Genomic DNA, 72089 nt, shown 5'->3' on the forward strand with positions numbered 1-72089 from the left:
TACACAAAAGTAGGAAAGTAGCAATTAGTTCAACTATTAAAACCTTATAAATCAACAACAATCTTCTGCGAGTAAACAATCCTAAAAAAACGAGAAAGGGTCCTTATTATAATGAATATATAAGATGGCGCATATAAAAACACAATGAAAATCAACTTTCATGTAGTACGAAATTAGACATAACAATTAGTTGAATTTTGTCTCCGGTAAACTCTTCTCCACAATAGTTTCTTGGCCTCGAATCTCCATACGCACTCATCAATCCGCCTCGTGAAAAAAGTTACATTTTCTATCGAAGTTCTACCACATGTTTGATGTATAATGGAATTTTACCCTGGCCGTGACCTAGAAACTATCAATCGATTTCTCTTTGGTGGGCCAGAAATGTTATCAACTTATCAGGTAAACTATTAGCAACATGTGTATGGTCTTTTTTCTGGACCTCAAGGCTTGTCTCCTTGTTATGGATGGTCTTTTTTCTTGGGCAAAATACATCAAAACACCCCTAAATTATACTCAAAATGTCGATATCACACCTAAACTATACGAGCGACCTATTACACACCTTATGTATCTAAAACTGATATTTTTTACTCCCTGAGAGCTGATGTGGCACAATATTTAAAAAAAAAAAAAAAAAAAAAAAAAGAGGATCGTTTTAATTATATATTATTTATTTATCCTTTTTTTTAATTGTAAAATTCAATTTTTTTTAACCCCGACCACACCCCTCATTTTCCCCACCCACCAAATTCATCTTCATTTTTTCTTCCATCTCCATCTTCCTTCCCTCCTCCATAGCAAAGACATAAACCAAAATTTTAGGACACCTTTAATTCTCTGAGCACCTCCACCATTATTACTCCATGAAAACCTTTTGGTGGAATTTTGGATAAATTTGTCAAGTCTGGATTGTCTAGAAGAAAAAGATTAAGCAAACGGGTATTTATGGGTTTCCTTAAATTGGTGATTTGAATGAGAACTAGAAGCAAAATTGGAAGAAGATGGTCTGTTGGAAATTATTGTTGAAGAAGAAGAATGGTGTGGGGCGTCGGGGCGGGGTGACGTGGTCGAAGCTTTGATGGCTAAAATCTATTTTTGCTATTGAAAAGCCTATTTTAACTCATAGATCCATAAATCCAATGGAGTTTGCTGAGATTTAGTACTAATCTAGTTTTTAGTCCAAAAGAATTAATTTTTTTGTGGGCACCATTGAAGCAACGTAGCATCACCAATGCTCCGTCTCATCTTCTCCGGCAAACTGGGTCACTTTATTTCATGTTGCTATTATGCTTATTATTTCACATAGATGAGCTTGTATTTTCAGTCGATTTGTGATTTTTCGTCAAACTATTTCTAATGATACTGGGTTTTTGATATGTGAAATTGCAGTGATGGTGGTGGTATTAGGTGGTGGCTGACGGTGGTTAGACAATAACAAAAAGAAAAAAAAAACCTGTATATAAATAAAAAAAGAAAAATTGTGAAAGAATAAATAAATTATAAATTTATTGTATTTCTAAGATTAGCAATCACGTGTCGCTGACGTGTTGCGCGCGTGTGGAACACTCCCACACCTGAGATTGGTTTTCAGTTCTCAGGGAGTAAAAAATATTAGTTTTAGATACATAAGGTGTGTAATAGGTCGCCCGTATAGTTTAGGTGTGATATCGATATTTTGGATATAATTTAGGGGTGTTTTGATGTATTTTGCCTTTTTCTTGTTACTAAATTTTACAAAAATAGACTCCGTTTATTAGCTATAGGAAATAAAAAATGCATAATTTACTTAATATAGTTGACTATCTTTTCAGACACATTGACTCTGACAATGGTTCAACTCCCAATATCTAAAATTATTCAAACAGTTAGTTTATACAACATAAAATAAATACGAAAAAGTTGCTTTACTTTTATTTTCTAATTGGAATTTACGAGCTTGATGATCATGCATGTCCGTTTAGACTTTAGATATTGACTTCAATAGAGTATAAATTAGACACAACCACATAATCGTGTGTATATATATACACGCACAGTTTAAGTATGTGGTCATCAATGTCATTTACGAAAATTCTGTCCTTTTGCTTTTTCATATATTTGTTGGTGATGAATTGGATGCGTATCTTTATTTATCGGACCACAAAAAAGTTTCCAATCCAACTTCCTCTCCAACTCAGCAGATTCTTCCTGGAAAAAGATGCATCATAAATAATGACTCGACCAAAACTTAAACAAGATTATCTTAACCCGACCCGATTCTCTAATCATCCCTAAGATTGCTAACTATCAAAATTTCATATACCTAAAAAGGAAAGAAAACATCATGAAATCCACTTTCTGTGTCACTACGAAAAGATAATGGGAAACATTTAACAATATTAATTAAATTCAAAGCAAAAAACAAGAAGCATGCAAAAGGTGATGGGTCAAGTCATGGGGCACCGACCAATGGTTTTACTACTTATATATTTTGATAAACAAGAATAATAATATTGATAAAAGGAAAATGGAGTAAAGTGATTAAATTAATGGTTTATCGCATCAAGCAAAGAGAAAAGCCGCAGCATTGACACGTCTCTATTCTGTATGCAAAGAATCGTTATCGTGCAACATGAAAACTTTTTTTATGTAGTGCCAACATATATATACATTACTATCAAGTTAGTGATCTTATGCATATCTTGGAACCTATCCAAATATCTTTCCAATAGTATATATGAAAGTTACTTTGATAAAAAAAATATAGAATGAGGATGCCACAGTAGGTTTCTTTTTAAACATTTAGAAAACAGATAATTAAAAAAAAATAGCAATTATGTTAAAGATTATATATGATAGCGTAAAAATTTTTGGACGATCAAACTTTTTTTAATCGGCTACAATGTTAGAATTGCATTTTCGATAGAGTCACTTCTTATTATAACTCTACGTTTATTACATGATATATATGGCAGCCCGGTGCACTAAGCTCCCGCTATGCGCGGGGTCCGGGGAAGGGTCGGACCACAAGGGTCTATTGTACGCAGCCTTACCTTGCATTTCTGCAAGAGGTTATTTTCACGACTCGAACCCGTGACCTCCTGGTCATATGGCAGCAACTTTACCAGTTACGCTAAGGCTCCCCTTTAATTACATGATATATATATTAAAAAAAAATTAAAAAAAAAAAAACAGTGAAATGATGGAACTTTAACTTTCATGTTAAACACATATAATGCGAAGAGTTTGAGTGTAACATACATATCGCAAATGTAAGAAATCTCTATATCAATCAACCTTAAGAATGACTAATTATAGTGTCATGTTGTTAAGATCATATCTTTGATATATGCTAGTGCTTTTTCTCTTCTTTGACAACATAAATATATATATATATATATATATATATATATATATATATATATATATAAAATACATACTACCGCATAGTTCGGATTCGAGAGTCAAATTTCTTAAATTTGATCGTGAATTCGGATTCTTAAATTTGATCGTGAATTCGGACATAGAATCTTTAAATTTTTAAAAATAAATTTATATATACGAAAACTACGTAAAAAATACTATAAGTCACAATAATTAGCATCTCAAAATACTTAAAACACATATGAAAAGTTGCGCTCAAGACAAAGCTCTCGAAACATCAATTAAAACGATGGGACGGTAATTGTTGTGCTCACAATTGCCTAGCTGTCGGTTTTTGCTTCGTTTTAGAATCAAAACTACACATGAGATCAGCTCGTGTGGTTACTTTTACGTATGTTGGATTCTTTTCACAACCTCAGCAAAATGCAAATCTACACCGTCAAGGAATTCCATTCTATCTATAAATATGTCTTATTGGTGCTTCGTTTTTCCTCACCTCAAAACTCATCAACATCCCTACACATAAACTACAAGTCATCACTAAAGTTCAACCAACATATCCACATCATTATCCTTAACCTTTCATATTATTTTCTTCACTTTAAAACCCTAAATACAACACATACATTCTTGAATTATTATCAAATAGTACATATGGAGAGGGTAAGCAGAATGGTGGCTGAAAAGCCAGTAGTGATCTTCAGCAAGAATTCTTGTTGCATGAGCCACACTATTAAGTCTCTCTTTTGTGACCTTGGTGTTCACCCTGCAGTTCATGAGCTTGATGAGATGCAAAGAGGACGAGAAATCGAAGCAGTCCTATCGAGACTCGGTTGTAACCCTACAGTTCCAGCAGTATTCATCGGTGGTGAACTTATTGGTGGTGAAAATGAAGTCATGAGTCTTCATCTTAAACGCTCTTTAAAGCCAATGCTTAAAAGGGCTGGAGCTCTATGGGTTTAATTAATTAATTAATTACTAAATATATGTATTCAACCTCAATAATAACAATAACAATAATAATGCGATGTTTTTTTTGTTGCGGAAGAATAATATAAGCTAGAAGTGGACATTAATTAGTTACTTTTAGCAACAAAAAAAAAAAAAAAGAAGAAGAAGAAGAAGAAGAGTGCGTTTGTGTACATGTAAAACGAGTGAGAGTGCGTAGCCTAGTGCTGAAATTTTCTTTAGCTAATTACGTACTATATAAGTAGGGAGTATTAAATAATGTGTTCACTTAGCTTCTAGTAGCCCGGCTTCTCTTTTTGTTATGTAAGCTGTGATCTCTTTTGCGAATAAAAAATCTCTGTTTTCATATATATGCATAACAGATTATAAACAGTGGCTTCTACTTATTGCTCTGCCTAATTAATTCTGAATTGATTTTTAATTTCTCTCACTAATTTCAACACATAGCTGTAATTAATGTGCTTATAGATCGAAAACTTGTAGTACATTATATTGGTGATCTTTTTACTCTCTAAGTATCCTTTTTCTTTTCCTTTTCTTTGACGCTCATCATTAATTTAATTGAAGGGAAGATAGATGCGGTGACTCATTAAAATGCAGTTTTTAATTAACTTGTTTTAAATAGTTATTAAGATAGATAAAATAAAAATAATTTTTATTATCAATATATATAATTTGAATCTATAGTCATATATTGCATCATGAGAACTTGAGAAGCAACGAGTTCAAATAAAATTGAGCAACATGAAGTTTTTTCCTTGCAGAATCTAAATTAAAGGAAATTACTTGCCACCAATAGTAGGTCTACTATGATAAAAGAGAATCTACATATGTGAATGGTTGCATGCATGCAAGCTATACTATTGAGTGGCTTCAGGCAAAAGATTAACGTCTAGAAAGATATATTAACATAATATATAGTTAAGGAAATTCATGATGTCAACGAAATGATAATCTAGAGTAATCGAAAAACATTTTAAATATTTCCATGTTGATAATCACTAGCAAAGGTATAGCAACTTACGACAGATATAAATTACATTATCTTAAAAATAATTGTATTGTTGATAATTATTACTATTGTATTATTGTTGTTATTTAAATATTTGTTTCGTTTAAACTGAATGCAACTGTAGTCATGCATGAGACGAGAGAAATATATGGAATTCATAGATGAAGGTAATAAAAGGAATATTAGTGCTGTTTGCCATAGTTTCAAGGAATTTAAGTCACTTTCCTCCTTGTGACAATTGCAGCAATATAACGATGTTATGTGCTTCATTTAGAGAATGAAATATATATGAATTAGATTATATTCCATCTTTTCTTTTTTCTCTTTTTCTGCAATGATGCTCACACTTAAATATAAATTAAAAAAAAAAAATAGAGATGGAATGCGTAGAAAAGGTACATGTAATATTGGGATAAATAAGAACGAAGCTAATGCTTGTGATTAGATAAAATGGTTATGAGTACACTGTATTGTGAATCGCGCCAATCAGATACTCACCCGATTGCCTTGGGAATCGCGCCACCCATCCCCTCAAGTCATAAACACCAAGATAAACTACGGGAAGTGTATTTTGGAAGAAAAGATTTAAAAAGTACTATAAAAGACCAAGCGGGTTGTTACACTTCATTTTTTATTGTAGCCATACTTGGCCTAGTTTCTATGATTAGTAGCAGTATCCAAAGTAAGAGGAGTACCAACAGAGATAAGTGTTGCTTCACATAGTACCAAGTATGTAAATGAAATATTAAACTTGGTAACAGCACCCAAGCTGGAGCAATAGGGATATCCTCTTTCGGTGTGAAATCAGGCGACCATTTCTGAAGTCACATTTGCATCTCATCGATCTCGATTACCATGCAGAACCAAATATTTGTGAACTCTTCCTTATTTGCAAGATCAATCAAGGCGTTAAAGTTATCATAAACGCCCTATTTTTTACGAGCCTTTAACATATAACACCTCGTATCTCTAAACTAAGCCGCGTCTATGACTCAGGGATCCCGGAAACCAAAAAAATAAGAGTTTAAGTCAAAAAACCAGATTCAATTCTACGGGTGGCACACGACGGCCAGAGGGACTGATCGATGGCCCGTCAGAATGCACTGTCCCTAGGAACCTCGTTTTGAAAACTCTCTGGACTTTCTCAGACTACTAACAATACGGTCGAATAGACGGACCGTTAACACGTCGACAGACCGTCAATGATGCACCGTAAAAAATCAGACTCAGATCGTCAAAGCAACTCGACCGACCGTTAAATGCACCATCAATCCTCCCGGACAACAAACAGTATAAATACGATACTTCATTCTAGAAAATCAATTTTCACAATTCTCAAGCCGTAGCACGAAGGTTTTCTTCTCCCATCAATCCAAAACATCAAGATAAGCCCTTCCAAGTCAATTCTAACATGTATTCATGTAATCTAACAAGGGTTCATCATTCCTAATCCATGGTTTTCAAGAAAACCCATCTCAAGGTTCAAAGTTTAAGCTTTTGGAATTCTATTACAAGTTTTGGAGCGTTTACATGTATGTAGGGTTTCTATCTACGTGGGGAACATCATTGTTCTTCCCCACGCCATGTTTCTTCCATGATTATACGAAGTTCAGGCAAAACTAGGGTTCTATACATGTTTATGATAACCCTAAGCTCATGTGCCATGATATACCATGTTTGTATTGATAATTCGTTATTGTATTCTTGATATTCCATTTTGGTTATTGAGAATCTGTCTGTAATTCATAAAACCCCATACTTTGCACTCCATGGGTTCTTAAATACAAGATATGAACTTTGACGTATATTTCATGAAATTCTACATGCATCCATGTTTTATACAACTTGTACTATGTACTTATATCCATGTTATATTATACTCATGAAATCATGTTTGCAAGCCATGTTTATGAATCAAGTTTACAAGTCATGAATACAATTCATGCTATACAGACCATTAGCCTAAATGCCACCTATATCCATGATCATGTTTTGGGAGTAGTATAGTGTTATACCCCGTATATTTATACGTCAAATTATTCGCAAGCAAGTCGAATCAAGTTAAAGGCGGAATTATTTTCGGACACGAAATAGAAATCTTTAATTTTTTTTAATTTTAATTAAAACATAAATTGTTTATAAATTTTATTGGTATAAAGATATTATTGGAGATTAGGGGTAAATTAACTATGATTAGATTATTATGTGGGATTAAAATTTAATCACTTCATTAATTAATTAAGCCTAAGGGGCCATGTGGGCCCCACCCGAATAAAAAAAAAAAGAAAAAAAAAGGGGGGAATCAAATCTGAAAATTAAAGAAACAAGGTGCAAAAGTGAGTCCTCAAAAGAGGGAATACGTGTAGCAATATGGGGAATAATATATAAAATAAGGCATAGTGCAAATGACACTTTCCAACTCCACTTGTTGAAAAATCAGCTTTCAAGAACTAAACAAACCAAGAAAAAAGAAGAGTTGAAAGAGAAGGAGGTCACGGCTAGAGTGGAGAAAAAAAAAATCAGTTTTGTGATTTAATAAAATTCTAAGGAGAAGACAAGGAGAGGGAGGTGGAGAAGCAAGAATAAGTATAAGAATTTAAGACACAAATTGGAGCCAAGTATTCAAGGTAAGAATTGGTTATTTCTTTTACATTTATAATGAGTTTGGATACATTATGAACATGTATAGATGATGAATTGAATGTATATAATTTTTTTTGCATGTCGGTATTGGATTGTTGTTGTTGAAGTTGAAGTGAGCCGTGAGTGATAGGTTTAGATGGAATCATGCTTAATCTTCTTGTACATGTATTGGGAGTAAATTGAATGTGTTGTGGTGTGGATAAATGGATAAAAAAAAATCATGAAGTTGTCGTAGTTGTGTTGAAGCCGTGTAGGGGGCTGTTTTGAGGCTAGTTGTGCGTTTGACGTAAATTGTATATTTTATGAAAATCATATCGTTATATTGTGGATTGTGATACAAAACATGACTTAAAAATAAGGAAAGCAACGGGAGGGCTGCTCACAGTTTAGGGGACTGGTTTCGGCCAGCTTTGGGAAAATTTTTGGATTGTTGGAAAAAAATTATGTGAATGGTTTAGAAGTCCTCTAATGTTGTTAGTATGGATTTGGGTTAATAATCGAATGTACGAACGATATTGTGGCTTGAAAGTAAGCCGTTGAAACGAATATTTGGAAAGTTGTTGAAAGATGTAAAAGAGAGCTATTAATGTTGTTTTGCCTTTCGAATTGATTATTGATGTTGCTAGGTTGGTTATTGTGGTTGTTGTTGATTTTGAGCGAGATAAATTCTCGGGATGGCCTATTTATAGGGGAAGTGCTGCCGAATTTTCTGTAGAATTTAATGATTAGTTGGAAAGAATGGCTCAAGTGTCCTTAACTAATGTTTGGTATTCGTTGGCGTATTTGTAGACCTTGGGGAGCCCGAGGCGTAGATTGGAAATTTACTTTAGATTGGCTATTTTGGAAGTGCGTAAGAGGTATGTAAAGCAACCTTCCTTCTTTTGGCATGCCTTAGTTTCACATAGGCTAGATTAGAGCTTTAAGGGAATTCCAAATTCGAGATCCGAGCATGTTATGATCCATATATATATTCTTTGACACTCTTATGTATGTTTTTATGAAATATGAACCATGATGTATTTGAAGTAATCGCTTTCCGAAATTCGCATAGAAAATGTTCACTTTAAGAATTTTTGTAATCTCTGAATGCCATATTTTTCGCATAGAGGCTCGGATCGCTCCAATAATTTTTATAGGAGTTTGCTTGATGTATAATGGGTATGTTTTTCATAGGCGGGCTCAGTTCGGGTCTATACTCGTCCGTGGGTCCCACGACGCCCTTTATGTAAATTCGACAACTTTGAATCAAAAAGTGATAATTATTACTCCGATTTTGAATATGACTATTTTACTTATCCTTCGGATTTATAATAATGATTTTATGCATATGATTCCTCACTACTCCGCTCGTGCCTACTATGATATCGTTCGCCGGTTCCCGGGCCGGTTCTGTTGTCGTGCGCTTTTTGATACATTCCGGTGTTATGCTGTGTTTATGGTTCACCGTGCTCTTCGCTCGAGGGCCGGGTTCCACTTATGTTTGGCGTTATGCTGTGTTTGGCGTTATGCTGTGTTGTGATGTGTGACGGGGATTCGGAGATTTGAAACTTTCTGGTGTTATGCTGTGTTGTGGCGCCATCGACAGGCGGGCGACCACATTTTCCAGTGCCCTATGCATAATTTATACTTTGGAAATAAACATTTTGATATGTATTATTTTCTATATATCTGATTCGATTATTATTCAGATTTATTTCTGTACCTTCTGTTTTGCGTACTCAGTACATATTTCGTACTGACCCCCTTCTCCGGGGGCTGCGTTTCATGCCCGCAGGTACAGACGCACAGCCTGGTGATCCACCTGTTTAGGACACCCTTTCTGCTATTCGGAGTGCTCCTCTCTTTCCGGAGCTTATACTTTTGGTATATATATTTTTATTAATGCATTTGTATATATTCGTTCATGGGTACGGCGGGGGCCCTGTCCCGTCATATGATTCTGTCGGTCTGTTTAGAGGTCTGTGGACATGTTTGTGGGTTAGGGTCTTTCTGTATGGATGTATGTACATGTCGTTTGGGCGATCCCATACGCCGAGGCGGCCGGTCCGCATATGTTGTTTGGGCGATCCTATACGCCGAGGCGGCCGGTCCGCATATGTTTATATATTGCTTGGTTAGCCCTGTGTGGCTTTTGTTGGTATTTTCTGGGTGCAGGGTATATTGGATAGTCCGTAAAATAAAGGAAACTCTGCCGAAATTTTTCTGGAAATTACCTAAATTTGAAATAAAGCCTTGTCGGCTTCCGCCATATACTAGGATGGGTTGATAGAATTTGAGATAATATTTGATAGATGGGTTCGGGTGCCCAGATCGGGCACTAGTCACGGCCTACGGGGTTGGGTCGTGACATATAGGTTTACCGAGAAGACTCAGATAGACTGAAACTACATATGCCAATGTAGGGAAGGGTTGATCTACCCAGATTAGGACGACACCTTCAGAGGATTGAATTGGATTCATTTTCATATCATGCTTATGTCTCATACCCTGGAAAGGTGTGGAGTTGCTCTGCTGGTCGAGCCAGGTACCAAACTCCACGTACCCACGTGGTGATTCTATGTTGTCGATTATACTACGGCTCTCCCACTAGATACAGATATATATATATATATATATATATATATATATATCATTCAGTTGTTTTACATACCAGTACAATTCAAGTGTACAGATGTCCCTTTTATTTGCCTGGGGGCCTACATTTCAAGATGCAGATTTACAGGACGACGAATCAGTACATTAGGACTCAGCACGTATCATCTTTTGATGAGCCCTATTTTATTCAGGGTTTTAGCTTTACTTAGGTTTATTTCAGTCATGCAATTAAGGTATGCCGGGGCCTAGTCCCGGTAAACATTTTAGTAGTCAGATTGATGTCAGAGGCTTCATAGACTAGTCAGTTAAGTTATGTCAGATATTCAGAGTCGTCTAGCCATTTTGGCTTATTATTATTATGTTTATTCAGACTATTCCGCATTATGATATTTTCATACTTATGATTTATGACCCCACGCTTTACTTAAATTATGCATGTTCATAGTTTATTTCGCATCAGTTCATGCCCATTTTGAGTCAGCAAGCCATGTGTTTCGCTCGGTCACATGCAATCGAGCATCGAGTACCATGTTACGCCCAGGCCATGGTTCGGGGCGTAACATAACATTTACCATTTCCTTGAATTTTGACTTAATTCGATCAATTTGTGAATGTAACTTTAGAAATTGACCTACAAAAGTGTATCGACACTCATTTGCCATGATTCCAAAATAGTCCGAAGCTTTGAAGATAACTACAGGGATTCCATTGTGAGTGGTTTGACGAACTATTATTTTTTCCTTCCTAGCGGATTAGATGTTGTGTTGAAGCTGATGAAGCAGTGATTGTGTTTGCATAAGTAATTTTTTCATAAATTCCACCGGTGGTATAATCGCTCCATGAGAAAGAAGAGGCTCGTTCATCCGACGCGCCAAAGGAGGACCTCTTGGCGGCTCTATCACGCCTCAAATCTCAAGGGGCATGGCGGGCACACAGTGCCCACACTCGGCCCGAGCGAACCACTCTGAATCTATCACTCAGGAGGGGTAACCCTCAACTTAGGTCGACAGGGCCTACCTGCAAATAAACAATACTAACTAGCCGAAAAGGCCACACTTTGAATATATATATATATATATATATATATATATATATATATATATATATATATATATACTGGCTATCTCATCTGAATGGGGCACACACCTAAAACATATATATAACTGAGCAAGCCGATGAGGCTGCTATGAACATACACAACCAACAACACCAAAATAGACATATGCAAGGCCAGTAAGGCTACCCCACTTACATACTATATACAAGACTCATCTACAAGACTCTAAGAAAGAACATAATTGTCCTGTCCCGACCTACCCATCAAGTCTGTAAGCTCAAAAGAAAGACTCCTAAAGACCTGGCAACTCCGAACAAAGGGAGCTCACTAATCAGTTGACTTCAGATCCTGTCCACTGGAGAGGTCTGTCTATCTATACCTGCAGGCATGAATGCAGCGCTCCCGGCAAAAAGGACGTCTGTACGAAACAATGTACCGAGTATGTAAAGCAATAGATAACTGAAACTGAAAGCATAATAACTAGAGGCCAAAGAATGCCCTGAACATTTCACCTGATCTGACTCATATGAAATGCAATATAATAATATCATATATCTCACTGACTAAGTGGCTAGGAAACTGTAAAATCTTACTGACCATAAGACCAGGCAAATCTTTCTCACTGACCCGTAGACCAGGCAATACTATCTCACTGACCGTAGGCCATGCATATCTATCTCACTGACCCGTCGGCCAGGAAAATCTGTGTCACTGACCGGTAGGCCCGATAATACTATCTCACTGACCTGTAGGCCAGGCATATCTATCTCACTGACCAAGTAGCCAGGCTAGAGAAAAATATATGTATATCATGCTGTATATCAAGTATAAACTGAAATATATGAAGAAGTCAACATATCTCTTTCTAACTCTTCTACTAACAGTGAACTAGGAGCGGATAGAAATCCCTCGGAAGATACAGTATCACATCTAGAAGCGTTACACCTCTATGACAGCTCTAAACAATAGTTCTCTTTCTTTAATATTTGATAGGCGCTTACTACCTACGAATCATGCCAAGAAAAGAAAGGATAGCCATTACATACCTCAAGTCGCCAATATGAACCAACAACGAACTCGTCGTAATGCTTACGCCAATCCTATAACAAGGGAATACGTATATGAGCTTAGATGATGTTAGTATATCACGTATATCAAATGACAAATCGATTCTAAAATGAAAGGGGCAACATTTCCCCTATCTCCCAATCACCACAACACATCCAACAACCAACAATAACAACAACATCCTCTTATAAGCCTCTTCAACTCACATCAATCAACATTTAAAGATATACACTATAACAACCCGATATACACTTCGTATACAATACTTATACATCTCCTTCTTCCAAATATATACGACAACCCCAACTCAACCTCAACATCAACTAATATCCATGCGACAAGAATTTAGCTCAATAATACATTAATAACATGGCTCAAAACAGATTACAAGCCAACATAAACTCAAGATCATATTTGGACATTTCCCTCCAACTTTCTCCTTTCAATACTTTGTATAATCATCAAACAAACTCATAAACATGGAAACAAAGTGAATCCTTAACTCAATAACTCAAGAAACCCATCACAGAGGTTATTTCACCATGAAGCACCTTCCAAAACTTCCACAAGAAGAGGAACTAGGATCCGATAAGCAATCCGGGATATTTGGCACTAGAATCCCACTTTAAACCTTTGATTTCACTTGGGAAATAATTGAATATGTTTCGAAGGGTTTTTAGGGGTGTCTAGGATCTGGAGAGATGAAGGAAATGAATTAAAAGAGAAGGGAACCGAAATATATACAACTTGGAGTCTCCACCGCCTCAATTTTACACCCGCAATGTATGGATCGTAGGGCGTACATGGCATTATACTTCTCAGATTTGCGAACTATCAGCTGCATTGAAAAGAAGACTATCTGAACTTGAATTTAGATAGGTTATTCATTCCATCACTCCTTATATACTAGAAGATATACCTCCCAAAATTTTGGGCCAAATCCGGTCCAGAAATCTGCCTAATTTTCCCCGAGTTTCGACAAACTTAATTTCTTCGATTCACTTGATCCCGAAACCTTCCAATATCTGCTAAACATGGTCTTAAACTCTTATACACTAAATATAGACATGTCTAATCCTATATGACCTCGAAGTTTGTCCGGCTCATCCAAGTCTACAACGACTAACTCGCGACGAAATCTACGTACAAAAGTACGAGGTGTAACAAGCTCCATGAAGGTGCAGCGTGGCCTCCACTCGCCAGAAACTAGTCATTGAAGGTCGTTAAAGAGATGTTAGAGAGGAGAAAGAAGAGAGAGAAAAAGGGATTGGTTCTTCTTTTAACAATTATAAGCCTATCATGCTTTAATTCAGGACATATTGTTTCTTTTTGTCGTTATTTTCCTTCCCTGGCCCACTCAGCTTCACAGATCTCGTCTTCCACTGCACTTGCTTCCATTCAGTCTTGTGAGGCTCATGATGTCATATGGTATCCCGATTCTGCAGCATCCTCCCATGCACGTAAATCCATATGAAGGTATGTTAATCAATAAGCTTCCTTACAATCTTTTGATCATATTTGATTGTTCAATAGATATCGATCTTAGTTGTTAAAATAAAAAGGGGAAATGACATTTTTGGTCCTTGTGTTATTATCTCATTTCGATTTTAGTCCTGATGATATTTGATCAAGCATTTTTTACCTTCAATTAATCAATATGTGCTATTTTGATTCAATATGAATTCCAAAAGAAACAAACGCTCAGTTAAGTGTAAGAAGCACAATTTGGGTATTAAAACACTAAAAACAAGACTAACTTAATTCTGCCATTTTGTTTTCGCATTGTGCTCGTAATCTATCTTTTTTACTCCCTTCTTCCATCTGGACTTGAAGAAAGATTTTGACTCTAAACAATGAGTAGCTTGTGTGGTATTTTTTTTTTGTGGTGTTATCTTTAATTATGATACCTACTCTTGGATAATTGCATTCGAAAAATTCTTCCAAGAGTACACCGAACAATGTTCTAAGCCTATAGTAGTCAAGGAAAATTATTTTTTACAGCTAGTTTCGCGAGGCCCGGGCTTACTCTTAACATTTTAACTTTCATTGTTAGTGGAATTATTACTTCAATTCAGATGCATAGGTCTGAATTTTGAGTTTATGAGTTTTGGATTCTAAATTTTTAAATTATTCCATACTAAATTAATAATCTATTGACAAATACAAAGTTTGTGAACCTAAGCTACAGGATTCGATCGAAACTGTCGCCGACACTCTAGCTCTGCCCTGCTTCTAACTCATTGTGCCCTAAACTTAAACTCATTTAAGATTTTAATAATGTATTTTATTTTCACCTGTATTAACAAAACTCATTTTTCATCTTCTAGAATCATCTAACACAACAAAATTATTCCAACAACTTCAATTCTATACTGCAATAAATATAACCTTAATTTAGAATCTTCACACAAATTAACCTAGTGATCCTACAAGAATAGTAGTAAAAAATAATTAAAGTACATTAATAAAGTAAAATATTTTAAAATTATATTTGAAAATAATTTTAGGATAAATAAGAGTATATGAGCTCAATAAAGAAGCAAAATATTCGACGTTTTAAGGATAATAGATACTGTAATACCTAATAAACGCTTCAGTTATAAGAGAAAATTTGGATCCAAAGTTACCCTAATTTTAACAGAACGTATAAAGACAAATAATATATTTTCTCCATCCCAAAATATAAAGGCATTTGACTAATTTCTAAGAAAAATTTAGTTAGATTAATTCAATATTTTAAAATTAAAATTTAGACATTCGGAAAATATACGGAAAATACTATAAATTGCAATTCTTATAAATTACAATTCTCCTATCAATATAGTGAAAAGATTCTTAAAATATTTGTTAAAGTTGATGTAATTTGACTCCAAGAAGTGAAACGTAACAAATATTTTGAGATAAAGGTGTAAAAAATAATATAATAAAGAGCCAAAAAATCACAAAAAGTCCCTATACTATTGACCAATTACAAAGGCCCAAGTGGAATAAAGAGTGATGGTAAAAGTGAGAATATGTAGGGAAAAGTAATAGCAACACCAATTATAAAGGGCCCAATGGATTGTTTTAGAAAACAAATGAGAGCATAAAAGAGAACAAGGAAAAAATACCAAAGCCACATGTAAAAATTTCATAGGATCAAAGTTCAATGTGAGGACTACAAAAATCTTTGATTCCCTCTTATATATAGTTGGAAGAGATAAGGGTCAAGAACACACCTCAACTATCACTTTTTTTTTAGTTTCATACCTAAACTATCAGAAGGTTGAGAAAACTACCTAAACTATCACTATCTAGTTTGCAAAACACACCTCAAATTATTCTTGAATGGCGGGTGATCTACACTCTCCATTTTATATAAAAATGTTGTCAAGTATTGTCCACGTGGATAAATAATGTCACAATGGTACCTACATGGAAATTAAAAAAAAAACTATTTGTTTTAAAAAATAAACTGAAAAATAACATTTGTAAAAATAGTTTAAAAAATGGAAAAGTTGTTTTTTTTAAATAATAATAAGAAAACCGATTATTTAGTTTTCACATTTTTTTTTAAATCAACTTGTCCATTTTTTAAATCTTTTTTTTCTGATTTTCTAAATTTTTTGATATATTTTTACAATTTGTTTTTTAAATCCAGATTTTTTAAAAAAAAAATGCTGATTTTTGAAAAAAAAAATAATGCAGTTTTTTTTTTTTTTTTTTTAATATATATATATATATATATATATATATATATATATATATATATATAGTTTTTTTTATAAAAAATATTATTTTTTAATTTCCATGTAGGTACTACCATAACATTACTTATGCCATGTGGACAATTTTTTTGAGAAAATTTCAGCTTCACTTGCCTTTTGGAGAGTGAGTTCACACATTTAGTTCAGGTGTGTTTTGCAAACTAGATAGTGATAGTTTAGGTAGTTTTCTCGACCTTCTGATAATTTAGGTATGAAATTTTAAAAAAAGCGATAGTTGAGGTATATTTTTGACCCGAAGGGATTGCTTTATATGAGTGGATTACATTTCAATTTTAAATGTTGTCCAGAAAGAAAAACAGAATAGCTTTCGGAAAATTAAGCCCCATGTCTGTTCCGCCATCTAACTTACCAGAAATGGCCCAATTACTCCTTAATTACCATATAGCCAGATTGTTTTGTAAAACCCTGACCTATTATACCCTTATTTCTGCCACATACAGCAACTGGACATCAACATCGCTAAGAATCGAGAGTTGTTTGGCTTTTCTTTTTGAGCCCTCTCCTCCATTTGGAAAACGTAACTTGTTTGATGCTCTTGTCTTGCATTGGCTTTATATTCAAAATATAATATTTAAGCATCTGCACCATATAAATCCCGTCCTTTTACCAATCTGTGATGAGATAAGGTTTAAGACAGCTTAGATTCATCTATTTATCAGCTTCATTTCTTTTCCCTTTTGCCTATAGTATATACTCCGTAGAAGATATCCATTTCTCATAAAGAGGTGTTCCAGGCATTATTCCATTTGGCTACACAAAATTCACTTTTACTCATTTGTATAGTCTAATATTAACAAATTTAGTTGTGAATGCCTCAACGTTGAACTCGATGATATTAGTACTCAAATGACTAATGTTTCGTCCTTTTTGCGTTCCAGTTAACTGGCCCTTCTTGACATTAGCAGGGATAGATGTAGAGTCCGATTCAATATTTTTGCTCATAATCTTATGTATATGTTGAAAATTCACTAAGGAAGTGTGGGAGGGGACCTCGGAGTTGGAAGGAGGCAGAGAAGATTTCTAGCCGATGGATTTGGTTACTCCTAGAGTAGATTTTCTGGCAGTGGATCTGAAGCTTGAGTCCCCGAGGGAATACATTGTTTATACATAGTTATACAAAGCATATACATTATTTATACATTATATATAGTGTATAAGGATGTATATGTAAAATTTAAAAAAATGTTGAGCAACTTATATATACATTATCTATACACCGATGATACAGTGTGCTACATCGGCTGCAAACTAGATGTTTGGACTGTATGTATGGGTTGTTTCCCTAATAGATTTTGATAAAAAAAACTGGTCGAACGTTGCCCATGAAGTAAGGTCCAAACATCATAAAATGCTCATTCAATCAAATAACATTTTTTTGCACAGATTGCCCTTCTTTTGGGGTGGTCTTTAAATTTTGCCCCTCATATTTGTGGTTTTTAAATTATGCCCCTCATATTTGTGGTTTTTAAATTATGCCCCTCATATTGCTGGTCTTTAATTTTTGCCCTTCGCATTGCAACTTTGAGCGTTCACGCAGAAATCATGAGGTTCTGAGTTCGAACCCCCGCTCAAGCATAAATTAAAAAAAAAATTGCAAGGCAAAGTTTAGGTCGCGTGTATGCCAGACCTGGCATACTCTTGTTAAGGAATTACCAAATTTATGTCGGACCCGGCATACTCATGCCTTATGGGCAGACTTGGCATAAGTATGCCGGGTCCGGCATAACTTTGGTAATTCCTTCACAAGTTTATGCCCGTGGGGGCATACTTTTAATGGATAAACTTTTATGCCGGACCCGGCATAAACTTGTGAAGGAATTATCAAAGTTATGCCGGACCCGGCATACTTATGCCAAGTCTGCCCATAAGGCATAAGTATGCCGGGTCCGCATAACTTTGGTAATTCCTTCACAAGTGTATGCCGGTGGGGGCATAGCGAAATTTAAACTCTGCCTTGCGAATTTTTTAAAACAATTTTGACTGTGTGTGGGTTCGAACCTGGAACCCATGGGTTTTAGCCGAAGGGCAAAATTTAAAGATTTCAAATATGAGGGGCAAAATTTAAAGACCACCCCAAAAGAAGGGCAATTCTGCGAATTGCCCATCAAATAACTGCATAGTGTGGCCTTCAAATGGGTTGGTCTTTAATTTGTGCCATTTTTTGCACGGATTGACCTTCAAAGGCGCTGGTATTAAATTTGTATCCCTCAAATTGCTGTTCTTTAATTGCCCTTCGCTTAAAAAAGTGACCGAAAATACTTCGAGGTTCTGAGTTCGAATCCCGCTCAGTAAAAAAAAATCGCAAAGCAAGGCTTCACGGAAAGTTTGCCTAATAAGGAAGAATTTTACTCTGCTGGAATTCTACAAAAGTTAAGGCATAACTTTGCCCGAATAGGCTCAATTTTACAACAAAACTTTGCCTTGTGATTTTTTTTTTTTAAAACTGACCCGAGGTTCGAATCCAGAACTTCGAAATATTTTAGGCGAAGGGCAAAAATTAAATACCAGCAATTTGAGGAACAAAAATTAAATACCACTCCCGAATAAGGAAAATTGTGCAAATGACTCTCATCCAATTCCACTAATCCGGTAAGGGCTGTTACATCCGACGTTTTTGCTTATTCGAAAATTCAAGATAAATTGACTTGTGATGAATAAGGCCACAATTGGACCTTACTTGGTATGAATGTGTAGGCTATGAATATGATGGTGTGGAATTACGAAAGGAGGCCAAGGGCAAAATTGAAATTTTGGAAATTTGCCTTATGGATTACAATATGTAGCCAACAATTTGGACTCAAAAAAATGATGATAAAATGAGGCCCAATAAGGGAGCCCAACCGCCCATGTCATGAAAAATGGCCCAAGTCCATAAGTTAATTAAGTAATATTATATAATGATCCATATCCAAAGAACATTCAAGAAAAACACAAAGCAAGAACAAAGAAAAAGAAAGAGGGGAGTTCGGGTAAGAGAGGAGAAAAGAAAGAAAAGAAAGAAAAATTTTGGAGCCTAATCCTTGGTTTAAAAATCAAATTCTTGTGGGAATATTACTAAGTGCAAAGTCCTCTACAACTTGGTACAATTAGTTTGGCAAGAGGACAACTTTGTAGCAAGTGGAAAACTTAAAGAAAAGGTAAGGATTTTACCATTTTCATGCCATGAAATATATGTATATATGTTGTGGTGTGTGGAAATGAATGAAAAGTATGAAAATTTTGTGTGTTGGAAGTGCTTGTGTTTGGGCCGTGAGTATGCTTATATTACATGTCTTTGATGATTTGAATTCATGTTGTAATTTAGTTGTAGTATGGTGGAAATTGTATTAGAAATGAAAGTGGAATGAATTAATGGAAGTTGGAGAATATTGTATGTGGCCGTGTGGTATTGTATTGGTGGTGGAATATGAATTTACTCTTGTTAGTGTGTTATGGTGAAGTGAATGGAAAGATAACAATCTTTATTGTCATGGAAAAGTGGTTATTAAGTTGTTGTAGGAAACTATGCAACTTTGTTACGGTTTATGTAAAAATGGAAATGAAAGTATCAAGAGGCAAATTATGATTAATGTTGATGAATTTGGAAGATGGAAATGTATAATGAACTTGTATGTTGAAGGTTAAGAGAATTGGATAAGTAGTGGCTTTGATGGAAAGTTTGTATGTTTTGCATATCTTATATATATCTTGTGAAAATGGTATGATATGCCTCCGACGTATGTTGTAGCGACTTCGATGGGTGATGAATATCAAAATAACAAGTTTGGTTTGGAAACGTAAGATTGAAACGAAAGATGTTTAGCTATGCCGAAACGATGGCTAGTGATGCCATAGTGTGTGTTTTAATGTCTGTTGTTGTTTTGATGTTGTTTCTGGGTTGTTGTGTTAATGAATCGAGCCGAGCTAAGTCTCGGGGATGTCTTATATACAGAGGAAATGCTGCCGAAATTTCGGTAGGCAAGTATGTGTTAAGTTAGACTATCGAAGAGTTTGAAACTAACAAATGGTAAACTTGACCAATTCTAGATTTTGGACGAAATTGGAGTCGACGTCAAGCGAGTGTAAGGCGCTATCGAGGTATGTGAAGCATTTCCCTTTATTCTTAGGCATGTTCTGGATGTGATAGGCTCGGCCGCGAGCCTTAAGTACGACTCCGTTCCTCGGAATTCGAGACGGAAAACCGCTCCAATTCCTTCAGTACAATTGAAACCATTTTCTTACAAATTGCCTTTAAAGTGAATTTTTGTACGAAACTTCCCTAAAACGGAGTCGGAACACTTCCAAACGATTATGGATGACCTCATAAGGTCTATTATCAGTAATTTACATATGTTGCCTCGAGTTGGTCCGAGGCGGGCCCACAAGGCCCGATATCTTCTGTATAACTTTAAATACTTCCGTTTTGTCCGATTTTCTCAGAAAACATCTGGATTATTATTTTGGTTATGATATGACTATTTTTATGCAATTCTTACAAAATGACTTTTGAACATCTGAGAATCTGATTCTGATAATAATTTGTCGTGCCTTCCCAAGTAAGATATAGGCGCGTACTATGCATACTATCTGGACACTCTGATTTGGCTCGCCGTTGGCACCCTTCAGTCTGATTGAGTCTGTATGTGAGTCTATATGTAAGTGGTTTCTCATTAATCTGTTCGTGGCTGTCTCAATGCATTCCTTCACTGCGTCCCGGGCCAGGTTCTGTTATCGTGCATGTTTCTCTGCATTGTTCAACGCGTCCCTCGGTGTGCGGGCCGGGATCTGTTATATCTGTATGATTATGATATTATGATCTGTGTATGGGGATGGCGGCCAGGATGGCATATGATCTGATCTGATCTGATTCTGTCTGTCCACCGCATCCCGTACTAAGAGGGTCGGGTTCTGTTACCGCGCCCCCAGACAGGGCCGGGATCTGTATGTATGTATGCATGTGCCATCAGCATTTATACAAGCACATGCCTCTGTATGATTCTGTATGACTCTGTATGATTCCGTATGACTCCGTATGACTCTGCATGCATAATTCTGTCCGGCATACTTCTGTCCGTCCGTCTGGATTACGATTTTGTCTGTATGTCCGTATGGATTCTGATTCTGTATGTCCGTATGGATTCTGATTCTGTATGTCCGTATGGATTCTGATTCTGTATGTCCGCATGGATTCTGATTCTGTATGTCCGTATGGATTCTGATTCTGTATGTCCGTATGGATTCTGATTCCGTATGTCCGTATGGTTTACGATTCTATCGGTCTGTCTGAACCATGATTCTGTCCGTCTGTCGGGATTATGATTCCGTCCGTCCGTTCGATTTATGGTTCTGTCCGCTATATATATATATATATATATATATATATATGCTTCCGGTTCAGACTATGATCATGTTTGTTATGTTTCTGCTTTGCATACTCGGTACATTTTTCGTACTGACCCCCGGTTCTTCAGGGGCTGCGCTACATGTCCGCAGGTACAGACGCACCAGGTGATACGCCGCCAGTGTAGGGTTCTGATTCTGCTGTTTTGGAGAGCTCCCTTGATCCGGAGCGTATACTTTTGGTATATATCTTCTGTCTGATGTATACTCTGTATGTATGGAAACTTTGGGTACGGCGGGGCCCTATCCCGTCATATGATTCTGTATGTCTGTTAGAGGCCTGTAGATAGATGTGTGGGTTACGGGTTTCATCTGTTTAGGTAAGTACGAACAATTTTGTGACTCCGTCTGTATGTTAGCCTCATCGGCTTGTCTGTAAATTTCTGTATGTTCAGGTATGTATATGTTCGCGCGCGCCGCATCTGTATCGGCCTGATTCTGTACACATCTGTTTGAAAAAAAAATTGTATGGTACGAAATTCTGTTAAGTATGTACGTATGGGTATCCAGTTAGGATACCAGTCGCGGCCCACGGGGTTGGGTCGTGACAAGGGCAATTTGCAGGATTGTCCTTCGCCGGGGAGTGGTCTTTAATTTTTGCTCTTCACTAAAAATCCCTTGGTTTCGGGTTCGAACCTCCGCTCAGTCAAAAATTTTTAAAAAAATCGCAAGGTAGAGTTTGGATTTGCAAGGCAAAACTCTGGCTTAAGGCAGAATTTTGAAGGAAAAACTCTGGCTTAAGGCAGAATTTCAGCCTGAAGGTAAGTTCTGCCTTAAGGCAGAGTTTTGCCTTTAAAATTCAGCCTTAAGGCATTATTTCCCGGGAATAATGTGGTCCTCCAATTGAATCTGATTACCGATCTGCTTGGTTCTCCATCCACTGAAGCCATTTCAAAGGGTTTGTCCTTCCCATTCCTTAGCCAATGTATAACGAATACCAACTAAATCTGATCCATTTTGAAGGCAAAACTCTTCCTTAAGGCAGAATTTTCTACCTTAAGGTAGAGTTTTTCATGAACAGAATTTTGCAAATTCTACTTTAAGGTAAAGTTTTGAAGGCACAATTTTGCAAAACTCTATCTTGCGTTTTTTTTTTTTTTTACTGATCTAGGTCTCGAACCCATAATTTTATGGTATTAGATGAAATGCAAAAATTAAAGGCCACCAATTTGAAAGACAAAAATTAAAGATCACCCCAAATGAAGTACAATCCGCGCAAAAAAAAGAGATTCGGTAAACAGACCCAACTAGTCTGGGCTGGGCCACTAGAAGTAGCCACATTCAGCCCAACTCAAGCAACTATCCTTTCTGACACAAGTTCCAATAATAAAAGTGGGCCTACTGGACCCACTTCTTTCCCCCGCAATAAATGCCACTCTTACCCAAAACCCATATCAAACAAACAACGCTTCACTAAACACCCACAGCGCATCTTAGCATTCATACGGCAATGGTTTACGTAATCCCACGTAATGACAAATTTACACAAACGAACGAAATGCTAAAATGCGCCCTTCAAGTCATTTTCACCTCACTTTCTCTCTCCTCAGTCATATTATCACCCACCTATACATACCCAATTTTATACTCCCTCCGTTTCAATTTAAATGTCTTGCTTTTTAGTAAATTTATAATATAACCGTAAAATTTAAATGATATTATAAATATTTTTAATTTTTCCCAAGTCTTATTTTGTGAAATTTCATTAGATATATTATTATTATTGTTGTATATTTAATTTAGAATGACAAAATTTAAAAATATTTTTTTATTTTTTAAGTTTTATTATCAGCCAAACTAAAACACTTAAATTAGGATGGAAGGAGTATTCCTACATTCGGTAGATACACATGAAAGGGTGTACATGTATATTTTTGTGGAGTAAGAAATGCTAAAATGCGCATTTCTCTTTTGTCAATTTCAACACATTTCCTCAGTGTTACCAACTGCAACCTATACATCCACCATTTATGTATCTCTACTTTTTAACCTATAGATACAAAAGTGTATACCTACAGTCATTTTCAGCTCACTTCTCTCTCACAGTAAAAATATCACCAAAACTATAGACATACATATTTCTGTATCTCTACACCTATCCTATAGATACACATTCAGGTGTTTGTATACACATTTTTGGAGATACTTTTTGTTGCTTTCAGTGTAAATGATCCAAGAGTGAGCTTCAATGAGCGTTGTCAAAACCTAATTTTATTCATTTTTTCACTTAGGAGGTGAGTTTTTGCACTTATAATGGTTGAGTTTTTACTTCTACTTTTTAATTTGTTTGTTTTACTTTCCTTTTTAGTTCGTTTAAAAAAAAATATTTCTTTCACGATTAAAGGGGGTATTTTGATACATTTTATGTCTTTAGTTTAGGACCCAAGATTCAAAGTCTCTTTTTTTGTTTTTACTTTGGATTACTTTCTTTAATTGTGTCAAGTCAAAACCAGACAAACAAATTGAAACGGAGGGAGTATTTAGAAATGCTTCAAAGTCTGAGCTTTTCTTTCATGAAAATGTGAAGTGGTGGTTTAGATGATAATGTGGCTTTGTTTTCAGTTTTTTTGAAGGTTTGAGTGATTGTATTGCAGCAGTATTTGTTGCTTAACAAAATGTTTGGGTTCTCGAAACGGAGAATGAAGCTGGGGAGGTAATGATATCCTTATTCATGCCTAGAAACTGTATATGTAGCTAAAATGTGTGTATTTTTGGCACTATTTGTGTGTATATGTGTGTTTTGTGCTGGTGTGCTTAGTTTTCCATGAATGATTGCTTATTATTGTTTAGGATTGAGATGCTGGAACTTATTACAGAAGAGATTGTGCATATTTCCATTTCAAAAGAGATTTTCTTTTGGCAAGTCAATAGTCTTTCTTTACTCACACCTAGATGAGGTAAAAATTATACATACAACATGTATGTGTAGCTTAGTTTAAGAACTTATCGACATGTTGAAGTTAGTTAGGCCCCGTTTGTCCATAGATACTGTCACGACCCAGCTAGGGGCCGTGACGGATACCCGGGGCTAGCCACCGAGCACCACTCGTTCTAATACTCATCTTACTCATTTAATGCCCTTTTACCAATTTTATACACGAATTGTAGGAAAATCATATTTTATATAGAAACATAAATACTTATATACATTTGCCTCTCAGTCATCAAAATAATATATATATAATAATAACATCTTGTGAGACCATCTGACCCACACTGCGTATCTACGAGCCTCTACTGACATACTAAACATAAAAACGGAACAAGACTCCGTCGTGCCCAAAATATGCATATATACCAAAAGAAGAATCATAAGCACCTCCGGACAATGGAGTGCTCTCAATCAGCTGACAGCTATTAAGGGTCTGGACCAAGCTCACCTCCCTGTCTACCTGTGGGCATGAACACAACGTCCAAAGAAAATGGACGTCAGTACGAACATTGTACTGAGTATGAGAGACATAAATAATAAAGAAAGACAGTGTTAATATAATGTGAACATCAATATGAAACATCTAAACCTGAATGACAATCATAAAAGAAGTAATGCATGCTGTCTTACTCATACTCATCATAATCTCATATATGCATAATATGCAAGTTGCCCGTCCATATCGGAACGGTGTGATAATCAATAACATTAGCCCGCGTCCAGGCCTCCCGCGTCCGGGGTACCATCTCATGCCGCCCACTAGTGGTGTCTGCCCATGCCAAAAGGTCATGGTGTATCCGTATAGCTGCCCGCCTTGGCGGTGACTGCCCGGCCAACTAGGCGCGGTGTAATATGATCATGACATGCTCATAAAAAAAATACTTGTAATAATATGTTTATCATAGTATGCTTATCATAGTACATGCATAAGACTCAAGATCAACTATACTCTGTCGGGGTGGCGTAAGGTCGTGATCCCCCGATTTCATTATGGAGCAATTATTGACATTCTGCCTCACCTTGAAGGAATTAGTACATAAGGTGAGTGTAAGAAATAAATAGCATCATTATCAATATGGCATCATCATATCATATCTCTTATCTCTTATCTTATATAGACATTTATGGACTTAGGCTTCTAGCTTTCCGGAAAATAGGAACTCATGAAGAGGAAAAGAACTTATGCTATAGGATTCATGCCATTAGAAAGAAAGGACTAGCCTCACATACCTTTGTCGTTTATCGTTCACTTGACCTCCCCCAATGTCACGTCGTTACCTTCACGGGAGAATTTGTATTAACATTAGTTAATAGATTATAAGGACGCGTCGTAAATTCTAGAGAAAATTGGGTAGCATTTCCCCTGTAAACTTAACAATCCTCGAAATTCCAACTTAGTCAAACATCAATCAAAATACCAACAACAATAATACCAACAATTTCATATCAAACTAGACTTAAATCCATTCTTAAATTACTCCCAAAACAGTCCAATATACATTCGGATGCCAATGCTTGTATACACTTCTTTATTTTCGTATATCCATAATATAACAACAACAACTACAGCCAATCCTCCGATATTCCAGCCCTTAAAACAGTCTATAACGACCATAAAACAGTCCCCAAAATATCATCGCAAAACAACCACAAATATTATACCAAACAGCTCCAAAATATAGTCACAAAATAACCACGAAAATTACATAAAACAGCTCCAAAATATTGTCACAAAACAGCCACGAAAATTACATAAAACAGCCCCAAAATATTGTCATAAAACAGCCACGAAAATTACATAAAACAGCCCCAAGTATCGGCACAAAACAGCCCGGTATACGCTTTGTATACAATATCATTATACACTTTATTCTTCCAAATTCAAGAACAACATCAACAACAATATCAACAACCTCATATAGCAATATAAGCACCTAGAAATCTCTCAAAGTTCCAATAAAAAACAACCCTCAAGGCAATCATATCAACCAACTAATCTATGACTTCATAACATAATTCCCTTCACTTTAAACTAGGGAATTCTCCCATGAATAACTTAATTAACAAGAATAGAGTATATTACATACCTTATTGCCCAGAATACTCAACTAAAATCCTAGCTCCAAGCTTCAATAATCAACCACACATCAAGCACCAAATACTATAATCCTTTCTTAACTAGTTTCCAATTCCTAAGATGAAATCTTGGTTTGATTTGGAGGACTTCAACTTGAAAAATTTAGAGAGATTTTAGGAGGGTTTGGGAGGGTTTAGAGAGAGTTTAGGGTGAGAGAGAGAGGTAAAAATGAAGAAAAAAAATCAGATTTTTCGGTTTTTACTTTCCAGATTTTTACTGTTCACCGAGTACTGTTCATCCGCGTCTACTGTTCCCGTGTTACTGTTCATCCGCATCTACTGTTCGCCGTGTTACTGTTCATCCGCAGAATTATTTCATGGACTCAATTTTTTTTTCTTCTGAGGTGTAACAGATACCAAAAAAAAAAAAAACACTTTTTTTTTGGAATTTTGGAGTTTGAGTTGTGTTTGGCCATAGTTTTTGAAATTGTAGTTTTTCGTGAAATGTAGTTGTAAAAAAGTGAAAAAAGTGAAAAAAATTTGAAAAACAAGATTTTTGAGTTTTTGGTATTTCGGAATACAACTTCAAGTTGTATTCAGAATTCTCATGGCCAAATGCTGACTCCGGAAAAAAGTGAAAAAAATTTCCGGAATAAAGTGAATAATTCTTATGGCCAAACGGGGGCTTAATTTGGTTTAAGACCTATTCATGTTATCTTTTAATAGTTTAACTGGGTTGGTTGGTGTTGCTGGCAAATTCACAATAGTCTAGACAAAAGGCTTCTTGTTTTCTAGAATTGGTTGCTAGTGGCGGAAGGACTTAGGATTTTCTCCTCAAAATAGCGGAGTTTGGAGATGTTTAACAGAGCTCTACTGATTTTGGGTTTCAATTGGGTACATTATTTAAAAATTCTCGAATTTAGCAACTGAATGTTGCCTTTAGCTCATAAGATGGAGGTCTCCATGAGCGTTTTCTAGGAGCTGTAGCTTTCACCCCTTGTCATAAACTATAAATTGCATCAGTAAGAGGTCAGGTACTGAATGTGTTATTGCACTTGGCATTGCTGAACAGCAGTTTTGCTCTATTGGCTTGTATTTTGACCCATCATAAAAGTTTTATGATCTCTATCAATGAAGCACTTGTGGAAGGTGAAATTGAACTTAATTTTAGTTATGTCAGGTAAGAGAGAATTACTGAAAGATTCTCCCATATTTCAGATATCATTTTGCTTTCTTTGCAATCCTTTCCCTGTGTAATATGTCATTTCGCTCAATCAATCATTACACCTAAGTCCCAAACTAGTTAGGGTTGTCTAAGATGAATCATCTGATTCATTTGCGCTCCCATTTCAGATCCTCATGTGTAAGATGCCATTGTGATCTCTAGTCTATGTTACTCGGACTCTTCACTTTTGGTGCCGCACCCGTGTCGACAAGATGTGGGTGAGGGTGTGGGTGTGGATGTGGGATCCGTACCCGATCTGGTCAACCGATTTTGGATACTTTGACCAAAATCGCCGTAGAAATTTTGGACAGATTCAATGATTTCTTTAATCAAAACTAAAGCTAAGGTGAAATTGAAGAAAATGGAATACCTTGTATATAAAAATTTCTATGTCACTCTGTTTCCTTTTATCTCCTTCGGGGATTCTCCTCTTGATCAATATTTTTTCCTCAAGTTTTCCACATAATATTCCATATTTAGGTTTTATAACTCTATTTTTAGATATTTGAATTTTCTTTTGCCGAATCCCCCCACCCGTATCCATAACTGGATCCGTATCCCCGAATCTTAAAATTTAGATCATGAAGGATCCGACATCTAGATCCGCAACCGTATCGGACACCCACACCCGAGTCCGAGTAACTTACTCTCTAGTACAATTTTTGGCATGTTGTATTCCTTATAAATAACAGTAACATGAAGTCCTTGCGTACTGTTGCTAAAATCCTTCTATCGGTACTCATGGCTTTCATCTCTCACATGAATTTGTTGCTGGACTTCTTAAGGATATGAATGTCCTCATTATAGCATAGCATGTTCCAGAATTCTACGTCTTCTGAACCATATACTAGTTCTATCCCTCTGAGCTCATCACTATTTTATTCAGGTTGAACTCAGCTCAAGGAACTAGAAGTCCAATGAGGAACCCCAAGCGTTCTAGCAGTTCCAGTGTAAGACCTTTATTGCAACTTTTCCTTCTGTTGCATACGAGAAGCATGAAGTTTAAGCTCGTTATGAATGACAGGGTGAAGGTGTTCCTCACAGTAATAACGATTCAGAAGAAAAGAGTTGTCAATGCTCATCAGGTGCACCTGAGCTTAACAATTGTGCTTCAGGTGGCTCAGAAAACTGGATGCTTCTTTCTATAACTGGAGAAAAACCTACACCTCGCTTCAATGTAACTGACTACTGGTCAAAGATAGCACATGTTATTAAATTTGTGATGCTTTAAAACTTAACATCTTGCTTTTACTGAGTAGCATGCAGCAGCTGTAGTTGGGAACAGGATGGTGGTTGTCGGTGGAGAAACTGGTAGCCGGTTGTTAGAGGATGTGCAGGTAAAATGGTGATGTTTCCTGAAGTTCCATTAGCTCTAGTGTGATGACTCCTACCTGGAAATATAAACAGAAATATTGATCTTCTTTGTGCTTCAAACAAGATAATATTCGATTTCATTTTGGAATCCAAAATATCCTATTTCACTTTGGAATCCGAAGGCTAATTATCACCAACGATCAACATCAAACTTTTTTCCGTTGATAAATAAGAAATAATAATATTAAAGAAGATGTGCTGAATTTAGAAATTAGATTTTGAAGGAAACACGCATAAATGGACGAAATTTGTAGTTTAACACACGTAAATAGACAGAGATATGACGTTAATGTTTGTGCCCAACAAGTCAGAAGAAGCTTCTTCGTCTTGGTTCGCGGAGGGATTTGTAAAACCATGGAATCCGTTCTTTTCCTTCTTTTTTTTCTGACCTTTTAAGTCAGAAGAAAATTTCTGAGTTGTATTGATCTTTGAAAAATGGGAAATAATTAGATTGTAACTGAGACAAGTTTCAATCATTAGTGTCGTGCAACTTGCTTTGTAGGTGGCATACTTGATACCAGTGGCATGCGTTCATTTTCATTTCAGGTGCTAAATTTTGATAGCTTTTCCTGGACAACAGCTTCATCAAAGCTCTACCTCTCGCCCACCAGTCTTCCTCTAAAAATCCCAGCATGCAAGGGCCATGCTTTGGTAACCTTTACTCCAATTTTTCTTGTCTATTTTGTTGCTTTCCTTTTGGATTTTGCTTGTCAAGAAATTGTAACAGATATAGAGATGCACCATGTCTTTGTGATATGTCTCTTTCAAGAAAGAGTTTATAGGTTTTGAGAAACCTGCTAATGGAAACATTTACCTAGCTAACATCTAGTTAAAGAAATTTGAAAAACTTCCTACATGAAGATGTCATTTATCTATGAATTCCACAAAGGTAAAAAACTGAAGCTCACTTTTAAAAATGTTGTCTGTGCAATATTTCCTCTGTCCTATTTTAGTTAATATGGTCTAAGTTACTCGGACTCGGGTGCGGGTGTCCGATACGGGTGCGGATCTAGATATCGGATCCTTCATGATCTAAATTTTAAGATTCGGGGATACGGATCCAGTTATGGATACGGGTGCGGGGATTCGGCTAAAAAAATTCGAATATCTAAAAATAGAGTTATAAAACCTAAATTATGGAATATTATGTGGAAAAATTAAGGAAAAAATATTGATCAAGAGGAGAATCCCTAAAGGAGATAAAAGGAAACAGAGTGACATAGAAATTTTTATATACAAGGTATTCCATTTTCTTCAATTTCACCTTAGCTTTAGTTTGGATTAAAGAAATCATTGAATCTATCCAGAATTTCTACGTCGATTTTGGTTAGAGTATCCAAAATCGGTTGACCAAATCGGGTACGGATCCCACACCCATGTCGTGTCGACACGGGTGCGGCACCGAAAGTGAAGAGTCCGAGTAACATAGAATATGGTTGATGTGTCACGGAGATTAACAGAAGAAAGTCTGGATAAGTTACTATGCTTGAGTTTGAACTTTGGGTAGAAAGATATCAAAATAATAGATGGCAAATAATTTCCAAAGGGATGTTTGAGTGATTGAGGTATGGGAATGACAAACTTGGGGATCTCAGGTTCTGACCAACTACGACACGCAGTGTGAGTCCCCAATATTCATGTAGTAGGCTGCCTGATAGATTAGTTGGTGAGCCAAAGCTGGCTGGGAAACCAACTTTCTGAAAAGAATAATAATTATTATAATTGGAAGATGTGGAGGGGGGGTGTAAATTGTTGATTTTCTATTTTAGGAAAAAATCATCTTTTATGGAATGGATTGAAATAGCTTTAGAGCAAACAAAATGGAATTGGAAAGAAGGGAGTTTATTGGATGTTTGAAGAATATCTACATGAATATTGTCTGAACTGTCTAACTCCCAATCGCAATGATATTTGATATCAGTAATTGACTTCAGATGAAGAAGAGAAATATATGTTTATGTACAGGTCCACTACTTGTGTTTTGCTCCCTCTGTCTCAATTTATGTGATACTCTTTCCTTAGTCAGTCCCAACAAGAATGACACCTTTCTATATTTAGTAATAATTTAACTTTAAACTTCCCATTTTAGCCTTACTGAAATGATTTATAACCACACAAATATCTATGGTTGTTTTAGACCACAAGTTTCAAAAGTCTTTCTTTCATTCTTAATCTTCGTGCCCAGTCTAATGCCTTCACATAAGATGGGACGGAGGGAGTACTTTTATGATAGCACTGAGGTTTGCTTTTATGATGCTATAATTCAATTGGTTAATCTGATTTATATATCCTTTTGTGGTGTGAAATATATCATATTGGAGTACTATTCATCATAAAATTTGCCTATTATTACACAGGTTCAATGGGGGAAAAAGATTCTTATGGTTGGAGGAAAAACTGACCCTGCAAGTGACAAAATCTCAGGTTGATTTTCTGCTAATTTTACAGTGTTTCTATCTAATCCAACTGTGCTTTCCACAATATACTTCTTCTGAAATTGTCTGTTGCAGTCTGGGCATTTGACATTGAAACTGAATGCTGGTCACTTCTGGAAGCGAAAGGAGACGTTCCGGTAAAGCTTCTAGTCCTCCTGTGCGATCTGATTGTGCATGCCCTTTTTCCTTTGTGGTATTCACTTCATAGTAAGTGATTACTCAGTTTAACACCTAACACGATATAAAGCAGACTCCCGTGTATCCATTATCTAAAAGAAAGTAATAGTTAATATCTTGTTTTGTGCACCATGTCTAACTTGTCTGGTGAAGTATGTATAACCTGTCTCCTTTTATGAGGTAATTTAATTATCATATTCTTAAATATGAAAGGAAAATGGGAGGAAAATATAAAAATTTCGCTTCAGCTTGTTGTGTGATAGCTGAGGTGCAATTCGTCAATTTTTTTGTTTCTTTTTAACTGCTCAACTCAATCGACAGGTTGCGCGTAGTGGTCATACTGTCCTTAGAGCAAGCTCAGTTTTGATATTATTTGGGGGTGAAGACGCGAAGAGGAGGAAGCTAAATGATATGCATAGGTTTGATCTTAAATCCCTGACATGGCTGCCGCTTCATTGCACGTGAGTTGCTAAGGGATACATCATTTATATCATTACGAATGTTTCTGCTCCTTGGGCCATTAACTTTACCGGATGGTGGCATTATCAGGTTTATTTCTTGATTTCTTCCACATGCATGCAGGGGAACAGGTCCATCTCCAAGATCAAACCATGTGTCTGCCCTCTATGATGATAAGTTGCTCCTGATTTTTGGTGGATCATCGAAGTCCAGGACGTTAAATGACTTATACACTCTTGACTTTGAGACGGTTTGTGGAATAAAATCATAAGCTGTCCTTCCCTGAATGAATGCAAATTTTGTTTATATGCAACATTCTAATGCTGGATATTCATGTTCACCTCAGATGGCGTGGTCAAGAATTAAAATACGTGGATTCCATCCTTCACCTAGAGCTGGTTGTTGTGGAGTGCTCTGTGGAACTAAATGGTATATTGCTGGGGGTGGTAGCAGGAAAAGAAGTATGTCTTAGTAGCTAATAACTGCAGCCTTCTACTTCATCGCCATCGATATACACTCAACAAAGAAATTCATTTAATAGGAACCTATTTTCTTCTTGGGCTTTCAGATTTTTTGAAATTATTCTTCTCCTTCTTCCCTTTGTTTCCATTCTTAGTATTTAACTATACTTTGTTCCTTCAGGACATGCTGAGACTCTAATATTTGATGTTATAAAACTTGAATGGTCTGTTGCTGTTGCTTCACCAGCTTCTTCTATCACAACCAACAAGGTTCAGTTCAGTTTTTCTTTTCACTGTCTCACAATTATAATACATGCTTATGCCTTTTGACATTATGCCTATCAACGTTTATGCCAGGCAACTCACAGTATATGTTCATGTGCTAGTGCTATCTTTGAATTTTTTACGTCAGTCAACTCATAATTTTTATTCTCTAGTACCTGATAATTCCGGACCTTAGCAGAGATCTTGCCATGCTTTGTTTTGCATGTGAAAGTATAACTAGTATAATTTATGCAAATATCATTGAATATATAATTAGCTCTGTTGCATATTTTCATCACAAAAAATATTACTTTCTTGTATTCATAGAAAAAGAAAGTATAATTTTAGCACCACCCAAGTCCCTAGTTTTTGAGAGTAGTCCATAGACAGTGAACAAGAGAAGATAGAATCATAGAAGAGTGGGGCAGGAGAAGATAGAAGAGGAAGGGCCTTTAGAGGAATTGGAACCTGCATGTAAGTGGTGCAATCTGGAGTTTCAACCACTAGACCTCGTGGGTGGTTCAAAATGCGCGAAAAATCATTGCACTCACTATTTTTCTTTTACCATATGTTTGGATTAAGTATGAAGATGTATTTTCCATAACTTTTCAACTATATATAAACTCGAATTGTGGGCTGGGTGCAACCCACCACCGCCGCACCCTCTGCCTTCAGAATATATCCACCTATGACTAGCTACAATTCCAATTCTGTTTTTGTCTAATTTTTGGAAATGATTTTGAAAATTATGTGTTTAGACTTGCCCCCAAAGCTTTGTTCTAGTGGTAAAAGCCAGCGCTCGAGGTGTGGGTTAGGTGCATGCCCTGGTTTTCAAACCCTACTGCAGAGAAAAGCGTGGTAAGTGGAGAAGGGCAGAGGGGATATCCACCGAGCTCCGAACCGTGCGGGCTGGCCCTCGGGGATTTCTCGGTTATCAAAAAATGTATTTGGACTTGGTTAGTGTTTGAAGAAAAAATGGGAGAATACTTTGGTTTTTGTTATATTATTTTATGGCAAAAATAAAAAAAAATTTGAAGCGTCAACTTTTATTGCTTATGGAAAACTTTTCTAAAGCAAAAGGTAGTTAAGGACTTAGTCGTGTGGTCTACTATAAAGTGCACATACGATCTGGTGTTTGAACCTGTACTTGGACAAAATTACATGCTCTTGCTCTAGATTGCGGCTACATAAATTTGACCATTTGATGGTTCATGTAAGTATGCTTCAACAATTTTATGAATGCCAGGGATTCAGCCTCGTCCTTGTGCAGCATAAGGAAAGGGATTTTCTTGTGGCTTTTGGCGGTTTCAAGAAAGATCCATCAAATGAGGTAACATGAAAACCAGAAACATTTGCTCCATAATCATCTACTAGCTTGCGTTGACATATCATATTCTTATAAACAAATTTCTCATGTACAAAGTATTTGCTTTGCCTCATTTCATCTTTCTTTTACAGATTGAGGTACTCAGTATGGAAAAAAATGAATTGTCAATGGGTCGCAGATCAAGCTTAAGTAAAGCTGCTGGGAACTTGCTATCTGGGAATCGTTTGACATCCACTGGGCCTGCTTCTCAGCAAATTAATTCTACCTCTCATGTGGATTCTATAGCGAGACAGAATCTAGCCTCTGCGGTTGAGCATCATGGCTCTGGTAGAAAATCATTGTCAGAGTCTTTACTCATTGATCCTAGTTCTGTGTCTGGTAATGTCTCACTTCGCAAGCAATTTTCCAATGACGAAAACGCTGGTGCAAAGATGACCAAGACTTCGGGCGATGAAAGTCCTTCACAGGTAAACTATAGCAACTATTCTAGTATTTCACTCTTCACAAACTCATGTCCCCTAAGTCGATGGATGAGTACATATAACCTATCAAATGTTTTGTATTTGCATTTTCTATGGACAGGGCCATGAAATAGGACACTGGTTAAGATTGAGATGAATTATTGGGTGAATTAGATAGGAAACGAATTTGGACTAATTGGTCAATTTGTACTTTGGAAGGGGAGCCTTGGAGCAACGGTAAAATTGTCTTTGTGTGACCTATAGGTCAGAGGTTCAAGCCGTGGAATCAGTCATTGACGCATTCCGTGAGGGTAGGCTGCCTACATTACACCCCCTTGAAGTGCGGCCTTCCCTGGACCCTGCGTGAACGCACGATTCATGCACCGGGCTGCCCTTTGATCAATTTGGTCTAAGTCCCCGAATATCCTAGTTCTTTCTTTATGGAAATATGTTCTTTCTTGGTAGGCTGTCTACATCACACCCCTTGGGGTGCGGCCCTTCCCCAGACCCAGCTAACGCGGGATGCTTTGTGCACCAGACTGTACTTATTATAATATGTTATCTGTTGAACATTGAGATTTCCCGTGTGAGGTGTGTTTTCAGGAGGTTTTATAGCTTGTCTTTTCTATTTAATTGTTGCTGTTTTTGCTGCTAGTAATTTTTTTTTTTAATTTACTGTGCTCGACAATACAACAATCAGATAGATTTATACTTTAGGATCAAGTGATGTTAAGTTCTGAAGTATACTTTGTTTTTCTCAGTTAAACTGATGTTTCATTCATTTTCAATCTAAGGAACAAGAAGCAAAACAACTTGACATAGGAATCAAAACAAGCAGCAGTGGACGTAAAATTATGGCTGAGGAGATGTCTACTATCTCTGAATCTGGACATTTGTCTACTCATCACGGACAAGCAAGTGGAAACTTTTTTCAAGACACTGATGATTTTGTCTCCCAAGAAGGTGATTATAAAGCTGGATTACTAGCTTCATCAGGTGCTTGTCAGCAGTATGAAGCAAAAATTTCTGCCCTAATGAGGAAGAACGGAATTCTAGAAGGACAGCTGGAAGCTGCATTGGCTGGCCATGAAGAAGCAGAGAAAAAACTAACTTCTGCTCTGAAAAGTAAACAGGACATGGAAAAAAAGATGGCTGACGCTGTAAAGGAGATGGAGTTGCTTAAAGAAAAGCTAGCTAGTGTTGAATTGGCCCAGGAAGAGGCTAACAGTTTATCCAACATCGTCCACTCTGATAATGTCAGGCTTGAGCATGATGTGGCTTTCCTCAAAGCAGTTATGGATGATACACAGAAGGTACAGAAAGCGGTTTCTATTGGTTTATCCATTCCTAGCATGTCTGTGGCCAACTTTTCAGCCCACTCTTATTAAGTTTGATGTCTACGATATCGAATGCAGGAACTGCATACAACAAGGGGAGTCCTTGCTGGAGAAAGGGCAAGAGCTTTCCAGTTGCAGGTATGATCACAAGCATAAGATTAGATTATAAAGGAAATCATAAGCAACATATTATTTAAACATTATTCATCTTTTATTTCTTATTCTGGGGTGGGGATTTGAGATTTACCACCCATGTTATACAATTGGTTTATCCCTATGTATAATTGCTTTATGCATATTTTGGCCACATGACCATCTTAGATAACTTAGGAATCTATTAGCTCTCTTTCAATCACGTAACTTGTCACGATTACATTGTAAGTAGATAATGGAGAGATTCATTTGTTTTATGCTTGATGTTGCTTCTTCCTCTTATTCCAAGAGGTTGCTTTACAAACCTTGACATTGTACTTAAGATACACTTGCAAACAGCAAATAGATCCTTGTCGTTTTTTGCATATTTGTTTATACTGTTCAGTGGGTCACAGTTGTGATCTGCTCTCTTCTCTCTCTCTCCTCTACTCACCCTTTCCAACGGTAAGATCTACTCCCCCCCCCCCCCACTCTATCCGTCCTCTCCTCTGTCGCTGACACCGACAACCACCGGCGGCACGTTTTCCGGCCGGCTAGATCTTCCTCTCCTCTCCTCTTTTTTTCCTTTCTCTTTCCTCCTCTACCCTGCACCAGGAAATCCTCCCCCAATAGGTTTCCTGTCAGGTCTGCGCAGGTACACAAGTATCCGGCAGAATACAGCGGCGAACAGTGATTCTTGGCGGTGAACAGTATTTTCCGGCGTGAACTGGAATTTTCGGCAGTGAACAAGTTCTTTTTACCTGGAGCTGGTACCTTAAGTGGGCAGTATCCATTTAGCCTTTCAAATTTTGCCTGCTTTACTTTATTGTATATTTGTTTCACTTTGTTGCCTTTAGCTTAACTTGTGCTTTAGTATTGACCTCTATTTGTCTTGGATAAACCTTTGACTAGTGTTTATTTGCTTTAGTGGCTTTAGTGAGAGATGGTAGACTAGGGTCATGTTCTCGGTCAGGGACGGGGGCTAGGAGGGGGGGGGTTAAGGGAGCTTCTAGGTTAAGAGTAGGGTCTTGGAACATTGGGACTTTAACGGGAAAGTCTATAGAGCTAGTTAAGATTCTTAAGAAGAGGATGATTAATATTGCTTGCGTCCAAGAGACGAAGTGGGTAGGACCTAAAGCTAAGGAGGTGGACGGGTATAAGCTTTGGTTCTGGGGTAAGTCGGGAGACAGGAATGGGGTTGGCATCTTAGTTGATAGTGAGCTAAGGGATAAGGTGGTCGAGGTTAGAAGGGTTAATGACAGGATGATGACGATTAAGTTGGTCGTTGGAGGGTTCACCCTGAACATTATTAGTGCTTATGCGCCACAAGTGGGCTTGGACGAGGAGGTTAAGAGGCGTTTTTGGGAGGATTTGGATGAAGTGGTGGGAGGTATACCGCTTACTGAGAAGTTATTCGTAGGAGGAGATTTCAATGGACACATTGGGTCTGTTTCGAGGGGTTATGATGATGTGCATGGGGGTTTTGGCTTCGGAGACAGGAACGGAGGAGGAGTCTCACTCCTGGATTTCGCTAGGGCTTTTGGCTTGGTGGTAGCTAACTCGAGTTTTCCTAAAAAGGAGTACTTGGTAACCTTTCGTAGCTCGGTGGCTGCGACTCAGATAGACTTTTTGCTCCTTAGAAAGGATGATAAAGGCCTTTGTAAAGACTGCAAGGTCATTCCGAGTGAGAATCTTATGACCCAACATAAGCTATTGGTGATGGATTTGGAGATCAAGAGAAAGAAGAAGAAGAGGGTCGCCGATGACCGGCCGAGGATCAGGTGGGGGAGTTTGACTTTGTCTAGTGCCCAAGAATTAGGGGAGAAGTTGATGGATTTGGGGGCGTGGGAGAGCAGGGGAGATGCGAGCAGTATGTGGGATAAGACGTCCAGTTGCATTAGAGAAGCAGCTAGAGAGGTTCTAGGAGTCTCAAGAGGTCGCCGTGGTAGGCACTGAGGGGATTGGTGGTGGAATGGGGAAGTCCAAGGTAAAGTGGAAGCAAAGAAGCAGGCATATGCGAAGCTGGTAGACAACAAGGATGACGAAGAGAAGCGGACGAATAGGGTAAAGTATAAGATGGCGAGAAAGGAGGCGAAGTTGGCAGCGAAAACGGCGGCGTTTGAACGCCTTTATGCAGAACTAGAGGACAGAGGCGGGGATAAGAAGTTATTCAGGCTTGCCAAGGCCAGAGAGAGGAAGGCACGCGACCTGGATCAAGTGAAGTGCATCAAGGACGAGGATGGCAAAGTGTTGGTGGAGGAAGCTCTCATTAGACGGAGATGGCAGTCGTACTTCTATAAACTCTTGAACGAAGAAGGGAATAGAGACTTTGTGTTGGGAGATTTGGAGTACTCTGAGAGGCATTGCGATAAGGGTGCTGTCCGTAGGATGTGCAGGGGAAGAGCGATCGGACCTGACGAGATTCCTGTGGAATTTTGGAAGAGTGCAGGAAGGGCAGGCTTGGAGTGGCTGACTGGGTTGTTTAATGTCATTTTCAAGACGGCGAAGATGCTCGAAGAATGGAGGTGGAGTACAATGATCCCTTTGTACAAGAACAAAGGCGACATTCAAAGCTGTAACAACTATAAAAGTATCAAGCTGCTAAGCCACACTATGAAAGTGTGGGAAAGGGTGGTAGAGATGAGGGTGAGGAGAGACGTGTCTATTTCAGAGAACCAGTTCGGATTCATGCCGGGGCGTTCTACTACTGAAGCCATTCATATTGTTAGGAGATTGGTGGAGCAGTATAGGGAGCGGAAAAGGGACTTGCACATAGTATTCATCGACCTAGAGAAAGCTTACGATAAAGTGCCAAGAGAGGTTCTGTGGAGATGCATGGAGGCTAAAGGTGTACCTGTGGCGTACATTAGAGCGATCAAGGACATGTATCATGGAGCCAAGACCAGAGTGAGGACTATAGGAGGAGACTCGGAGCATTTCCCAGTTCTGATGGGTTTGCATCAGGGATCAGTCCTTAGCCCATTTCTATTTGCCTTAGTGATGGATGGATTGACGCGACAAATTTAAGGTGAGGTGCCATGGTGTATGTTGTTCGCGGATGACATAGTCTTGATAGACGAGACTCGCAGCAGAGTCAACTCTAAGCTAGAGGATTGGAGACGAACGTTAGAGTCTAAAGGATTCGAGTTGAGTAGGACCAAAACAGAGTACTTGGAGTGCAGGTTCAGTGGTGTACCTCAGGAGGCTGACGTGGAAGTGAAGCTTGGTACCCAGGTCATTCAAAAGAAAGGAAGTTTCAAGTATCTTGGGTCTATTTTACAAGAAAATGGGGATATTGACGATGATGTCACACATCGTATTGGTGCAGGATGGTTGAAATGGAGACTCGCTTCCGGAGTGCTGTGTGACAAGAAAGTGCCACCAAAACTTAAGGGCAAGTTCTACAAAGTGGTGGTTAGACCGACTCTGTTGTACGGGGCAGAGTGTTGGCCAATCAAGAACTCTCACGTGCAGAAGATGAAAGTCGCGGAAATGAGAATGCTGCGGTGGATGTGTGGGCACACTAGGAGAGATAGGATCAGGAATGAGGACATCAGGGACAAGGTGGGAGTGGCATCGGTGGAGGACAAGATGCGGGAAGCGAGGTTGAGATGGTTTGGGCATGTGAAGAGGAGAGGCATAGATGCCCCAGTGCGGAGGTGTGAGAGGTTGGCTTTGGACGGTTTTAGGAGAGGTAGAGGAAGGCCAAAGAAATATTGGGGAGAGGTGATTAGGCAGGACTTGGCGCTGTTTCAGATTACCGAGAATATGATCTTAGATAGGAGGTTGTGGAGGGCTCAGATTAGGGTAGAAGGCTAGTAGGTAGTCTCGCTTTTCTGTCGCACTAGTAGGCGTAGCTTTGCTCTACTTTTTATTGCCCTATGTTTCCTGCTTTTATGTGTTGGGTCTTGTCTCTCCATGCTGTTTTATCATGACTTCTTTACCTTTGTTTTTTTTCATTTTCGCATTGCTTTGATTTGCTTGTCGGTATCTGACTTTTCTCCCCTTTTCTTGTTTTCTTTTGAGTCGAGGGTCTTTCGGAAACAGTCTCCCTGCCAAGGTGGGGGTAAGGCCTGCGTACATTTACCCCTCCCCAGACCGCACACTGTGAGATTCAACTGGGTATGTTGTTGTTGTTGACATTGTACTTAATCAGGGTATTTCCTTTGGGTTTGCAGGTTGAAGTTTTCCATTTAAAACAAAGATTGCAGTCACTGGAGAATCGATCTCCAACACCTCGGAAGCCTTTCCACGTTTAGAATATACAGCATGGCATTTTGTATATTAGTTGCGATAAGATTATGTACATATATTTTAGGTTTCAATTGTTAATTATCTGTATTGGCTCGTTTTAGGAAAGAATGAAACGCCAACTATCCAGATTGCTTAAGCCTGCAACATAGTTCACTCGACTAACTAAATTTTGTACATTGCATACTACAATGTTGTACATTGGCTGCAATTCCTATTGTACTATATTTCATATCAAGTCGTAGACCAAATATGACCAAGGAGATCTTTTTTCTATTTAAGGACTAGCAACCTCACTTATTACAGAAAAATCATGGCCAATATATCTAAATATCGTGAACCTAAAGAGTCGTCCAATGCCTTTGGAGCTGGAATCAAACCTAACAAGCATCTTACAATGGGCAATTCGCAAATTGCCCTTCTTTTGGGTTGGTCTTTAAATTTTGCACCTCAAATTACTGGTCTTTAAGTTTTGCCCGTCGCCTAAAATCCATGGGTTTCGGGTTTGAATCCTTGTTCAGTCAAAAGTTTAAAAAAATTCATAAGGCAGAGTTTGAATTTCGCTTTGCCCCCTCCAGCAGGCGGACTTTTAGTTGTGCTTAATTAAAAGTTTGTCGGATGAGGCAGAGGTAGACTTTGCCTTGAGACATTTTTTTTTTGTTTTTTACTTTTCAAAGCAAATTTTTAGTTATGCCTTAAGGAAAAGTTCTGCTTTATAGGGCATACTTTTAGTTATGCCTTAACTAAAAGTGTGCCCCATAAGACATAACTAAAAGTATGCCCCATAAGGCGGAACTTTTCCTTAAGGCATAACTAAAAGTTTGCTTTATAAGGCAAAGTCTATGCTTTAAGGAAAAGTTCTGATTTATGAGGCATAATTTTGGTTATGCCTTAACTAAAAGTCTGTCCCATAAGACATAACTAAACTATGCCTTAAGAAAAAGTTCTGTCTTATGGGGCAGACTTTAGTTATGCCGGATCCGGCATAACTTTAGTTTCTCCTTAAGAGGGCGTGCATGTCGGATTGTTGGCGAAATTCCGGCATACACGCCCTAGCCTTGCCTTGCGAAATTATTTTTTTATTATATGCCTGAGCGGGGGTTCGAACTTAGAACCTCAGGTATTGCCTACCTTTTCAAGCAAAGGGCAAAACTTAAAGACCAGAAATATGAGGGGCAAAATTTAAAGATCACAAATATGAGGGACAAACTTTAACCCAACAGAAGGCAATCCGCGCAAAAAAATGTCTTACAATTCCCGTACTAGTGGGGTTGGCCCATTAGCTTAATCCCAATGTTCAACAGACTACCATTTGAAAGAAGAGGACTTGGCTCGGTGGTGATGGTATGCATTTAAAGCTCATGATTCTATGGTTAAAATTGCACCAAATGCGAATATAATGATCAAAGGATGTTAAGGAATTGTAATGTTCTTAACAATTTAACTCAGCTCAACCCAGTCACAATTCAATTAATCTCAGTTTCAAACAGTCTTAACAACAATTCAGCAACCAAATCTAGTTAAAATGCCAGCTACTTCAAGGAATAAGTCTTTTACATAAACTCAGCTAAAATAACTAATTAACTATAATCAATCTTCATCATCACAACTAGAATTAAGTCAGATCAGTGCATCAACATACCTGAAATGAAGAATGCACACACAGTGAGCATTTCAGGAGAATTCCATGACTAGTGATCGAATTGAGTTTATGAGAAGAGTAGATTAGGATAAGAAGAAGAAGAATTTAGGAAGAGAGAAAGAAGAGAGAAGGAAGAGCAGGAGAGAGAGAAGAGATGATCATACCATTTTCGTTGCCTCTCTCCTCCAACAACCTTGTATTTATATTCCTTCCAAAGCTGATCCTAGCCGTCCCCTTCCTTTTAATCTCAGCCTTTCATTTCTCCACTAACTAACTTTTAAACTATCCGTTAATCTTTATTTAATTATGACCCATACGCTTTCGTTTAGCTACTAGTAATGGCATGGTTCATTACATTCCACCCTTCTTCAAAACATCCTTGACCTCAAGGATGGGAATCAAGTTGAGCAATAAAATCTGGGAACTGAGCCATGATAAAAGACCAGTCCTCCCATGTGGCTTCTTCAGGAGCAAGGCTCTCCCATTGTATCAGGACTTTAACAGCAACTGCATTGTCTACCTTAATCATACGCCTTTGAAGTATAGCCATGGGCCTGACCAACATCTGACCATCCTCTCCCACCATAGGCAATTGCTGTTGAGGAACAACAGTTGGGCCAATCCTTCTCTTGAGCAGGGACACATGAAACACAGGATGTATTAAAGCATTATCAGGTAGCTTGAGCTTGTATGCTACACTACCAATCCTTTGTTTTATCAAACAAGGACCATAGTATTTTGGACAAAGCTTGAGGTTCCTTCTGAGTACCATAGATGTCTGTTTATAGGGTTGTAACTTCAAATAAACCCAGTCCCTTACATTTAGCTGCCTCTCAGTTCTGTTTTGATCTGCATAAAACTTCATCCTGGCCTGAGCTTGTACCAGGTGGTCCTTAAGGACCTGTTGAAACTGAGCTCTATGTTGGACCAATTCTTGGACACTTGCTAATGGATTTGGTAAGTAGGGACCCATAGGAAGTTGAGGGGGATCATACCCATAGAGAGCATGAAATGGTGTGCACTTCAAGGAGGAGTGGTAGTTAGTATTGTACCACCACTCGGCTAGGTGCAACCAATTTGCCCATTGCTTAGGCTTGCTCATTGTCATAGCCCTGAGGTAACCTTCTAGACACTTGTTCAACCTTTCAGTCTGTCCATCAGTCTCAGGATGGTAGGCTGTGCTCATGCAAAGAGTGGTGCCAGCTGCCTTGAATAGTTGCCAGAAATTACTAGTAAAAACCTTATCTCTGTCTGAGACCATTGTGCTGGGAAATCCATGAAGCTTGTAGATTTCCTTAATGAAGACATCAGCAATAGTCACAGCAGTGTAAGGGTGTTGTAAGGGAATGAAATGGGCATACTTTGTGAATTTGTCCACTACCACAAGGATCACATCTTTCCCTTGTGATTTTGGTAGCCCTTCAATGAAATCAAGGCTGATATCCTTCCAAGCTTGAGTTGGTATCTCCAGTGGTTGCAACAATCCAGGATGGGCAACAGTTTCATCCTTGCATCTCTGGCAGATGTCACATATGGATACAAAGTCATGCACATCTTTTTTCATTCCTGGCCAAAAGAAGTATAGTTGTAACCTCTTCAAAGTCCCTTGTTGTCCTGAGTGCCCTCCTATAGCTGAAGAGTGAACCACCTGTAATGTTTATTGTCTTAAAGTTTTAGTCTTGCCTATGTATAACTTCCCCTTGAATCTCAACATCCCAGCTATGAGGCTATAATCAGGATGAATGCTTGAGTCCACAGTTAATGCAGTAATCAGGTCTTGCACTGAATCATCTCCTTCATAACTCTTTTCTACCTCTAACATCCATGAAGGTTGTACACCAGACATAGCAAAATTTTCACCTTGATCCTCTTGTACCCTTGAGAGTGCATCTGCTACTTTATTCTCTGCCCCCTTCTTGTATTGTATTTCATAGTCTAGGCCTAGTAACTTGGTTAAACCTTTCTGTTGAATCGTTGTAGTTACCTTTTGCTCCATTAAATACTTCAGACTAAAATGATCTGTCTTGATAATGAAATGCCCCCCTTGCACATAGTGCCTCCACCTATCTATGGCTGCAACAACTGCCATGTACTCCTTCTCATATATAGACTTGCCTAAATGTCTTGGTACTAAAGCCTTACTATAGAATGCTATTGGTTTGTTTTCTTGAGTCAGTACAGCCCCAATCCATAGTGATTAGCATCAGTTACAATAATGAACTTCTTGCTATAACCAGGCATGGCAAGCACTGGTGTTTGGCTCATAGCTTGCTTAAGTTGTTGAAAAGCAACTTCTGCTTCTGGACTCCATTGAAAGGCATTTTTCTTGAGTAGTGTTGTTAGTGGTTTGCTCATGTTGCCATAATCTCTGACAAACCTCCTATAATATCCTGTCAGCCCAAGAAAACCCCTTAAGCCCTTTATATTCCTTGGTTTTGGCCAATTCAGCATGGCCTCCACCTTAGAAGGATCAGTGGCAACCCCTTGTATAGTGATTATATGTCCTAGATACTCTACCTGCTTCTTAGCAAATGTGCATTTGGACCTCTTTGCAAATGGACAGTGCTTCTGTAGTATCTCAAAAGCTTGTTTAAGATGTTCCACATGTTCTGCTAGTGTTTTACTGTACACTAATATGTCATCAAAGAACACCAATATGAACTTCCTCAAGTAGGGGCCAAATAGGGAGTTCATAAGTGCTTGGAAAGTGGCTGGTGCATTAGTCAGGTCAAAAAGCTTGACCTTGAACTCAAAATGCCCATGGTGAGTTCTAAATCCTGTCTTATGCACATCTTCTGGCCTCATCCTAATCTGGTGATAACCTGCTCTCAGGTCCAACTTAGAGAAATAGTTGGACCCTTCTAACTCATCTAGCAGATCATCAACAATTGGTATTGGGAATTTGTCTTTAATAGTGATTTTATTCTGTTCTTTATAGTCAATGCAGAATCTCCAGTTGCCATCCTTCTTCTTCACTAATAGCACTGGTGAAGAGAAAGGTGAGTGACTTGGCTGAATGATCCCTTGGTCAAGCATTTCTGCTACTTGCTTCTCCAATTCAGCTTTTTGATAGTGATTGTACCTGTAGAGCCTTAAGGATACTGGTCTAGCACCTGGTATGATAGGTATAGCATGATTATACTCCCTAGTTGGGGGCAAAGCCTTAGGTTCTTTGAACACTTCAGCATAAGCTGTCAACACTCCTTGCACCTCCGTTGGTATTTCCTCATCTTCCACTATCTCTTGGCTCACCATAGTAAAGAAGTGTGCCAATAATGCTTGACCTTTCCTCAATATTCTTCCTACACCTTTGGCTGTGATCTGATGCATTTTAACATGACCCAATTCACCCTTTAATGTCACCATTTTCCCAGCTTGCTTAAGCTTTAGTACATAGAGCTCATAGTCAAAAGTAACTGGGGTGTGTGCCCTCATCCAATCACCCCCTAACACCATATCACAACTGCCTATGTTCAGTAGTCTGAACTTGTCTGTGAATTCTACTCCACTAGCCTTCCATTTCACAGTCACATTTTGATGGCTATATATTTGCTGCCCATTGGCTGCTGTCACCCTCAATGGCCTGTCCATCTGTGCCACTACCCCCAGTTCCTTGGCTGTTTGGCTGTCAAGGAAACTGTGTACTGCCATAATCCACTAGAATTATGACTGCTCTTTTCTTTATAAACCCTTTAAGCTTGAAAGTGTTAGGCTCAGGGGTACAGGACATAGCATTTAAGCATACTGCTTCTTCTTCTCCTTCCATCATCTCTTGTGTAACTTCTTCCTCAACTGGCAGAGCCAATTGCGCTCCTCTTGTGCTTCTTCTCCTTGTTGTTCTTCCTCCACTGCAGACATGGCATTGAGTTGTTTGTCCTTGCATGCATGCCCTGGGTGATACCTTTCTCCACACCTCCAACAAGCAATTCTCCTAAACTCAGGCTTGATCTCTGGTCTAGCATTGGCCTCAGGCCCTTTCCTTGGCAACATAATGTTTTTGACTGGTTCCTTGTTAAAAGGTACAATGGCTCCCTTATGCATCCATTTAGCTTTCCCTTCTCTAGCATTGATGATCCTTTCTTGCTTCCTTGCAAATGACACTGCTTGGGAAAGAGAGTAAGGTTCATACATCTTGACTGTCTCTCCAATCTCCTCCTTCAACCCACCAATGAAACATTCAAGTAGAAAATCTTCAGGCACACTAGGATTTCTCATCAATACCAATGCCCTGAGACCTTCAAACTTCTGTAAATAAGCATTGACAGTAGTGGTCTGAACCAACATTTTAAAGTCATTCACAACTCTTTCACCATTTCATCAGCATACCTGTTGATCAATTCCTCACAAAATTCTTCCCATCTCACTTGCCTTCTTGTGAGAGTGTAGTAGAAATACCAATTCTCTGCATCCCCTTCTAGATGTAGTGTTGCCATTTCCAATTTTTTTACAGCATCAGTGATCCTATACACATTAAAGTACCTATCACACTTCCTTATCCAAGTCCTAGGCTCAGCCCCACTGTATGTAGGGAATTGTAGCTTTGGGTGAAAGTTATCCCCATCCCCATTTGCAATACCACCTAAGGGTTCTACTGTCCTTGGTCTATGAAGTATCCCATCACCCTTATTGCCTCCTGATGGTTCTTCAGTGGTCTTTCCACTACTCCTTCCCAATAACCTCATCATAGCCTTATATGTTTCCTCCATCATTTGTTTCATCTCAGCTTGGGTTGAGTTTATGACCAATTTTAGATCAAGGGTCTCAAACTTAGCATCAGTTTCCATCTTATTTGCTTGTATCTGTCCTTCCAATTTTTTAATTGTTTCTTCAGTATTCTGCTTAGATCTAGTAGCATCAGCCCCAACCATCCTCATAGGTCTAGTCAAAATCGTCGCTCTGATACCAAATGTAATGTTCTTAAAAATTTAACTCAACTCAACTCAGTCACAATTCAATTAATCTCAGTTCCAAACAGTCTTAACAACAATTCAGCAACCAAATATAGTAAAACTGCCAGCTACTTAAAGGAATAGGTCTATTACATAAACTCAGCTAAAATACCTAATTAACTATAATCAATCTTCATCACCATAGCTGGAATTAACTCGGATCAGTGCACGAACATACCTGAAATGAAGAACACACACATAGTGAGCATTTCAGGAGAATTCCATGACTAGAGATCGAATTGAGTTTATGAGAAGAGTAGATTAGGATAAGAAGAAGAAGAATTTAGGAAGGTTTGCAGATGAAGAATTTAGGAAGAGAGAAAGAAGACAGAAGGAAGAGCAGGTGAGAGAGAAGAGATGATCATACCATTTTCGTTGCCTCTCTCCTCCAACAACCTTGTATTTATATTCCTTCCATAGCTGATCCTAGCCGTCCCATTCCTTTTAATCTCAGCCCTTCATTTCTCCACTAACTAACTTTTAAACTATCCGTTAATCTTTATTTAATTATGACCCATACGCTGTCGTTTAGCTACTAGTAATGACATGGTTCATTACAGGAATAACTTTCTCAAGGATTTGCATCGAAAAATTTAAAAAGAGATCACCCATGACTATGAGCTCCTCTTTGCCAAAAAAAAAAAAATGAAAACAACTAAATTTGAACTTTTCTCGCCGTTCATTTATACCCAAGTCAGGCCTTCTATAAGATTGCAGAGGTTGAATAAGTCATTTTTGAAATGTGAACTTTGCCTTGGAAGAAGAAAAAGACTTTTTGATTTATGTGATACATGAATTTAGTTAGTTCATGTATTTGGATATTAGTGTAAGAATACATGTATTTGAGAGGGAAAAAAAAGAATGAACAGAATTAAATGATGATACATGTACTAGATTAGGTACATGCAAGGATAGTCCTATAATACCAGGTACTATAGTCATATAATATGAGAAGAAAAAAATGTAACCCAAAATGTAAGTAAAGTTGGTGGAAATATACTTTCCTCACTTCTGTTCAAAGAGAATGATTGATTACGTAAGTCAAGTTGAGTGGAATAAAGAAGAGTTGTTGCCTCACTTGTCTTCAAGAGAGAATTTGAGTGATTGAGAGTGTTACTCCTCCCCTGATTTTCGAAGAGATGTCAAAGCCACTTGTCTTGAGAGACTTGTGGAGAATCTGAATTTTTCAAAAACTTCAAAAGAATGAATATGAATGAAGTTAGGTATTATAGCTATGAGAATGTTGTGTCAGAGAAGCATCAGCTTGAAGAAATTGTAGTGGTAGGTGTGGAACTACCAAATTTTCAAAAGTGAACAGCTTTTGAAGGATGTTTTTGAGGGCAAGGAGCCCAACAAAGGTGTCAACCTTGATGAAGCAGTTTCGCTTGAAGTAGTTGCACGATGAAGAATCTCGAGTAGAGAGGTAGCAGGTGATATTGCTGCCATGAGAAAGACGGATATGAAAATCCATACTCAGATCGATGAAGAGATGTCAGAGAAGGTTTCTTTTTGTGAAACCCGAGAAGATGAAGATGTTTATGATTATAAACATGAGAAAGCATGTTATCGAATTTGACAACTCTAGCTTTGATGAAATTTAAAGAAGTGATTCTTGAAGAAGATAGACGTTTCTAAAATATTATCTGTTGTTGTAGAATCTAAAAAGATTTTTACAATAAAAATGATAATTGAGAAAATGATGAAAAAAGAACTGCACATGCTACTGAGAAATCTCCAAAAGGAGAGAGCAGTGGTGAAGAGGAAAGTTCTGATGAAACTGATGATAAGCCTTCTGAGCATTATTAGTAGAAATAACAACATCAATCTCAAGAAGGAAACATCTTACGATAAGATGAGAGAATCTGAGAAAATGAGGATCATTAGGAGAATGATGAGATCACATAACGAATATGGTCTTGAGTTAGCTTTGCAAGCTAAGGCTGTGATCAACTTAAACTCCAAGAAGAAGAAGAAGAAGAAGAAGAAGAGGAGACAACTTTGCTACTGGTGCTTCACGAAGAAGATGCTGCAATCCAGATTTGAGAAGTTGAAGAGTAATTTGTGAATTCCAACCACAAGGTTCAAGGGGGAGTGTTGAAATGTGAACCTTGCCTTGGAAGAAGAAAAAGACTTTTTAATTTATGTGATACATGAATTTAGTTAAATTCATGTATTTGGATATTAGTGTAAAGAATACATGTATTTGAGAAACAAAGAGGATGAATTGAATTAAATGATGATACATGTACTAGATTAGGTATATGCTAGGATAGTCCAATAAATACCTAGGTACTATAGTCATATGATATGAGAAGAAAAAAATGTAACCCAAAATGTAAGTTAAGTTGGTGGAAATATATTTTCCTCACTTCTCTTCAAAGAGAATGATTGATTATGTAAGTCAAGTTGAGTGGAACAAAGAACAGTCGTTGTCTCACTTGTCTTCAAGAGAGAATTTGAGTGATCGAGAGTGTTACTCCTCCCCCGATTTTCCAACAGTCATACCTACACGATCATGGTCAAAGTCACTCGATCGCAGAGAGTTTTTTTTTTTTTTCATCACTCGATCGCAGAGAGTAGCCTCTCTATATTTGGGTCTCACAACTGTTCTTGGCATTCGTGGAGGGTCAACTTATTTGACCTCAATGTTCGCGGTCAATTTTCTCGCGGTCGTGAAGCACAAAGCTCCAGCTGACCAGTGAATTCTTCACTGCAATCGTAGTCTTCCCCCTCGCGTTTGCAGGGTGCAGCAGCACTTGCACCAGCTTTCCAATTGCTGGTTTTTTAGTTCCATCATATGCAAAACCACCCCAAGCCCCGGGGGTTTCATCCCGAGTGATACTGACAAGTCCCAAATATAATACAAACTTATACAAAGTCTCAAAACATGATTTGGAACACAAATACTCAAAATGAGAAGTCAGGTAATTACAATTTAGATTGGACTATGAGGTGCATTATAAAAAAGGTATTGAAAGTAGAGCAGTTGATGCATTATCCAACAAGTATGAAGAGAATTCAGGAGGAATGCAAGCAGAAACTACAGCTCAACTGTAAATTATCAATATGAATATCCCTGTTTGGATGGAGAAACCCCACAATAGTTATGCAGGTAACAAGTTGGCCACTTGATTACTCAACTTGCACAGAGAAGCAGGGTCCAAGCAACAGAATGAAGAGGAATTTGTATCATTTCAAATCCCTATTCTTATCGAAGAGAAAAACCAAAATATTCCTACTCGAACAAGAAGTCCTATAGTTTACAACTCTTCTTTATATAGTACTAAAATTATTCATCTAGGTACTAAGAATGGAAGGGAAGGCAACCGTAGGTCCTGCTAGTAAGTTGAAAACAAGTACTTAGACTTTTCATGACTCCTCAGTGGAGGCCATTCTGGCCAACATGGTACAGTAAATGAGCTCTCTCAAATATCCTATTGTCCTAACATGACGGAAATAGTGAACAATTATATAGTTAGGTGTGAGGTCTGTCAGAGGAATAAGGATGAGCATGTGGACTACCCTGGCTTGCTACAACTACTATCCATCCCAGATCAAGCATGGAGGCACATACGGATGGACTTTATTGAAGCACTTCTCGAATTCAAAGGGAAGGAAGTCATATTAGTGGTGGTTGATAGCAATGACAAAGTTTGCACATTTCATCGCATTGGCACATCCATCAAATGTGGTTTAAGTATTTTATTCTCTCCATGCCCTTCTTGAATCCATTGTGACAGATAGATACATGTTATTTTTAAAGTTATTTCTGATAAGAATACTTCAAATTAGTGGACACTCAGTGAAGTACAACAGAACCTATCGCCTTCAAATAGATGGCTAGACTGAGAGAATAAATAAATGTATTAGATGAAAGACAGTAAGCAGAACAACACAGTGGAAGCAGTAGTTACCTCTAGCTGAGTGGTTGTACAATTCAAACTACCACTCCAGCCTACAATGAACTCTTTTTGAAGCTCCATATGGCTACACCCCTCCCCACATATCAATGTGACCTATGTTAGAACCTGGAGAACCAATGAATAATTCTGCTACAAAAAAGGGTTGTGATAAGAAACACTCAATTTTTTCGCGCTCTTGCTACGAGTTAACGATTTGAAGATGACAACTATGACAATTAGTTAAGGATCATCTTTTGAAGTTTCACGAAAGAATGAAAGTGCTTGTTGACAAGAATAGGTTTAAGAGGGAATTTCCAATAGGTGACCTGGTTTTGCTAAAGCTATAGCCTTACCGGCAGACTTTCTTGGCACTTAAAAGGAGCCCCAAACTCTCCTCAAAATACTACTGTCCCTATAAAGTGGTGGAAAGGATGGAAAATGTAGCCTACTGGTGGGAGTTACCTTCTTTATCGTGCATTCATCCTGTGCTCCATGTGTCTTTACTCAAAAATAAGATTGGGAGTCGAAATATGGTCCAAACTGAATTGCCAATCACCACTGAACATGACCAGCTTTTGGTAAAACCCATCGCCATTTTGAAGAGGCGGTTGGTTAATGTTGTATCATAACAGCAGTGGAAGTCCTTATTCAATGAGATCTAATCTTCCATCTAACGAAGCATCTTGGGAGGATTATGATTGTTTGAAGGTTAAGTTACCAGAACTTTGCACTATCTCTTGATCATTGTTTGAAGGTTGAGGGAATGTAAGTATTGTTTGAAGGTGGAGGGAATGTAATGGTCCAACTCTTCCTTTATTTCAGCTGCCTTCCATATAGGATATGAGAAAGGGGCGAAAAACTTAATCAAATGGCGGAACATGTAGACGACTGTGATGCGATGGAATAAATTTAAACCCAATATTGCAGATTTTAGCTGTTCATTTATATCAACTGAAGGGGAGAGATTAATAGTAGCTTACCGTCTTGGAAATTGTATGCCAATTCATGGTCTGCAGACAAACAGAAGTAAACAAACAATAAATTTTACAAATCCAGAAAAGATGCCAAGTTGAGTCACCTATCCCCATATCTTCGCTACTTTGAGGTCTGGGCACTCCGTTATGATGAAAAAGCAATCTCTCACTGCTCAGTTTTAACCTTCTAGGTGAACTTCATCTACGTTTTATGCACAAAGCATTGAGCCAGAGATAAATTTTTTACACATCAGTTATATAACATCGTCTGATACTACTCTTGTATTCAGGAAATTCATTATAATTAACTCTTGTATTCAGGAAATTCATTATAATTAAACTATCTTTCGCCTGCTATTAACCTACTACAACTTTCTAATTTACCTGAGGATAGGAGCGAATATGCTCTGCAAAGCTCAAGTAGGCTGACTTTTATATCAATCAATTTGTTCAAAATTTTTGGAGTTACTACAAAAATGTTGTAAATTTACATTGACAGGAAAAGAGACTACAATAAATTACAACATGTGGGCAGCCCATCTTATATCTCTGAGAGGAATAGGGCCTATCTTGCTGGACAGTCTGATGGCGAAGAATTTGCACAGTAAAGCCCGAGGTAGCTGCAACAAGTGCCTTATTTGGAAGGCCACAAAGAATCTGTTCTGCTCCTGGTGAAGTGGATTTCTGCTGCTTTTATATCAGATGCCTGCCAATTGAATCAATTCTCATATAAGTGCATGCAGCAGAACAAGAGAAGAGCTTAAGATGGGTTGTTTCCGTTCCTCATCATAAAAGCTCAGCCTCTTCCTGGTCTGCATCAGCATCCTCAACATCGTTCTCCTCGTCTTCTTCTGGAGCATCAGGATCTACTCCCTGCCGAAAATAGACAGGTTCATTTAAAGCAAACAAGAGTGGGACCAAAAAACTGTCTACTGGGTGCTGGTTTAAGTTCATTGAAGTTAAGAAACTCGATTAATGCATGACATCAGGACAGCAAAGTAATGTAAACCAGAGGTATGGCCAAGTGAATTTGGGCGTCCCACGATCAATTTTCCAAAGTATACGTGAATAGATAAGTTCTAGAACAACTAGTTACAATATTTAGCAGAGAAATTTTTTAAACAAGTATATATATAGAGAGAGAGAATGCTTTCACGTTGAACAGGAAACAAAACCTTGAGTTGCTTCTCCAGGCGCTCCAGTCCTTTCTTTGCAGCTTCATTTTGGGGATTTATCCTGACAGGCAACGCAAAATATTGGTTTAAGTATTTGGAATAACGCTATTTCCATGCAAACTGCTACTCTTCTCATTTGCTTTTACCTTCTCTGGTTTAAAGCAATTATATAAGGGCTGATATTATGAGATGATTATCCAACACTTCTAATGCCTTAAAATCAAGCAGAAAAGCATTGCAAGAGCATTCAAGGAAAAGGTACTACCTCAGTGCTGCCTGATAGTGTGACAGGGCATCTTGTAGCATATTTGTAGCAGCAAATACTTGGGCAAGCTTAACATGTAACGAGTCATCAGCCCAATCCTTGAGATATCGCTCAAGGAGAGAAACAGCATCTCCATTTCGACCTTCAATGACATGCAGTTCTGCCAAGGCTAGCACTGCTCCCAGATAACCAGGTTCCAGTCTTAGTGCAGATTCATAGAACTTCTTCGCCTGTAAAGAAAACGAAAAAGAAAAAGAAAAGAAATCAAGTGCTACTCAGATGTACAGCTATAATGTTTAATTTGCTTTTTTAAAATAAAATTAAAAAAATACTCCCCACGCCCCAATTTAAGTGTCTACTTTCGTTTTTGGTCTTTCCCAAAAAGAGTGCCTCTTTCTATATTTAGTAAAGTGACAAATCAAACATCCTGCTTATGTTTATGTATCGCCGTATTTCTGCTTTACTTGAATCGAGGGTCTATCGGAACAGCCTCTCTACCCTACCAAGGTAGAGGTAAGGTCTGCGTACACCGACACTCTACCCTCCCCAAACCCCACTTTCTTTTGAGGGGAAAAAAAAATTGAAAAAAAAAATCCTGCCTGGCAAGTTTAAAATCACAAGATTCAAAGGACGTTTTAGTACATCAGACACATCTTTATTTTAGGACCATAAGATTCAAAAGTCTTTGTGCCCAGTTAAACAAAGATGCTTAAATTGGAACGGAGAGAGTATAAGATAACATTTTATTAATGTTGTGGAAAGAAGTCCCATACACGATGTATGCCAAAAAGTAGAGAATCTACGTAAAGATATGGTTACCTACAAAGCCACCCACTCATCTATACTGACATGAACCTCTCGGATCTTTTGAAATATGTAAAAAAAATCTTTGCTACTATCATAAGAGAAGAATACAAATAAAAAGTATAAAAGGAGAAACATATTTCCTTTAAAGATGGCAGTCACTGTCCCTAATGTACATCTCACATGACAAACAAAAGCAGAACTCTGATCCAGATCAAGGGAGTCATATTTTCCTATTTTCTCTTGTTTGGTTGCACTAAATACTTAATATTTTCCTGAAATAGGGGAACATGACTTCCTTAGAGACCAAAGAGAAGGTCACTTTGCTCGTCCAGAACGAGGCACTACACTCCTGCATGACGGAGGCATTCTCCTTGTACAACCTCATCTATATTTCTGTGACAATGCAATTCATAACCTTTCCCTCGTGTTTGCAGTAGGTGTTCGATCTCAATGTACAAAAATGTAATCATTTTTAGTATTTATTTATAAGAAAAAAGAAAGATTAATCTTCGTGACCTTGACTAAAGTTCAATGGTGTTGCTTTGTGATACACAAAGCATCTGTAAAGTTGATATCAGATTAAACGAATAACAAGAGAATTGGAAAACATCTTCTATTCACCAATCAATTACTAGGAAATATTTTGAGAAATATATTTTATTCACCAAACAAACACTGGAAAAGAAGTAAGAAAATAATCTATTTTTCAGAATGCTTTCTGCAAAATATTTTTCGTGGAAATCATTTTCCTTCATACCGAACACAGCCCAAGTCTTACCAAACTGGATTTTCTTTACATGTAAAAAGTAAAATGTCAAATCAAAACTATATACCTATATATGACATAACAAACATACCCAAAGGCATACCACTTTTAAGTAATCATTATATTAAAAAAGATGATGGATCTCCACACACTGATACCATAAGGAATATGCACCTCCTTAATCATTAATCCCTCCGTCTCAAATTATTTGTCGTGGTTATTAAAAATAATTGTCTCAAATTATTTATCATTTTAGGAGTTCGAGGCACAATTAATTATTTTTTCTCATTTTACCTTTAGTAGAATTTTGTCATTAATGGAGATGACACATAAATAGAGTATACATTTAATGGAGAGAGATTATAACTTAGATATAATTATATAAATAAAGGTAAAGTTAGTCAATATCCCTCATTTCTTAAGGGGCGTGTAAAACAAAAAAGCGAACAAATAATTTGAGACGGAGGAAGTATATTAAAAAAAATGTGTTGGAATATCATCATTTTCCTTATCATGTATAATAGATTCATCCATTTCAACTTTTAGTTTGCTAAATTGGATGTTAAAAAGGTGAAAAACAAAACAAATTCATTGGTCAAAGAGGATTAAAGAAAGTGTCCCAATAGATATGACATGATTATTATTTGCATTGGTAAACCACTTTTTTCTTTCAGACAGATATTCTGAAAAAAATTTATGATCAATTTTTCAAAATTTGATGTATATTGTTTTTAATAGTTTCCAAGTATAATAAGTGTTTATTCTTACAAAACAAATGTATGAAATCAACTCAAAAAGTCGACAGTTCAGCTTTCATACTGCAAAAACGTAATTGATTTTGGGCAAAGGAAGTATGAGCCCGTTTGGATTGGCTTATAAGTTTCTTATAAGTTGCTTATAAGTTGTTTTCAGCTTTTTTGAGTGTTTGGCTGGCCAGCTTAAAGTCATTTTGTGCTTAAAATAAGCTCAAAAAAATAATTGGGCCCATTTGACTTAGCTTATCTAAAGCAGCTTATAAGCTGGAAACAACTTATAAGCCAAAAAAAAAAAAAGTCAGACTACCCCAACTTATTGTTTTTAGCTTATAAGCTGCAAACAGCTTATAGGCATAAGCCCATCCAAACAGGCTCTATTTGTTAACAATTTTGAATACTAAACAATTAACTTTAGAGCAGTACACCAGACATTTTAATAATCAAACATTTTTTACTGAATTTTTAAGAATTTTTTTTTTCATCCTCCATTACAGTCATGTGCAACAAGCTGTGTGTAAACTAGTTAGGTCAGTGGACTAGAAAATGCCTGTTTGCAGCTCTCACCTTAACAATCTTGCCAAGTCATATAAAGAATTCAGGTTGAAATAGTATTTAAACCCATCTTTATGATATTGCTACCAATAATATGCGAGTGGGAACAACAGTGTTGCTACCTCTGTTAGTTTTAATTTCACTAAAACCTTTATGATCCTCTTACACAATGCTAATAAGATAGATCAAGTACACCAGCTAAGTCTGGGAAGTGAACTCGGTTCAAATATCAAAAGGTACAAAGGAGGAAAGTCAATTATACCTTTTCCCTCCCACTAGTGTTACTAGCATGTACGTCACCCACCAATTTTAGAGCTTTTGCTGACTGTGGCATGGCCTTCATTGCCTCCCTTGCAGAATGCAGTGCCTCCTTAATCTTTGAAATCGCTAAATAAGAGCGTACTAGACCTAGAATTGTATTTGTAAGAAACTCAATTCAGAAGAGGAATGGAACAACACAATGGCGTCATTCAAAAAAGCAGAATGCTGGCAACCTATACAATCGAACATCACCCTTCTTGAAAACAAACCTTGATAAGAACGAAGATCAGGTCTCAATTCTTGAGCTCCTCTGAAGGCAACCACAGCAGCTTCAGGTCGATTCATTGACAAGAATAAATTTCCCTAGATGTTGGTCAAAAAAAAAAAAAAAAAAATATAACCTAACTATATGGTATTGAAAAGCATTCCACTAGACAGAAAGAATCTTAAGCTTACCTTCATTATATAACCTGGTATATGCCTCTCATCAATGCGGATGCTCTGGTTGCAAAAAAGCAATATCATCACTAGTCTATGCTTGCTTCATCAATAACAATTTCAAAACTAAAACTCAACAAAACTAACCTTCTCAGCATAAGATAGAGCCCCTCTCTCGTCTTTCCTTTCCCATAAGACAGACAAGGCCACAAAAACTTCCGGTCTGGTTGGGTCTATGTTTAGTAGATCATGTACTAATTTATTTAACTTCGAATAATCAGACTTCAGCTTCAAGAGCATGGCATACTCGTCCATATAAGTAATAACATATGGATCAATGGATCGAACCTGCAGAGACCATTCAATATTAACATATAGTGCATATTTAGAAATGATAAATACCACATCAGCATGAAACACTCGTTTTACCTTCTCAAAATCCGTTATAGCTTCTTCAGTTTTTCCAATGATGGCTTCAACCTTTGGAAGTGAAAACACGAGATGAGATAACAATAACTTTCTTCTCATTTTCAGAATAAAAATTTCAGAGAAAAAGTTAAGAAACCATCTCCTTTAAGGGTTTAGGATAAAAACTATTTTCATCCTAAGAGATTTATTCAATTTATTATGTCAATGAGCATTCAGCCATCCGTGAACATAAACAAATACCAACACTAGTTATTATTATTTTATTTTATTGATAAGGAATAAATACCAACTGTAGTTCTCTATAGTCCAAAAGCTGGAAAGTGAAGAAAAATATAGTTTTCATGCCGGATTTTTTCTGGGTAATTTAGAACAATCATTAAAATAAGGCATTTCCTCGACGAGCAGTTCAAATGTGCATGGTTGGACTTTCAATGACTAGACCAGACAAATCTAGAACGCTGAAAGAAAATTCTAGGCATCTGATGGTTCACTACTTCAACCTGTCTACATATGTGATACCAGTAAAGGAGAAAACCAGTGTAGAGAATATTTGATCCACGAGTAAGAAAAAGGACAATTACTTTCAAATAATTCAGTTTTTTTTTTTAATGGATAATAATTTGGTCATATATCCATGCCTCTGACATGTTAATCATGAGCATCGTCCTACTGCCAGACATACATAGTAAAAGGAAGGCCAAATACATAGAGCCCCATAAGTTGGCACTAACTGCCAGTTATAGCCTGTTTGGCCAAGCTTCTAAAATCAGCTTATTTTGAAAAGTGCTTTTTTAAAAAGTACTTTTTGTGAGAAGCAGTTTGTATTTGACCAAATAATTTAAAAAGCACTTTTGAGCAGCAATTAGCGTTTGGTCAAGCTTTTAAAAAGTGTTTTTAAGTGTATTTTTCTCAAAAGTGCTTCCGGGGAAAAGCTACTTTTTTAGCTTCTGAAAAACTGCTTCTGCTACTCCCCAAAAGTACTTATTTTCTCCCAAAAGCACTTATTTTCTCCCAAAAGCTTGGCCAAACACCTCACTTTTTTTAAAATAAGCACTTTTTGGAAAAAAAACAAGTACTTTTGGAGAAAAATAAGCTTGGCCAAACAGGCTATTAGACACCTTATCATTACACACCTCTACTCGGCACATATGAGTCTTAGAAATACCCGTGGCCTATGTTGCTCGGACTCTCCAAAAATGATGTCGCACCCATGTCGGATCCTTCAAAAATGCACTACTTTTGGAGGATCCGACACGCACCCGTGTCCATTTTTGAAGAGTCCGAGTAACATAGCCCGTGGCTGACATGGAAGATGTGTGTTTTCTACCTAATTTTTGAGCGTGTGAGTCTTTTGTTGTTGTTGTTAGCTTAGAAAACTTTTCTTTTCTCTCTGCCACCTTCCATCTCTGACCCTCACCTCCTTCACCATCTCCGCACAATTTCATATATACAACACCCAAAACACACTTACGAACACCATTAAATCGACCAAATGCCACCTTAACCATCAGACTCCTTTCAAAGGAGAAAAGGATAAAACGAATTCTGGCCTACACTCTCACTGGAAAATATGGAGATTCCAATGACTCTTTACCGGTGATCGTTCAGCTATGGAATCCAGATGGCGTTGTTTCTTGCTGACATAACACATAATGCACAAACATATAACAAAAAGCTCTACTACTTGAACCAGCAACCACCATAAAACCTTTCCCAACCAGCTTCATCCGAAACAAAAAGATCACCGTGCAACTCACCATTTTACACCTTCCTCCACTCTCATTTTTACCCATCCATCTCTGTTTCCCAGCAGCAAGACTGAAAAATCAAACCAATCTAAAAAAAGTCAAAGAAACACGTTGGAGAATGACTTCAGATCAATCCCTCTATTTCATTTTGATTCTCTTTTCACATGTCTCTATCGAACATATGCAAGGACTAAAACTTGTTGAAATCTTTTGGAAGAGATACGAGATGAAAAGTGGATCATTTCCACTGTTGAAGAAGGCTAGGATCATCATAATGTCTTCTTCAACCAAGGGAATGAAGCTTCCCTTCAAGTACGGCATATGATATGATGACTTCATTGGTTGGAACACGAAGAAGACGAGGGAGGGAGAAGCATTGGTGGCGGGAGAGTGTTTTCTGATTTGAGAAGAGACGAAGAGGGGGAGAGGGGTGGGTGTTTCCTCTGATATTTTTTTTTAAAGAAAAATACAATATCATTTTATAAGAAAGTTAGAGTTATGTTTTGTAAAAATACACGTGTCATTCGTTGTTTTGTCTATTTGACATGTCATCCATGATTGCAACTCACACATGAGTCTGCTAGATTCGGATATCCACGAGACATATTTGTGTCAAGTAGACCACTCTATCTGGTCAGCGGCAAAGTTAAAGTTAGAAGTTCATGTCAACTTTAAGGGGCTATCTACGTATTTGGTCATATGAATAAAAGGAGCGTTGTGCTATGACTTGCATCTTTAAAAATTTCCATATACTCATTATGCCCTAACCTTAGCCATTTCAAGAAGAATATGTATGTTATTGGGAAATCGTCGCAGAAGCTCTGCAAAGAATTCCAGACCACCTGCAGAAAAAGAAAAGCAGACTGTGATAAGGAAAATGAAACAAAAATTAAGCGTCATGTATAAAAGAATATTTGACTTTCTAAAAGGCCATTTGGATAGGCACTTTTTCCCTGTTTCCTGGTTCAAATACAGAAACATTATGGCTACATTATTATTTTTATATTTTTTGATAAAACAAGTATGATTGTTGTGCAAGAATCCCCCAGTATGCAAATGTTATATCGATTATGTGCTTCTGTAATTTGCTAATAGAAAAAGAAAGTAACGGCAGAAATAATAGGGAACAGAGAACCCACTGAAACTGGTTTCATTTGCTAATCATTTACCACCGGTGAGTTGGTGAGCAGGAGGGACCCCCTCCCCTCCACCCCCACCCCCACCAAACCAAAAACCAAGAAAAGACTAACCAGGTGTAAAATTTGCATAATTCCTGCTCTTTCATTTAGAAACCCACTCAAACGTTTATTTCACAATTTGTCAAAAGTATCACTTTTCCCTAATTGTTTTCTGATAAATCTAACCGACTTTCGTAACAAAAGAAAAGGGAAAAGTTAATTTTCAAATACTGATTATTCTATGAAGAGGTCATTCGACAACCTTAGATTTTTGTTAATTTGTTTAAATGATTTTCTTAGCATATCATGTAAAAGAATTATATTCAGAAAAATTTTGGTTAGCTGATATCAGAAATTTTTAAGTTACCCCATAAATTTGATTTACCATATATTTCTATCTTTAATTAATAAATTTAGCTTATAGTATTTCAATTTATTTTAATAACAAAATCAATCAAGATTTAGGAATAACTTACTTTAGCGAGCAGATTTTACAATGCATAAAAATATTGAGAACATTTTGCAAGCATGCTCAAAGTAGACCATAAGTGTTATACGAGATATAAAATGGATATTACTAGGTATTAGTTAAAGTTAATAAAGGTAGGATACAAACTTTATAAACAGGTAGAAAGAGATACAAAGAGGTATAACATTAAGCTAAACAAGACCAATAAGGGGTTCAAGCTAATTTCGGAAATAATTAGGATTTTACACTATTCAAATAGGCTAGATTTGCTCTTGTACTTTCACAAATAAGCTATATTTTCCCTTCCTTATACTTTTTAACATATTTGCCCTTGCGATCCAACTTTAGGGTCATATTTGCCCTTGTACACTCAAAAAAAGCCAAGTTTATCCCTATTTCATTAAATTCACAACTGGGAGTTATTTTTACAGTTTTCATTCCCTAATCTCATTAATGGCCATCTGTTTACATGCTATTTCGGACACCCATTATCAAACAAACAAACATTTAAACTACCCAAAAAGATAATAAATAAAAGTTAAAGTAACAAACAACTAAAATAACATGATAAAATATAATATTGTCCATTTGGAATTTAGACGTGGAAAATCTAGTACTCCAATAGCAAAATATCAAAGATCATATGCTTATGTAGTAGACTTTAAAAATACGTCAAACCACCAAAAATGGGAAGAAAGCTTGAAATTATTTATCATAGATAATCAAACACCCAAAATAATTTAACATCCCAATTTCGTTCAATTGCTACAACCAAACCCCACCAAAATTCAAGAATATAATCTGGATAAGTGAAAAGGAATTCAAAAGAGTAGTGTTTCAGCTTGTTTTAGCTTTTGCATATGTCAATTACATGCAGATAAACAATATATTTTCCTACAAGATTTCACCATGAAAAGTGACTCAGTCATAAATATATTATCCTGCAATGAAAATCCCTTTGAGACGTGTTCGAAAAAACAATATCTCACTTCTTCCCAGTGACAATACATAGCCATGCAAACTAGAAAGCAAATAAGATAAATTTTTCAAATAGTATTTTTGTCTTGTCCAACGAGGCAATCAGAAGGAATTGTATCAAAGGACATGGCAAGACTGCAACAATTAGCTAAAATAGTCAAACCAGCACGTTCCAGATTAGGAAAAGCTTGTCACCTTTATAATCGTTTGAAGCAATACAACATTGGGCTTCAACATAACGCTGCACAGGAGGAAGAGAATAATTGGACATTAGATAGACATTATAAATGAAATTTAAATACTTAAAGACTGGAAAAAGTGAACATTGGCAGATATGCTTCGGACCAGATCTTAAACAGTTATGCCTTTTTGATAAGGAAACAGTTATGCCTATTTACATTTAGGTGCATGAGAGTTGCCACTTATAGTTGACAAGTTCAAATACTGAAAGACGTATGCAAAGCACGAGGAATTTGAACCAAGTTGATTAAAATGATAAGGAAATGGAAACCAAAGCGAACAGAATAAGGAATTTACCTCTTGCCCCATTTCTCTGCTTTCCCCGACCATCCCTCAGGCTTACCTCCCCTAACTGAAAAATGGTTATTTTTCTTGAACTTTCCAATTAAAGTCATTTAATTCTTCAATTTGATTTTGCCTATTTCTATCCATCAAGTGGTGTAAAGGAGTTGACATTATCAGTTGTTAACTTTTTGTGTGTTGACCATTTCTTAATTAAATTTGTTTTTTTAATACACATGTGCGAAGAGTAATTTTGTTGAAGAAGTAAACACCTGCTGCTTCTATCTAACTTTGCTATTACACTGTTCTATCTACATCTTGCCAATATATAGAGATATGCAAAGATCGACATCTTAAAGCACAATACTTTCTTGGGTCACATTGATTGGGGACTTTTCAATTGGACACAAATAATTTCATACCCAACTCAGCTAGCTTTTCTTTTGATTTTATTTTTTTGACAATGGTGTTATCCCTACCAGCTTACACGCATATCGACTATTTTACTGGGTACCTGCTACCTTCCACCAACACATGTACTGTATAGCTCTGTCCACCAAGGCTTAGGCATATGGGAAGAAATCACATACTCTCTATTCCAATTTATGTGACCCTTTTTCCTATTTAATCTGTTTTGAAAAGAACGACCCATTTCTAAATTTAGAAATAATTTAACTTAGGCTTCTCATTTTACCCTTAATGACAAACTTTTATTGCCTCCCAAATTGTTAACTCAAATGTTATGGCCTGTTTAAGACCACAAGTTTCAAAAGTCTTTGTTTTTTGCTTACACTTTGTGCCCAGTCAGATAGATTCACATAAATTGAAGAGGGAAGTAGTAATTTTTTTTTGTCTCTACCAGGATTTGAACCCTGGTCTACAAGATTTGTACCGCTTCATTAATTAATCTAGGTCACATCCTTGGTTGCGAATTAGCTCATGTTTAGCAACATAGAGAACCAATGTTCACGTTTTCATGTGTTGACACCATTGCAAGTTTGGCACCACCTGATCCATCAACTCATAAGTAAGTACCCTAAGGATATCTTCTAAGATAGTACATTCACACCAGAATGGTATCCTGTTCAATGAGTCAAAATATTTTGTAATATAGAGCCTTTGTGATTACCCATGTCATTCTCCTATACAAAATTGTCACTGACTCACCATAGCAATGGGCTTCGACCCCACAAAGCAAACATGAGATATAAGAACCTAAGATTCTCATTAGTTTCCTAACTCTTATGTGGGGTTGGACTAAAAACAACCTGGTTTGGTTTAGCTTTGGTCTTGTATTTTGGGACACAAAACGAGAAACTACTCCAGTGTCCCTCCACGAACACTAGCACAACGAGAAAGTAACTAGCAATGAGATTGGTAAGAAACAAAAACAATTCTTCATTCAAGAAACTGAACAACCCAATAACAAGTTGTCAGTGTGTGACTGAAATCATGTGACGATATCCAAATATAATTTATCTAAAACACAAAATGGAGTACAAAAAGTAAGAATTAAAATCGGATTTAACAAAGACAGCTCAGTCTAATGAAAGCAAGGTAAACCATATAAATTGTTCACTCACCTGTAACCAACGACTTGAATCAAAATGATCAAAAGTAGACCTTGAACCTCGAGTTGGGGTCTGCAATGATATCCAAAGTAAGCAAGTTGTTGTACTATTATTGCTCTGAAACATGTTATGAATTCAGCCCAAAAGTCCATCTTATTAATGACACCCGTGAAATGATAGTTTCAAGCAAGATAATATGGTTCACATTACTATTTACCATGAGCTCCCCAGGTCCTGACTCTAGCAAGAGTAATTCCGCAGGGACTGGAGCGTGAAAAGAAAAATGGAAGGCTACAAGTGGGTTTTCCTCCTCCGTGGACAGTTAACAAGAGAGGAGGTGAAGTAAAGCAGAGGGGTAATACCTTTCAAGTCAGGTTCTTCAACCCATCCAAAACAAAACCAAAAAAAGAAGCGTATTTCTGTTGTAATAATCTGATGATTTTTACCTTTCCATGCTCCTCGTATACATCTTCTAAGCTTCACCAAAGTGATTTTAATTCTTGACACTCTGTGCGTGTGGTTTTGTGTGTGTGTGGGGGGGGGGGGGGGGGGGTGTATGAACTTGTGTCTAAATGTACTTTCCCCTTAAATACAACTGGGCACTTCCTTTCTTCCAAAGTAGTATAAAGGGTGTTCCCATTTTATCAGAAGATTATCCTATTCCACTAAAGCACAAAAGTAACTGCTTCTAACACGCTACAGCAGGAGCATGACATAGCAAAGATGTTTAGACGACTCTGGCTGCAATGGTTATTCAACTTAGCATTTGATACCATTAATGTTATGACAACTACATTAGATGAAAGTTATGATCAAAGAAGAGACATTTCTTTCTCCCTTCACTAATTTAACAACGTGATACCACAACCTATAGCATTGTCACCCGCAAGGGAAGACCAATATTTGAATCTTCAAATTTGAAGCTAAAATTAGAAGATGGACAAAAAGGATTGATACTAATCACTTACACATTTGGATTTGGAATAAGAGGGGCAAAATTACAGATGCACAACTTTAGGCATTAAGAAATTAAAACTGAATGAAATGCATTGCAAGGCGTTCTTATTGAATGTATTTTTGTTATGACCAACCCTTAACAATAAAGCTGTCTAATGTTTGTAAGCAAAGTTTTTAAATGACCTCTCCTTTACAGAGAGGAGAGTGAGGATATATATTGAAAATCTGGTAAAACAAACCTGTGGAAACAATGAAATAATATCTTTAGCTGCAACACCCAATTCTGCCAAAGCTATGATGGCTTCAATGATATAAGGGCAATGCCTGTGAATAAGAGGAAAAACAAAAATAGGATGGATAAGAATGAGATGTCAAACTAATGCAACCAATAACTTGTGACACTTCATATTGCTCACTGCTTCTGCAGGTTGATCTATAAAATGGCAGGGTAATGAACAAGGACAGACGCAAGAAGGAAAAAGAAGGCCAAAAGCAAAATTATTACAAAGAGAAAGAGCAACAAAGCTGTTCAGCGTATTCCTTTCTTTACTTGAAATGTCAAAGACTAACAAAGTTGAAGCAGAAACTAAGAAAAATATCCAGGGAAGGAAAAATAAATAAGAAAATACACATACACTGTCACAGCCAAATAAATTTTTCCAGAAAAATGAGAAGACAAAGGACCTTAAACACTCTTTATAGCATGTAATGGATGCACGAGTATGTCTGGAATTTCGGTAAAGTTTTCCCATCATGAGATTCATCTGCAAATTTCTTGCTTTGCTTGGGATTCCCTCCATCTGTGACATAAACATGGCAAAAATACTTAGCGCTAGCAACTGAAAATTTTCTCCAAGGGAGATGTTATACACATAGACAGAGAAACAGCATCACAAAAATATCTAGCAACATTTAAGAATTACCAAGAAAAGAACATATTTCCTTTTTCATCACAAATAGGTATTGGTATCTACCCAACATTCTAAAACTGTCTACGCCAGATATAGAGTCATAAAGATGACTAACCTCGAGAAGAGCTGCTCTATTCTCATTGAGTGCACAATGTGATGATGCAATTTTGAACTTCACCTATTATGAAGATGAAAAAATAAAAGGAACAAAAGACCCTCAGTAGTGCCATGGTGAGCTCAACATTTCTAACTATCAGTTATAAGCCAAGATACCTCATTCTCATTAATCGTTGAAATGTTGAAAGAATTTGGCGATGATGACCTAGTTGATGCAGACAGTGAACTTCTAACTGCTGATGCATTTTGCTTAGGAATTATTCTGTGGCAGTGCAATGCTTGCTTGTATGCGTGCTGGCAAATTAGTAAACCAAATAGTTTAACTGACACTGTCTAATCAATCTTGGTACCATACATATAAAAATATACCCATTATTAATTTGATAATATTATCAATGTACTTTTCATGGCCAATCCCAAGTAGACAGAGACTCTGCTCTACGAGGCGATACGATATGAGATTGCCCTTTTCGGATAATAAAGCAGATTCTTTGTTCCTCATTGAAGAAGAAATGTACCCAGTATTAATAATAGTAAATCATTGAAATATGGACAAACGATATAGAATCTAATATGTCATAACAATATATAATGCCAAGAAAACATTTTGATTCATCTATATTAAACCAAATTATCTTACAATAGCTCTCCTGTACTCTTTCTCCCGAAATAAAGCATCCCCAAGAAGCACCTGAATAACAAATTACAGTGATCAACGAATCAACTAGTCAGGGTTTGAACATACAAAATCATGGTTTAGCTGAACCTAAAAACTTTTTTTTAGAATTCCAAATTTGTTGTAAAGATGAATAGATAGAGAGAAGAGAGAAAAACCAAATTTTCAGCCTTGAGGTGCGGACTTGTTTCAAGACTTATGGAAGACGACGAAACAAGAAAACATCCCTAGATTGCAATCACCAAAGAAACAGAAATCAAGATTACTTATGCTATAAATTACATATATAAATTATAAACAGAATTGGTACCTAAAATGGTGAAACTGAAACCGATAATGGCTAGTAAAATAGTAACACTTGAGCAGAGGTAAAATTTCAATCACCAAAGAAACAAAATCAAGATATGTAACCAGTAAATTATACTTTTAGCCCTATGGCCAAAAAAAAAAAAAAAAAAACACTAAATCATTCGAGCCATGTTCCATGTAAGTATGTATATTTATACTTAATATACAAAACCTATACATTTGCCAGCTATTATTCTTTTGAGCGGTCCAAAAATATAATTATCCCTAAAATGTTACTCATATTCGACGTAAATGAGTTTATCTTTACTAAGATAATGAAAGTAAAACTTCAATGTCAGTAAAGATAAATTTAAAATAGATTTCTTTTTCAGAAAAATATGGCCAAAAAAAAGTGTATCTTGATTTTGTTTCTAGCCAAAAAATGATAAGCTAAGATAATGTAAGTAAAACTTCAACGTCAGCAAGTAGCAGGAATTTGAGCAGAGGTAAATTTCAATCACCCAAGAAACAAAATCAAGATCATCTACGCAGCAAATTAAAACGAAGAAAGTGCAGCCATCGTGGTCAGTAAATTACGAGCATTTGAGCAGAAGTGAAATTCAATCATCAAAGGATAATATAGGCAGTAAAGTGAATTCATAAAATCAAGATATGTATGGAGTAAATTATAGTATATATCAACTTAAAAGAGAAAGGATAGGTAAGATAATGAAAGTAAGAGCAGTAAATTTGAATGAGCAAAGAAACAAAATTAAGATCATGTATGCAGTAAATTAAAAGGAGTGAGTAAATTAGGAGCAGAAGTGAAATTCGAGAGTCTATTCATGTATTCAAATAATAGATAAAAAAAACCCTAAGGAGGGTGGGTTAGTGGAAATTACGAGCATTTGAGCAGAAGCGAACAAGCCATGATCCAACAAAGTGGTCATATGGTCTTTCGGAACGTCCATTCTTTGATGATCGGAGGGCTAAGATTCGTCAAGAGACTGAGTCTGGAACTGTGAGAGTGAGTGAATACTTGAATATGAAGACGCTCCCTTTTTTTGAATTTCCCTTTGTTCCACCAACAAACTTGAATACCAAAATAACATTTTTTTGCACGGATTGCCCCTTCTTTTGGGGTGTTCTTTAACTTTTGCCCCTCATATTTGTGTTCTTTAAGTTTTGCCCTTCGCTTGGATACCTGAGGTTTTGGGTTCGAACCCCCGCTAAGGCATAAAATAAAAAAATAATTTTGCAAGGCAGGGCTGGGGGAGTGTATGCCGGATCCCGCCATACAATCCTTAAGGAAAAACTAAAGTTATGCCGGAGGGGACAGACTTTGCCTTGAGACATATATATCTATTTTTTTTTTTACTTTTCAAGGCAAACTTTTAATTATGCCTTAAGGAAAAGTTCCGCCTTATGGGCATACTTTTAGTTATGCCTTAACTAAAAGTGTGCCCCATAAAATATAACTAAAAGTATGCCCCATAAGGCGGAACTTTTCCTTAAGGCATAACTAAAAGTTTGCGTTAAGGAAAAGTTCTGCCTTATGAGACATATTTTTGGTTATGTCTTAATTAAAAGTCTGCCCCATAAGGCATAGTTCCTTAAGGAAAAGTTTTGCCCCATAAGGCATAACTAAACTATGTCTTGAGGAAAAGTTATGCCCCCCCAAATAACTGTTACATCCCGTATTTTTGGACTAGAAAATTTAATCGTCCGACAGGAGCAAATCTACTCGAGCCCGGAGAATTCGATCATATCCAAGGATGAAAATCAAGAGCTCGGTGTATACAAGGAATGAAGTCCTAAAATTATTTAAGACAAAAAAATGTGACGACGGTGATTGAGAATAATATTTGAAGTATGTGTAAAGAGGCTATGGACTAGAGTTATACCGCATTATTATGATAATAAATATATGAAGTGTGTTAAAAGTGGTTCATGTTTAAGTAAACCATGATCAAGAAATTAATTATGATGGTTGCTCATTTTACTAGGATGGTGGATATTTATTAATAATGAGATATGGTCCAATTTGGGGTGGCTTAATATCAGCTACGTAGAAATATTTTAGTCACCAATTAAGAGATAATAATTAAGGGGGACAAACCCAAGTAGTGGATTAATGAGGTGGAGGCATATCCTTGTTCCTATATAAAATAAAGGATATAATTCATTTGGATTTTCTTTGAGTGGAAGACAACAAAACGTTTCAGGTAGTACTTCTAGGTCCATTTATTATAAAAAACAAAAAATTAGTTTTTGAGAGGAAAGGAAATTTGATCTTTTGCTAAGTGTCCAGCACCATAATTATTTTTGAAATTAAATGGATAAGTGGGAAAGACCCCTTTCCACTGGGAGACATTGAATAAAGGTAGAAATGACTCATTCTTCATATACATATTTGGTGGCAGTGTTAAAATAGTTTTATGATTTATTATCATTAAGGGTGGGCCCCACATTCCAATAAATAAAAGAAACATAGTTTGTTGAGTTTTCAACTTGCAAAGTCTATTCCTTTAAGCTAGCAGCAAGCATGTTCAACGTAATGGCAATACAATTACTTTTAAACTTATACCTTTACTTTATCAATTCTCGTTGAAGATGAATAAACGTACAACAACTCTTTTAAGGCACCTCAACTTGAATTTAAGCTATTCATCAAATGGAGTGGAGGCAGCAATGAAACCTATATGTATCAATGCAGCTACCACAAAGGGCAGCAAGCAATGTCATTTTCAGATTCTATAATAGCAGTATAGGTATTAGAAGAAGAAACGTAATATTTTCTGTTTGGGGGCAGCAACGTTCTATCAACTCCTATAATCCTTGAATAAACCCCTTAGTAGCAGCTGCTCATGGATGTAGTGCATTTGGAGCTCTTAGTAACTTCATCCTTTATAAAGAAAAGTTGTAATTTCCAGCAAGAATTTTAAGAGGTCAAGCTTGCTAGTAAGGCTTTCCTTCCAATTATTGAGGTAAGATTTCATTCCTCCTACATGTTCTTGAGATTGTTTGGTCTTTATACAACTCGATGGATGTTGAATTTTTGAAAGAAGAGCTTAAGTCATGCTAGAACTTGTATTGATCTTATGGCATGTTTTAAAACTTGTGATATTAGATAGTTTTCTTGTACATGGATATTAGATGATGTTGTTGTCGTGTATTGATATGCCTTAAGAATTTGGAAGAAGGAAGTATATAAGTTAGTACACAAAGCATATATTGGGCTATCTTGGTGTATATTCTTTGGTATTGATGTTTGAGTTCAAAAAGGGCTAAAGGAGATTGTAATTGTTGTTGTTGCTTATGATCATGTGGAATAATTTAGAAAGTTGTTGTGGATGGAATTTTTGGAATACAGCTCGTGAATATTGTTGTTGTTGTTGACGACATTGTATATATATTGTGAGCTGTTTGGGAGTTGGATTGCAGTACGAATTATAGGAGAAGTGCTGCCGGATTTTCGCTAGATTTTTAGATAATAGAAAACCCTAAACGAGGATATATAAACTAAAATATAGGTTCAATAAGAAATGGGTTATAGAATTGTGGACTAGAAAATATAGTTACTAACGATAACGTTACTTAAATAGGCTAAAGGGGAGACGAGGCGAAAAGGATTCATGAATAGTCGCTGACAGGTATGCAAGGCAACTTCCTTTCTTTTTGGCATGTCTTAGTTTTCATAGGCTAAATTAGAGCCTTAAGGAAAATTCCAAATCCGAAATCCGAGCATGTTATGATCCGTATATGTTCTTTGGCACTCTTATGTATGATTTGATGAAATATGAACCTTTATGTATTTGCGCAAAAATGTTTCACTTTAAAGAACTTCAAAATTTCCGAATGCCATATCTTTCACATAAGTGCTCGGATTGCTCCAATATATTTTTATAAAAGTTTGCTTTACGTATAACGAGTATGTTTTCCATAAGCGGGCCCGACTTGGGTAAATTCCCGTCCGTGGGTCCCGCGACTTCCCTTTATGAAATTCGGGAGCTTTTGAAAGAATTTGTTAAGACTATTATTTCGATTTTCAAATATGATCATTTTGCTTATGTTTGAATTTATGATATTGATTTTATGCATATGACTACTCACGACTCTATTCGTGCATTCTGCTATTCCTTTCGCCGAGTCCCGGGCCGGTTCTGTTATCGTGCGCATTTTGATATACTCCGGAGTTATGCTGTGTTTATGGTTCACCGAGCTACTCGCACAAGAGGGTCGGGTTCCACTTATATTTGGTGTTATGCTGTGTATGGCGTTATGTTGTGAGGTGATATGTGACGGGGATACGGAGATTTGAAACTTTCTGGTGTTATGCTGTGTTATGGCGCCATCGACGGGCGGGCGACCATATTCTTCTGTACCCTATGCATGACTTACATATTTGAAACTAAACATTTTGATATGATTGGATTTGCACTTATGTTCGGCACTTCTGTTTCGTTTATGTCTCAGGTTTGTTTTCTGTATATTCTGCTTTGCATACTCAGTACATATTTCGTACTGACCCCCTTTCTTCGGGGGCTGCGTTTCATGCCCGCAGGTACAGACGCACAGTTTGGTGATCCTTCCGTTTAGGACATCCCCTTCTGCTGTTTGGAGTGCTCTTCTCATTTCAGAGCATACATTTTGGTATATAATTGTTCGCTATGTGTATATGTATTTGTTCAGGGGTACGGTGGGGCCCTGTCCCGCCATATGATTCGTTTGGTCTGTTTAGAGGTCTGTAGACTTATTTGTGGGTGTGTGTGCCTACTTCTGCTCATTTGTGTTTATATGACTCTATTTGTTATGGCAGCCTTGTCGGCGTGCGTTTGTATATATGTTTTGGGCCGTTGTGCCATTTGACAGCCTTGTCGGCTTTTGTTATATATATGGATATGGTTGTGCTAAAATGTGTTACGATTTGATATGTTTGTCTGTTTGGGTGCCCAAGTAGGGCGCCAGTCGCGGCCCACGGGGCTGGGTCGT

At 37.1% G+C, this 72089-nt stretch overlaps 3 protein-coding genes and 2 long non-coding RNA genes across 10 annotated transcripts; 3 read left to right on the forward strand and 2 right to left on the reverse strand.

Moving 5' to 3' along the window:
- Positions 1-3853: 3853 nt before the first annotated feature.
- Positions 3854-4685, forward strand: LOC132626832 (monothiol glutaredoxin-S3-like). Its single transcript, XM_060341839.1, has one exon. It carries the CDS (start codon positions 4021-4023, stop codon positions 4327-4329), a length of 309 nt encoding a protein of 102 aa, XP_060197822.1. The 5' UTR covers positions 3854-4020; the 3' UTR covers positions 4330-4685.
- Positions 4686-23759: 19074 nt separating this feature from the next.
- On the forward strand, positions 23760-41018 carry LOC132626834 (acyl-CoA-binding domain-containing protein 4). Of its 4 annotated transcripts, XM_060341841.1 has the most exons (17): positions 23760-24090; positions 24419-24509; positions 28976-29039; positions 29114-29266; positions 29349-29426; positions 30010-30114; positions 31821-31887; positions 31974-32035; positions 32397-32536; positions 32658-32784; positions 32881-32995; positions 33177-33265; positions 34506-34589; positions 34718-35053; positions 35842-36360; positions 36463-36522; positions 40695-41018. In XM_060341841.1, exons 2-17 carry the CDS (start codon positions 24472-24474, stop codon positions 40773-40775), a joined length of 2118 nt encoding a protein of 705 aa, XP_060197824.1. In that variant the 5' UTR covers positions 23760-24090; positions 24419-24471; the 3' UTR covers positions 40776-41018. The 4 variants fall into 4 exon arrangements, with proteins under 4 accessions (XP_060197824.1, XP_060197825.1, XP_060197823.1 ...); XM_060341842.1 differs by lacking the exons at positions 23760-24090; positions 24419-24509 and adding an exon at positions 27590-28044 and having other exon boundaries at positions 32397-32494; XM_060341840.1 differs by lacking the exons at positions 23760-24090; positions 24419-24509 and adding an exon at positions 27595-28044.
- Positions 24970-27465, reverse strand: LOC132626836 (uncharacterized). The gene is made up of 3 exons (XR_009577652.1): positions 26876-27465; positions 26019-26066; positions 24970-25248 (listed from the first exon to the last, which is right to left on the reverse strand). It is a non-coding gene; the product is annotated as an uncharacterized LOC132626836 (long non-coding RNA).
- An 11619-nt stretch (positions 41019-52637) lies between the features above and the next one.
- Positions 52638-68166, reverse strand: LOC132626837 (anaphase-promoting complex subunit 7). Of its 3 annotated transcripts, none has more exons than XM_060341844.1 (18): positions 68000-68166; positions 66968-67036; positions 66774-66824; positions 66290-66427; positions 66132-66194; positions 65790-65905; positions 65345-65429; positions 64161-64220; positions 62251-62296; positions 60199-60272; positions 57683-57733; positions 57401-57601; positions 57272-57316; positions 57085-57178; positions 56817-56962; positions 53675-53904; positions 53410-53470; positions 52638-53107 (listed from the first exon to the last, which is right to left on the reverse strand). In XM_060341844.1, the coding sequence occupies exons 1-18, from the start codon at positions 68066-68068 to the stop codon at positions 53021-53023; spliced, it is 1686 nt and encodes a 561-aa protein (XP_060197827.1). In that variant the 5' UTR covers positions 68069-68166; the 3' UTR covers positions 52638-53020. The 3 variants fall into 3 exon arrangements, with proteins under 3 accessions (XP_060197827.1, XP_060197828.1, XP_060197829.1); XM_060341845.1 differs by lacking the exon at positions 68000-68166 and adding an exon at positions 67695-67980; XM_060341846.1 differs by lacking the exon at positions 66968-67036.
- A 1760-nt stretch (positions 68167-69926) lies between these two features.
- Positions 69927-71989, forward strand: LOC132621512 (uncharacterized). The gene is made up of 3 exons (XR_009575537.1): positions 69927-70084; positions 70703-70750; positions 71662-71989. It is a non-coding gene; the product is annotated as an uncharacterized LOC132621512 (long non-coding RNA).
- The last annotated feature ends 100 nt before the right edge of the window (positions 71990-72089 follow it).

Source organism: Lycium barbarum, chromosome 2 (assembly GCF_019175385.1).
Source record: "Lycium barbarum isolate Lr01 chromosome 2, ASM1917538v2, whole genome shotgun sequence".
NCBI lineage: Eukaryota > Viridiplantae > Streptophyta > Magnoliopsida > Solanales > Solanaceae > Lycium > Lycium barbarum.

Bases quoted from the DNA above. Each gene is read 5' to 3' on its own strand.
- LOC132626837 (XM_060341844.1), bottom strand. From the start codon at position 68,068: ATGGACGTTCCGAAAGACCATATGACCACTTTGTTGGATCATGGCTTG. The intron at 57,179-57,271 runs GTAAGCTTAAGA...ACCAACATCTAG, and splicing joins TACCAGGTTATATAATGAAG to GGAAATTTATTCTTGTCAAT. The intron at 53,905-56,816 runs GTATAATTGACT...TTTTCTTTACAG, and splicing joins ACACTAGTGGGAGGGAAAAG to GCGAAGAAGTTCTATGAATC.
- LOC132626832 (XM_060341839.1), top strand. From the start codon at position 4,021: ATGGAGAGGGTAAGCAGAATGGTGGCTGAAAAGCCAGTAGTGATCTTC.
- LOC132626834 (XM_060341840.1), top strand. From the start codon at position 27,983: ATGATCTCTATCAATGAAGCACTTGTGGAAGGTGAAATTGAACTTAAT. The intron at 29,267-29,348 runs GTAACTGACTAC...TTTACTGAGTAG, and splicing joins AACCTACACCTCGCTTCAAT to CATGCAGCAGCTGTAGTTGG. The intron at 32,996-33,176 runs GTATGTCTTAGT...TTGTTCCTTCAG, and splicing joins GGGTGGTAGCAGGAAAAGAA to GACATGCTGAGACTCTAATA.